Source organism: Carassius carassius, chromosome 24 (assembly GCF_963082965.1).
Source record: "Carassius carassius chromosome 24, fCarCar2.1, whole genome shotgun sequence".
NCBI classification, from domain to species: domain Eukaryota; kingdom Metazoa; phylum Chordata; class Actinopteri; order Cypriniformes; family Cyprinidae; genus Carassius; species Carassius carassius.
In genome coordinates, this window is record NC_081778.1 from 21,301,168 (window position 1) to 21,366,996 (window position 65,829).

General features: G+C 38.6%; 4 protein-coding genes, 1 long non-coding RNA gene and 1 pseudogene across 8 annotated transcripts in view; 1 reads left to right on the top strand and 5 right to left on the bottom strand.

The window, feature by feature from the left end:
- LOC132103513 (uncharacterized) overlaps window positions 1-341 on the bottom strand; it is a 2,017-nt gene extending 1,676 nt beyond the window's left edge. The window contains exon 1 of the mRNA XM_059508633.1: window positions 1-341. This exon is cut by the window's left edge and continues 125 nt beyond it. The gene's annotated coding sequence lies outside the window, so the exon portion shown is untranslated.
- A 2,040-nt stretch (window positions 342-2,381) lies between these two features.
- On the bottom strand, window positions 2,382-11,162 carry LOC132103154 (casein kinase II subunit alpha). 3 transcript variants are annotated; one of them, XM_059508013.1, is made up of 15 exons: window positions 11,098-11,162; window positions 9,905-9,994; window positions 9,712-9,790; window positions 8,545-8,673; window positions 8,204-8,315; window positions 8,010-8,111; window positions 7,758-7,808; window positions 7,614-7,673; window positions 7,292-7,375; window positions 6,817-6,927; window positions 5,621-5,722; window positions 5,327-5,427; window positions 4,995-5,143; window positions 3,305-3,394; window positions 2,382-2,845 (listed from the first exon to the last, which is right to left on the bottom strand). In XM_059508013.1, the coding sequence occupies exons 4-15, from the start codon at window positions 8,643-8,645 to the stop codon at window positions 2,721-2,723; spliced, it is 1,188 nt and encodes a 395-aa protein (XP_059363996.1). In that variant the 5' UTR covers window positions 8,646-8,673; window positions 9,712-9,790; window positions 9,905-9,994; window positions 11,098-11,162; the 3' UTR covers window positions 2,382-2,720. The 3 variants fall into 3 exon arrangements, with proteins under 3 accessions (XP_059363996.1, XP_059363997.1, XP_059363998.1); XM_059508014.1 differs by lacking the exon at window positions 11,098-11,162 and adding an exon at window positions 10,065-10,217; XM_059508015.1 differs by lacking the exon at window positions 2,382-2,845 and adding an exon at window positions 2,977-3,032.
- A 3,036-nt stretch (window positions 11,163-14,198) lies between these two features.
- On the bottom strand, window positions 14,199-49,479 carry LOC132103153 (protein tyrosine phosphatase type IVA 3-like). 2 transcript variants are annotated; one of them, XM_059508012.1, is made up of 6 exons: window positions 49,353-49,479; window positions 25,019-25,654; window positions 24,713-24,805; window positions 17,564-17,694; window positions 15,268-15,342; window positions 14,199-14,475 (listed from the first exon to the last, which is right to left on the bottom strand). In XM_059508012.1, exons 2-6 carry the CDS (start codon window positions 25,121-25,123, stop codon window positions 14,358-14,360), a joined length of 522 nt encoding a protein of 173 aa, XP_059363995.1. In that variant the 5' UTR covers window positions 25,124-25,654; window positions 49,353-49,479; the 3' UTR covers window positions 14,199-14,357. The 2 variants fall into 2 exon arrangements, with proteins under 2 accessions (XP_059363995.1, XP_059363993.1); XM_059508010.1 differs by lacking the exon at window positions 49,353-49,479 and adding an exon at window positions 27,319-27,450.
- Window positions 46,824-47,827, bottom strand: LOC132103667 (uncharacterized). The gene is made up of 2 exons (XR_009423431.1): window positions 47,340-47,827; window positions 46,824-47,223 (listed from the first exon to the last, which is right to left on the bottom strand). It is a non-coding gene; the product is annotated as an uncharacterized LOC132103667 (long non-coding RNA).
- A 1,735-nt stretch (window positions 49,480-51,214) lies between the features above and the next one.
- LOC132103514 (protein NDRG1-like) lies at window positions 51,215-53,838 on the top strand (annotated as a pseudogene).
- Window positions 53,839-55,141: 1,303 nt separating this feature from the next.
- LOC132103156 (CCN family member 4-like) lies at window positions 55,142-56,813 on the bottom strand. The gene is made up of 2 exons (XM_059508017.1): window positions 56,714-56,813; window positions 55,142-55,953 (listed from the first exon to the last, which is right to left on the bottom strand). Exons 1-2 carry the CDS (start codon window positions 56,777-56,779, stop codon window positions 55,726-55,728), a joined length of 294 nt encoding a protein of 97 aa, XP_059364000.1. The 5' UTR covers window positions 56,780-56,813; the 3' UTR covers window positions 55,142-55,725.
- Between the last annotated feature and the right edge of the window lie 9,016 nt (window positions 56,814-65,829).

Here is a 65,829-nt window from a genome sequence, read left to right on the forward strand (position 1 = left end):
AAAAGGGTTTTTAAATTAACACTAGAGGAAAGGATCTTTAGAAATAAAAAGCATCACATTAGAATTGATCTCTGTCAGTTTAGAAGACTGCAATGAGGATAATAAAGTTTAGGATGAATACAGCTAGAGTAAGACAATTTCTGATCATTTGTCATTGGGGTTAAAATTGCTTTAAAATATTGTTTAAATGACGTTCTCCCCCACACAATATGTTTTAAATATACGGATAATAAAGGAACCGAGTATTAAATATTACGATTTAAAATGCTTACATTTTGAAATAAAGGAGGTTGTATTAAATATTACAATTGAATTCCTTCTTCAAACACAAATAGATCAAAATAAAAAAATTTGGACATTTAATTTAGAGACGCTAACTACTTTTAAACAGAACAAAAATTAAATCGTAATGTAATTATTAAAACATAACACATGGTTTAACCTTCTAGGCTTGATTAGGGTTAGGAATTGAACAATGTTTGTGGGTGTTATTTTTAGTAATGTACGAATATACACAAGAATGAAGATGATTTAGTGTGCAACTTTACCTCTGTTTAACTTATTTGGCAACGCTTTCAAATATCTTCAAACTTCTGTAACGTATCCCCCTTTGTGGAGTTGATATTAAAACCAGCTTTGAAATTAAAATGAATCAATTCTCTCATATGTCCACTAGATGGCAGACAAACCTTAAGAAAGAAGGTTTAACATGCATTAGATTAGACGACTACGCTACAAACGTGCAAAACCCTTTGCTCGACATGAAAACTCGTCACAGCCAGAAGAAAACAGGACAAATGAAAGACAGAACAGTCTATTTTACATATTGGCTTTTTTCTTTTTTTAAATGCGTGCCTACTTGGGTTTATTCATTTAATGTTTATTTAGCACTGTATTTTTAGAATGTTGCGAAATAGCATAAAATAAAGTTTTAAATGAACAGGTGTAACACTACTTCTCTAACTGGTTTTATTTATTATTTTTTTGGAATATATTTATCTTTTTTCGTGTGACAGTACTGGATAATACCAACACACGCAGTAACTTATTTTGTTTTATAATAAATTTAAATCTGGTTTCAATCTGTGGTGTATTGGTGAAAACTCACCTCAGTGGAAGAAAGAGAACGGCTAAGCTTTAAACGAAAAATTAAACCTAGTTTTCAACAACAGCCAACAATTGGTTTCCTTTTTTTATTTTTATTTTTTTTATTGAATTCGGTATAAATGTGAGTGAGGTAGCCTCTGTTTTTCCCACCTGACTTTAAACATACCATTCACTTTATTAGAGAGGCTGCATTAAACGTACAGCTGAATAAAGCAAGTGACATGGTCTTTTTTCCTAAAACAATATATTTTCTCTTTTAAATGATTTATAAAACACACACCAAAAAAAAAATCTCTGTAAAAGTATCTATTGCAAACTTTAAATGAATTTACAGTACAGTAATAGATTTAGATTTGAACTCCTCACACTGAACACAGGCAGAGGACAAACATAGTTCAGCCTCCGCTACAGAGCTAGACTTCAACATCTTTCACTAATAGACAAGACCAAAAGAAAGAACAATTTAAGAAACAATTTAACAATTAAGGTATTAAAGAAGTTTGTCTAGACAAAATGCTTTGGGAGTGACACAAACCTTCCACATTATATTCTTGTTTGTTCTTCAATCAGCCAACCAAAGGCAAACCACAGTAAAACACAACATGCAATGCTAAATTGATATTTCACCTGTTTAATGGATTTAATCGTGGGGTAGAAAGAAATTTGTATTTCACTGAACAGTCGCCTCTCAAAATGTGTCAAACACATGTCTGAAACTTCTCAAAAACAAAAAAGAATTCCACTCACGCGTACACACTCACACAAACTGAAGGTAACACAATTGGAATATTATTGATTGTGTTACTCAGTAGTTGGTACAAGTCCTTGAACAGCCACTAGTGAGGCTTCAAGATCCAGGACCAAATCCAATCAACCTGCAATATACACAGAACCAGCACAGCTGAAACAAGAGCTTCCATTATTGGTAAAAGAATGTTTTGTTACACAATAATTGAACAAATCAGAAATAAATCTGGCCTTCAGTCCAAATGGAGTTGAAACGCGCCGTAACAAGAAGAATCATGACTCGGACATCAGATCTGCTTTGTCTTGTCCCAATCATATTCTTCAAAACCAAGGAACAAATCACTACTCCTCCGCATTTATACTCAGAGAAGTTCAATGTGACACCAGGTTTTGTGAACTTTGTGATCAAGACTTGTAAAAACTGGGACTAAAATACCAAATACAAAAAAAAATAAAAAATCCCTGCCTCCCAAAAAACAATTAAAATATCAGTCAGTGTAATGGTTTGAGCACGAGAACACTACAGGGACATATAAAAATTAATTTTATTATCCTTCTGCAGGTGGACATTTAAGTGTTTCTAAACAAGTCAAGGCAAGTGAGAGTTCACAACCATTTGCTTTTCTAACTCACACAGACAGGTGCAAAAAAATTATGGGTTCTTTCTGAGTTCACAGTCCCCTAAACAACAACTGAGGAGAAAAACAAAAGTTTGTGTTATTTGCAACATAAAAATAACCACAAATTAATTCAGTGCACACCCCACCCCAACACCGCTGATTCACAATTCCAAGCAGGCCCATAGAATAGAGAGACGGATAGATGAATGTGAGAAAGAGGGGGCGGGGGTGGGGGGCGGGCGGTGTTCAGGGCTGGGCTCCAGCGGCAGTGGGCACTTGTGTGGCCATTGTGTTTGGGCCAGGAATGACGGGCGAGCCGGCGCTGATGTTGGCGATATTGGGCTGTGTGCTCGGAGTCATAGAGGCGATGCCTGCAGTGTGAAAGCCACCAACACGTTTAGCCTAGTGTATGCTTGAAGCCTGAATATCTCTCTTAGTAACATTCTGGGCAAATACTTTTGAACTGTAGGATATAATTAAAAAAAAAGAAGTTTCACCCAATAATGAACAATGTCATTTACTTACCCTCATATAATTTCAATCTTGTAAGACTTTCTTCTGTGGAACATGAATTATGATATTTAGAAAAACGCTTCTGTCCATACGATAAAAGCTAGTGGGGTCCATTATTGTTCTGGACTCCACTGACTTGCATTGTATGGAGGGGGAGGGGTGGAATATGAAACAATCTTCAAAATATTATCTTTTGCATTCTGCAGAAAAAGTCATACAGGTTTGAAGTGACACGAGGTTGGGCGCCTGACAATGTTCATCTCAGCCAAAATATCCCAAACAGAGGTGAATCGCTGGAGAGTAAGGTAAAACATTACCTGCCATCAAGCTAGAAGAGCTGACCGGTGTGGAACTAGCAGTCATTCCTGAAGCTGGCGCGCCTCTGCCCTGGTCTTTAACTATAGGATCTATAAACAAAGACACATATGAAACACTAAGCAAATTCCAAATGGCTTTTTTGCACACTTGAAGGGCACTTTGGGAAGGGGAGGCCATTTGTCGGGACATTCCAAATGAAAGTGAACAACTGGATCTCCCTTCACCAAGGGCCCTTCCAGTAGTCCGTTAGCGAAGGGAACATGCGATGGTCACTTCACAAAAGTGAGTTCCATTTGTGATCTTCAGTTAGTAGATCTTGCGATGCATTTAAAGCAAAGTTGGGGGCGATTTCGAGTTCACATACAAATGTAAATAGAATAGGCTAATTAAATGTGTGTTTTAATGCAAGACAACTTTTTAATAGTAAATAAGACAATTAAATAAAATAAGAAATATTTATTAGCAACAACTGGTGGAGTGCTGCCTGCTACACGCACGCCGTTATCAAGGTAAACATTTGCGCAGTCATTCCCTTCACCAAGGGAGTTTCAAATGCTTTTACAAGACAGTGATGCCCTGCACCCTTCAAAGAACACGCTTCAAAGGCTCTGCTCCAAAACGGAGGAGACATAAGGACAAGACAGACATGAAAAAAGTAACATTGCGCACTCATTTCAAATTTAGAATTTGCAACAAAGTAACAGTAACTATATGGTTGACAAAAGGTTGTTCAACTTTTTAAAATAATATCATAAACATCATTAAATGATAGTTAAATGATAGCTTTATCAATTGGGCTAGGGCTACCACTTTTTCCTGATCAGGGTTGCAAAACCGAGGCAGAACATTTCCAGAAACTTTGCATGGGAATTTAATCTGGGGAATTTTCATATACAAAAATAAATATAAACATTTTGTTTAGCTATAAGGTGATGTGCATGCATACTTGCACACACATATATATATTTTAACTTTAGACAGTTTTATCTCCTCACCTAAATATTTGCTGTCAGTTAATTTGTTTTTACAATGGTATAACTGTATTGTGCAACAGCTTAATTACAGCACAAGAAAGTTTTAAACCAATTTAAGTAATATTTATGTGAATACTCACCAAGACGAACATTTTGCCATCTTTTTGTGTTCAGAAATCTAAAATCTATGCATGTTATGGAGGAAGGCACAGTGCATCTAAGGTATGAGTACTCAATGGTCCTGCAGTAAGTGTGCGGTGTATGTGTTTGAGGAATGTGCACGGTAGAAATTCAACTGAAATTGTATTAAATCTGGTTGTTTTAACCAAGATTATGCTGCAAGATATATTTATTTTTTTCAACTACATTTACATTACATTATATTTACATTTAAGTTCCCCATTCCTGCAATTTTGAAAATTCACAGTTTATTCCCATTAAATCCCATGGAAAATTTCCAGTCAGGAAGATTCACAGAATTTTGCAAGTTTTTTCCTGATCAAATATATATATAAAAAAAAAATGCTAGTGTCATCAAATGATCATAGACCTTGCAGCGTTCAATGATTCACTACACCCAGTGTACTGGGAGTGTTTGGACGTCTATAATAAATTCAACTGTATATAAAAAGAACAAACAAGCAAGAATGCATGTTCAATTACGAGACTGGAGATGCATTCACAAGTTTTCGAGTGCTAAACTCGGGGAACTCACAGAAGTAAGGGTGGTCCATGGCCTCGCGGGCCGTCAGTCGGGCCTGGTGATCATAACGTAGCAGCTTGTCCAGAAAATCCAGAGCTTCAGTACTGACCAGGTGCTGATTCTCACTGTGTACAAACCGCTCCCATCTCTTCCGGGAGTGTCTGGGTGAACAAGAGAAAGAGACATGTTCAAAAAAAGGTACAAACATGACTACACACACAGATATAGAACTTCAGTACAATAACTGAATATTAAATAACTATGTATAGCAAAACAGAATACTTATTTTAATCCATTTGATACAGTGTCTGTCAATACTGATCAACAGTGTATTAAAGTCATACCTGCCCAAAATGTCATTAAAGCGTGGATCCAGCTCAATGTTATATTTGTCAATGTAATCATACAGGTCCTCGGTACCCAGAACCTTTGCAATTCTAACCAACTAGAAAGAAAAACAAATCAAATCAAAAAAATTCAACAGACAAACACCCAGCGTAATAAAAGCAACCAACAAATATATTTTTTCTACACAGCAAGTTTATGAATTCATCAGATGAATGACTGAACATCCCAGCAATTTGTTGTGAAAAAATAAGTTTGTTAATGCTAATATAAAAAAATAATAAATGGTTGACCTGGTCATAGTTGTCATGTCCATGGAAAAACGGTTCCTTCCTGAAGATCATGCTGGCCAGCATGCACCCAAGACTCCACATATCCAGACTGTAGTCATACATCTAGATACAGACCAAAACATTTTTTTGGACAACTCAAAATCTGCTGAAATTCATTAAACGTGAATAGCAACTAGGGTTGGGTGTCATTTTAATTTTATAGATTCAGATTCTTAACAATTCCTAGTTTCGATTCCAATTAAAAATGAGACATTTAGATGTCAAACATATTTATTCTGTGTCTTTTTACAATGCATTGCAGCTGAATAACATGAGCACAAATCAGCAGCCTACAGAACACTAGGCCTACAAGAAAAGTAACTTTCGACAATGGTTTTAATAAATACCACAGCAAAAACAACTAGATTTATATACATTTCAAACATGAAATTGTTAAAAACAAGTAAACAGTCAGTAATAAAACAGGAACAAACAAATCAATTAGCAATAGCATAAATACAACAGAACAAATTTCAGGTACAGAAATTTTAAATCAAAAGTTTAAAAACTACATTGTTTACTTTTCACAAAGAAAATATAGATTAATCCTCATTAAAGATATTTCATCAAGATCAGTGAATGATTTTCTCTTGTTCTTTGTTTAACATTAATAACATGCAGCACGTGTTTATCAGGCTGCTGTCTCTTTAACACCAAATGCCTGCAGATCTAATAATAATGTTACACATGTGCTCTCTCACCTGTGATGTTCACTTAAGACAATAAATGGCTATGTTTACAAGGATATACTGATGTTATTTTGTGCATGCTGGTTGCAAGATTTTGGCCCGGAACTACCGTTTCAGCAGAGGAAATGCATGGAACGATTCAAGAACAGACACGGGCCGGGAATGTGGTTCTCTGTGCTTGCGCTTCAGATGTGTGCGTGACATGCATAACTGCGCAAGTCCTATCCCTTTTCATTACTAAATGGTTTAAAAATCACATAAAAATGTGAACACAGGAATCATTAAGCGGAATCAACATGCATGTGTCTTATTTCAATACCCAACCCTAATATCAACCAAAAAAAATTATTAATTGTAAAAAGGGATGACAAAAATAAAAAAAAGATTAATTAGTTTAACTCACTTTTAATTTGAATGGAAATTATGAATATTGTAGGAAAATCACTTCTTTAAATTTGGGACACTAACCTGATAGTCCACGAGGAGTTCAGGGCCTTTAAAATATCGGGAAGCCACACGTACATTGTACTCCTGGTTTGGGTGGTAAAACTCAGCCAAGCCCCAATCAATCAAACGAAGCTTTAAAATGAAAAGAAACATTCAGCAAAATCAAGAACTGACCTCAATCTATATACACTACTTGTAAAAGTTTGGGGTCAATGAGGTAATACTTCAATACTTTTTTTTGGTACTTTTGTACCTTTAAAAAAAAAAAAATGCTGAAAATGTATTGTGGTTCCCACAAAAAAAAATTTTTTTTAAGCAGCACAACTGTTTTCAACATTGATAAGAAAAACAACTTGAGCATCAAATCCACATTTTAGATTGATTTCTGAAGGATCACACGACACTGAAGACTGCAGTAATGGCTGCTGAATATTCAGCGTTGCCTTCACAGGAATATAATGCTCAATGTTGGGTAAACTCTTAACTTGGCTAATACCTTTCTATGCTCATGGTCAATCATGACATTGTGAGGCTTTACGTCTCTGTGCATTATTCCCATACTGTGGCAGTAGTCGAGAGCCTGGGGATAGAAAAGCGGAGATAAGAATTAGATCCAACATCAATTTGAACAGAGCACTTGGGCACTGCTGAAACGTCCAAACTAAAACTATTGGCAGAACGTAAACTGTTTCGCCAGTGCAAAATACACAGATATTGGATGGTTATGTTTTGCTTTTTATCGCTTTCTTAAAACACTAAATATAACAATAGTAGGGCCAGTATGTGCCTTTGTTCAGGAAGATGAGTGATCATCTCACCTTAAGAATTTCATACATGTAGAAGCGGATGTCATAGTCTGATAAAGTTTGATACAATTGCTATGAAGAAAAAGATACACTTTAGTACAAAATCTAATTTAACAAATTCTCTAAGAAGGGGCGACAAACAAGAACATCTCTTACCTTGAAGTCTGTGTTGTTAACATGCTCAAAAACCAGCGCTGGTGTTCGGGACTGGGCATTGAAAACAAAGCAGAATGGGTTTTAAACCCGAGGGCACAAAACAAACCCCCACATATATATATATATATATATTTTTTTTTGCCAATCCACCAAGTTTCCAAGAAAATAAAAAAGTCATTATTAAAAAAACAAAACAGACTCATAGTTAGGTAGACAATGAAATGTAACACCCCAATATTTTAATAAACATACCACAGGATCTTTTATGATGTCTAAAAGTGTTATGATGTTGGGGCCTCCTCTCAAGTTCTCCAGAATTTTTATTTCTCGTTTAATTTTCTTCTTTTTCACTGGCTAAAAATACAAGAAAAAAAGCAAAAAGCATAAACTGACATATCTCCAATCAAATCTTCTATACAAGTGTGAACACAAACATCAAATTATACCTTGAGTATTTTGACGACTACTTTCTCATTGTTAGTGATGTTTATGGCTTCAAACACTTCACTGTATTTTCCACGGCCAAGCTTTCGCACTAATTGATAGTCATCCTGATTTCTGCAGAATACAAACATACAAGACAAACAATCTAAGATTTAGACACTGAATGTGACAAAAATAGAATGCATGCATGCCACAATAAGCAGCAGCACATCTGATCCAAGGACCGAAGTAGAAAAACAAAGAAACTATCCACAGGGATAAAGTCGCATAATTATACCTAGGTCAAAATTGGCTATTCATAGTGCATGTAATTTATAAGAACTAAAAACTCAAGAGAACGCACCCCCAGTCCACCACATGGGATTCATAGTCCCAGTACTCTCTGGGTCGCTGTGTGTTTACATCAGGGTAAACTCGAGAGCGACTTGGGACAGGGCCAGACATATTCTACACACAGTATTCCCTGAAACACCTGGAAAGACAACAAAATATAATACTAAAAAATTGCAGGACATTCAAAAAGGTTTTACAAATATTAAAAAGCAAGGTAGGGCTGGGTGATATGGCCAAAAAAAAACATCTCTATTTTTTTGGCTGGATTGCGATATACGGTATACATCTCTGTATTTTCTACAATTTTCTATGTGGATTACAACATTTGTTTATTTAATCCTGCCCAATGTTGTCCAGTGAAACCATGTTTTTTATTAAAGACAAAAAAACTAATATATTGAAAATACCCATGTAGCCAATGGGCTATTATGTGCAAAAAGTGGGCTAAAGTCACATTACAATGTAACATTACAATCTAAAAAAATAATAATAATTTAAAGCAGAAGATAAATTTACTAATTGCATTATATTTTGATTACCCCATTACAATAGTCACTTAACAGTACTGCAGCATACCATATCGTGTATAATTATATGCGTGTTTTTTTTATTTATTTAATATATATATATATATATATATATATATATTATACACACACACACACAAAGTGCAAACTCTATATACCGCCCAGCCCTATAGCACAGTAAATAAAAAAATAAACTGAAATCTATGATCTAGACTGGGTTTTTTTTTTTAATTGGGGTAAGAAAGTGTGTTTAGGAGATCCATGAAAATGTTAAGGGAAAAAAATCGAAATATGAAAAAAATATAAAAATAACATTAAAAGTTTATAATAAATAAAAGTGAAGAAATAAAATGTGATAATCAGCAAATAAAATAAATATATCTGAAAGTACAGTACTATATAAAAATGTAAGTTAACAAATATTTGGAATAAATATTAAATGCATATTCTACAATTAATACAGACATAATTTTATATTTTCACTGTATAAATTAGGTCTTTATAGAAGAAACAATATAAATGCCTCTCAAGAGGATGATAATATTTGGGGGTAAGTGGCATGTAAAAGACTGAAAACCCTTCGTTAATTTCATAAAGCTTTAAAAAGAACAGGCTGCTGCAAAGCTTCAAAAGTACATGTTGGTCATTACCTTGGAGGGTTCCTCCAAGTAGCAAACAACAGGCGGAGCTGATGAACACAGATGTGATGACTTTATGGTGGAGCATAGGCTACAAAAGAAATAAATAAGCATGCTAAGAAAGCTTATAATCAAGTCGATTCAAAGTCAACCAACTTAATTAGAAATGTAATATATTTCCAGATCCACCACATAAACAACCCACCTGATTGTAATATGAATGAAAGAGGACATCCAGGAGCTTACTCGGGAGACACAGCAATCCTATAAGTCCTTCATCGTGGCCCTCCAGATGCTGGAAAACATAAGAATGTTGTAAACTTTGCAGACATTGCTGTGCAACATCAGCCTGGGTATCAAAGTACTGATTTATGGACCAACGTCCATTAACAACCAGCCAGGTTACTGTACTGCCCTACAGCCATCAGACTAACAAACTACTGTTTGACACGAACGTGTGATCTTCCTGAATGAAATACTAATCATTAAAATTACACAAATAGCCTAATTAAAGCAGTGCCGGGAGCGCAAACATATGGAATACATAAAAACATAACTAGGGATGATATTTAAGCGCTGACACTAACCCTAACCCTAACGAGGAATAATGGTAAATGTCCCCTTAAATCAAGATTACGTTTTGAACTACAGGCCTGATGACACAGCCAAAGAAACCGGTCAAGCTCACTAGACAGCTTTTCTACATTCCCAACTTTATCTACATATAATCCACATAATTAACTAATTACAAACAGGTCATATAAACAATATAAATACGGGATTTCTGAAAATCTTATTATTGGCTTCCAAAACAGCTGTTAGCCAGTTAACCGCTAACTAGCATAGCGTTTGCCACGCCTAAGCCATTTCTACTCTAAATTTACACTCTAAATTATTATATCTTTAAAAAGATTATAAAAGCATAATTTACTCAATACATGAACACGGAGTCAAATATATTAATGTTCTATAGCAGAAACCCTGTTAGCTGAACGTGGCGCGATACACTACAGCAAAGCTAGCGCCGCTAGCTACATTCGCACAAAAGATTAAACAAATCTATATAAAATAAAAAATCCAGATTCATAAGAATGATAAAACATACACGAAGTTGATATTTGTGTTTAATCGACCTGGAATCAAATAGTCAGTTTATGTATGTTTTTATTAAGAATACGCGACGGGTTTAACATTAGTGGAGACAAAGTACGTTAATAGTTAGCACTCTCACACACTGAGTTAGCTGTGTGGCCAGCAAAGAGCACGATGTGTATTCACTAAAGCATGTACAAGTAGCGTAGTGCCTTACGTGTGTGTCCTTTTCTGAAAAAAAAAATTAAAAAGTTAGTTCGTGTAGGAATACAAATATCAGTAGGTCGTAAACGCAAACTGCATTACCTCTCAGTGTCTCCTGGTAGACAATATGGCGGATGCTCCACTGGAAAGAGGCTGCGCGTATTAGGCTATCTATGTGTCTATGGTATTAGGGCTGTGAGTCTTTGGGTACACAGCGAATTGATTCGTTTCACGATTCATAGGTTTTCGATTCGATTCAAGAACGATTTTTGCAACGATTCAATTCGATTCGATTCTGCGTACTTTAAGTGCATTCAGAGGATTTTTTTAAATTCTTCCCCTAAGTTATTTAGATTCTTAGTCAGAGGGCAAATAATTAACACAGCAGCCTTTATGGTTACAGAACCATAGGTTAGAGAAAGAAAAAAACATTTTGTCCCTTGTCAGATGATATTTTAATGATGCTATGGCATGACATATGTAGAAATCTATGTAAGCCAAGTATTATGTATCGGCTAACATTTTGTCTCACCAGGGCCGTGCAGCCACCATTTCAGAAGTGACAGAAATGTCAAATACAATAATTTTCTCTATGTACGTATGTTTTATTATTATTTTATTTTACAATGAATTATTTTCTTACTTTGAATTTGCTATGAGAAATCAAATACACAGCTGGACAATAATCAGTCATTTGTAATTTATTTCCTAATGGCATTTTTATGATTTTTATATACAAAGAATTATTTCAAGTTTATGCACAGAACCGGGTAGAAATATATACTTTATATAGTTTCAGTTAGCACTACATTATTCATAAATTGTGTTTATTTATTGTTTATTGTCTTAATGTTTCAGGTCATTTTGCTTTTTATACAGTTTAGCTGCAGTTATAGCCTGGCACCTCCTAACTTTTATCGCGAGATCACTTCTCAAAACAGATGGAGCTTTATGGGAAAGTGTACTTGAAACAATGTGATATAATTAGATTTAATTAAAATCTAAACTGATGCAATGATTATTTTATACATCCATTATATTTTAAAATGTTTTGATAGATTTTGTGATTACATGTTAAAACAGGAATAATACTATTTTATAAAATACATCGTACATCAATAACAACAGCCGGTACATGCTTGTGAGCAATACCAGAATGACCACCAATGAGATGAGACTGTGATATTGAACAATCTGTTTTTATTTATTTTTAATGAATCCAGATTTCAGATATAACATCTGTTCCAATTTCATAAAAGAGCAATATGTACATAAATTATTAACTTTTCTTGTTTGGTATTAAAATGATCAATTATACAATAATGTCAATCACTGTAGATATGAACAGGGAACAATAAATCATTAATTATGAATCACGGTTTTAATAAAACATGTAATATCAATATGCTGATATCAAATAGGCCACTTTAGAAATGATCCCAAATCCAGTGGGTCAGTGAACCTTACTATGGTAAGAGTGTGATGTTACAGATCAGATCATCTCTGATAGCTCCCATGTTTTTTTAAATACTCACAATACTACATCATCCAGTGTCAAGGGCAATGACTTCAGCTCTGTTGGGAAAAGATCAAAAAATCATGGACAAGAAAAAGACAGGTGGAAAAAAAAAAAGTGCTTTTTTTTTTTTTAAGTCACATAGTGGATATTCTCATGGATGATCGTCTTCAGGACCACAAACGAATGTGGTCAGGAAAAAACGAAGATATGCCATGTAGTTTGTGAGTCTTGCACCATCCTTTATCACAAAAACAGCACTAGCGCTGATATCTAAATATATTCCCATTACATTTGTTACATTATTTTGCTGATCACATTGGTTTATTGAGGCAACAACTCATCAAAACATTACATATTTGCAAATGCAGACACTTAACAGATGGTGGAGACTGTAACAAAAGTGACAAACATGAGAGAAAAGCCCTTATATATGTGTGCAACATTCAGCTGCTTTATTCACACACTTTTTTTTTATTTTAATGGGAGCCATGTGGACTATTAAGTGTTATAACCAGAAATGCAAATTTGATAAGCACCTGACCACTTGTCTTATAGTTCAGCTCTAAATTGGAGTGAGCTCAGCTTTAAATGTCCGTTCATGGTAAATATAAACAAAACATAACCTTAATTCATTTGCTTATCCTTCTCACAGTCACAATTCAACAAAGATACTCTTTTATTAGATAATTCCTTAATATTTGCTTTCTAGCCGTTAATTTTGATTTCAAAGGCAGAGAAATGTCGTTATCCCAGATCCAAGGTCTTATGTATTTCATATTAACAAATTAATGATGCAGATTAGATCATTTTAGTACCTGACACAGATTTATCACCTTTGGTGTCCATATCCCCACTAGTTAGGCAGACTGATTCCATTTCATTTCCTACAATATGGACAAGACTAAATATTTTAAGCCTCACTTTGAAAAGTTCATTTTGTAATTCCACAGTAAGTGTCCAAAATACAACTAAGCAGCCACACACAAGCACTGAGTGCAAACAGCAAAAAATAAATAAAACTGGCAATTCAAAAAAAGCTGTACTTGTATGCTGCAAACGATTTTTCATGTGAGGTAAATAGTGTGAGCACTCCCTCTTGTGGCTTCTGTGTTAAATTAAACTAGAAATACTGATCTACAAGTGTGCTCACTCATGGATTTCTCTCTTCACTGATGCGATTCTGTGGCACAACAACGTATCAGATTACCTGGATAAACTTTTTTTATGAGCTTCAAAATGATTTAAAAAGCAGCTAAAACATCCAAAAACCTGGAAGTCATGTCAGTGCGCTATGTTATCGATCCAGAGGCCCACAGTTCTATTAAAAAGTAGCCAGTGGTGCAACAAACTTGAATCCCAGAATAGATTCACGGTTCAATGTAGAAAAAAGGGGCTAGATTAAACCACTCACTCACATCTTCAAAAAAGTACAGCGATATGCATTCAGAAACTTCTAAATTTCAAGAGAGAGAAAGAACAGGGTAGTGAAGCAGTTTCATACGAAAGTGTGAGCATAACGACAGTGATTGTGTTCTATGAGCAGATGGCTGGTGGCCATGATCATCTTTGGATTGCGTTGTACCGGTACAGTGTGATGGGTAGTAGCTAAAGATGAGGATGGTGTGTCGGGGGGGGGGGGGGGGTTGGGTGTAAAGACAAAATCCAATAGGATCTTTTTTCATAGCCCTGAGCTTAGCCCTGAGGGGTCTGACATATACACCAAAAGGGGGTTGAATTCCCTTCCTGAAATGTAGCAAAAGTTCAAATGCACTAGATTGGTAATTTTAGTCCGGTTTAGTCCATGAGTGACTGGATCCTTCAGTGGCAGGCCGGTGAGACTGGATCACATGAGGCAGCACTTGCTTTTCTGGTTGTGTGGGTCTTTGAAACGCAGTCTCTGTTTGGGGCGGTACTTCTCCAGGTACGTCAGCTGCTTGCTGTTGATGGCGCCCCGGCGTTTCCTGTGGGTCAATTAACACCAAATACCCTTTAGTTGTATTCGTTTTTTTAATCAATGATTTTTCCATTTATAATAATAGTAGTAATAATGATATTAAACGCACATATACAATTAAAATAATGTTTAACCCTAAATCATTAATAATTTGTTTATAACAGTTCTATTTTAATGAAAAACATTTATATATTAAATACATCTACAAGTTTGTACCTATAAAACATACAAGTATATGTACTTTAAGTAAATATTTACCAATATGCAAAATATTTTGACTTACTAGGATTTTAAATGTTTGTTAAATGTATACATGCATATATATATACACACATGCATATATACATTAGGAGCTATATAAAAATTATATATTAATATACTAATATACACTAAATATTAATATCTTAATATTTACACAAAATTAAATACATTTATCAGTAATATACACAATTAAAACTAAATGTATGAAAATATATGCATATACGTACATTAATGATTATTTTAACCAGTTATATTTTATTAATTTTTTTCTGTAATGAATTAGAGCTGTGTTGTGTGCTACTGTTGTATGTCATAATGGTGTCAGTGCATACTACATTCATCATTTTTTGACTTCATAATTTGCGATAAATTGTTTGCTGTATAATTAGCTGAGGCATTAACGATGCACATTATCACTGTAGCATCATTTACTGTGTTTGTACTGTATAACTCACTGTATTGACCGGGTTGTACAGCTGTTGTACCAACTCTGCTACAAGGTGTTGGTAATGTGTTGTTAGCTGTAATGTATACTTACTGTCTAATCAATTGAATGGCATCCTCATATTTCATTCCGCTCTCTATAAGTGCCAGAGCCACCAACACTGGAGCCCTGCAACATATACATACATGCACAGTGTTTAATACCAGGAAACAGCTTTTGTGTGTGCACAGCCCACAGAAAAAAATATGTTTTCCAGGAAAAGTGACCCATTCAGCCCTTCTCAGCAAAGGATACCACCTAATGCATGAGAGAACAGGTGTACAGTTACAGTATGTTACATTTTCTGAGTGGCAAGACTCATTATTCTACAACTTACATTACAATCTATTCTAAAGCTACTGTATGGCTTCAAGACTTGATATACAGTAACCCTGGAAGCCCAAATATCAATTCGTTTAAAAAACAGAAACAACACGTTCTTCAACATTTCTCTTTTTCTGTTTTATGAACAAGTCACACAGGTTTAGAATGATATGAGGGTGAGTAAATGACAATTTTTATATCTTAAAAAGACAGCCCAACCAAAAATGAAAATTTATCATAATGCACGCAAGCTTATGTTTGTCCATACAATGGTAGCCAATGGGCACCCAAATGTTTTGGTTTCCAACATTCTTCAAAATAGAATTTTTTTGTGTTTTGCAAAGGAAAGGAAGAACTATCCTTTTAATGACATTTAATTTGAACGGCAATTCGATTTAAGCTATCATTCTAAATGTTTACGGAGCAGCTTTCATAAATGTTTTTTTGGTATATAAAAACAATTATACAAAAAAATAAAATAAAGGTCATTATGTGCTAATCTAAGAATTACTAAAATACAATAAATTTTGATTTGAAAAGTGTACCATTCCCTGTCAGAGACCTTGTCTATTTCTAGCATTGGCGCTCAGGGTCCTGACAGCTCTGAAGTCTCCGGAGTGTGCCCCTTTCCAATGCATAACAACCGAAACTCATCCTGCTAAAGCAAACATTGGCTCTCTGTCAAAAACTGCTGAGGGCTCCCACAGGAGCTGCAATCTACGTCAGAGAGGCTTGTGCTTAACTTGTCGGCAGAAGCGGTCAGGGTGGTCAGAGTGGGAGGAGGGAAGGCAGGTTAAACCAGACTGCCATTAGCCTACCACTCCTGCAAAACCATCACATTTGGGCATCTGGATCAACAATTCAAGCACCACAGCTTAATTAGTGTATGTCTGTTTTGACAGCTGGCTGGATAAGAGGATTCCTCACTGAAAAGAGATACGAAGGAGCAATTAAGAGAGCTGTTGCTTATTCGCTTCCTATTTCAACCTTTGATCTTTGAATAATAAATCTGGATTAATATTGTGTGTCTGTTTGGATGGTTGGTTTTGGCACACAGTGGTCAGGCAGGGAGAATGGGTTTGACCTGCAGAGGACATGGGACAAGAGTGAGAGGCCTGTCGCCGAGGAATATTTGGGGAAAACATCCCCACACAAAAAAAACAAACAGTAATGAGAAACCAAATGTAAACCTCAAAACACAAACACTACACTAACACAAGCCAGCTTAAAGCTCTGCCAGAGATATTACACACATAGTACTTGATTGCATTCTGAGAGAAAAAGAGCAACAGATCCTGGGGAAAGGCTGTTGATATGTTTGAGATTTTTTCTAAGAGAGAATCGAGAATCTGCATTTGAACGTCTACGATTTATATTAACCTGATATATATATTTAACTTGTTTATTTTAGCTCCAGTCATTTTAGTACTTCAACTTAAGTTAGTTGCAAAAGCAATTTTTTTCTTACTATTTCTTACTTATTTTCATTCTTACATTAAAAAAAAAATCTTTAAACATTTATACTTTATTTCAGATTTATTTTCAATTAAATTTCCAAGTCATTCAATGATGAAAACAATTTAATAGTTTCATTTCAGTCAACATAAGCAACACTGATTTGAATGGCCATTGTTCACACATAACTAGATATCTCCCAATAATTCTAAATATAATTGGATAATTATACAATTATACTAGTATAATTATACTTACTAGGCTGATATTTCACCCAATTTCTAATCAGAATCATCAGTTACATTTACCTAGGTGAGTGTATTTTTGCAAAAACAGTCATTAGGTGTCACGTCCCCAACCAAAATAGAGTTGTTTTGAGTAGCAAGATTATTCCACTGTGGAATTTTAGTGCAAAAAAACAAAAAACAAAAACAAAACCTAATTCAGTGCAGGCACAGCACTGGCTTGGCAAACTGGCTAGATAAGGTTGTGCTCAATTCTTAACATATCACACAGATGGCTATAGCTTTTGAGTAGCACTTCTGTGATAACAGAATAACTTGACACTCACCGGCCCAGTCCGGCCACACAATGCACAGCCACACAGCAACCTGGATCCTCACAGAACTTATTCTTCAGCAGACTAAGCCAGTCATCCACGATCTTAGTAGGAGGAGGTGCACCGTCATCGAAAGGCCAATCCTGAGGGAGACAACCAGAAAGATGATTTGACATCTATTATCACAATGGATTACTACATGTCTGTATGTTACTATATTTCGAATTGAAAGGGAAAAACTCATATTGAGACACACCAAATACTAGCAGATAAGATAAAAGGGAACAAGGGGTAACAAATGACTCCAGTCACCACCAGCAGATGGTGCTCTATAAAGCTTCAGCATTATGCATCATCTCAGTTTCACAGTAATCTGCAAATCCCCATAATGATTCCTGTGGGATTTTCACAAGTTCTGCAACCGCAAACATGGCACGTTCACTCATCCCGTCAACTCCAGCAGTTTGATCAGATCTGTCATGAACAGCTTGATTTAACACCATGTGCAAGAGCTGAATCATCAGAAATGTTGAATTATGCAACACGGCAAACAGGGAATGTTCACAACTTTACTCAAGTTGTTTCATCAAATTCATTAGGTACTTAAAAGTTCACACAAAAATGAGACTATTTTCATGTTCTCCCAAACCTCTGTGACGTTCTTCTGTGGAACACAAAATGTTTCAATTGATTTTGACCATGCATTAAAGTCAATGGGTTTAAAACAGCACTTGACCCAACAGTCTTTAATTTAACTGTAATTAATCTTCAAAATGTCTCCATTGTGAGAAAAAAAATTTAATTCAGGTTTGAAGCAACATGAGTGAGTAAATGATGGATGAACTTAAATTTGACATGGTAAACTTCTTATGTTCTTAACAATTTTAGGACTTGATCTATGGTTTGATTATCATATGCTTTACAAGCTTCAGAAAAACATTGAGGGTTTTGATAAATGCTTGAGCAGATCAGAACAAACCCATTCAGTCTAGGCACAATCTGACTCAAATACAGACTTTAAAGACTTTTATCTTTATAGGGAGCTTTTCATGGAAGCCTGGATCTGAATGATTTTTTTAAAAACACAAATGTGCTGGGTCAAAATACACTGACAAACTAAGCATGGTGTTTTGCATTGCTGCTTTCTCAGAAAAAGGAGACATATTTATGGAGTGAGCTACGGATACCATTTTCTACAAGGACCATCTATGAGAATCTCCTGGTTTAAAAATAACTTTTTAATCCACTAAGAGGTTAATAGGCCCCTACTTGTCTGGTATGTCAACAGTAAGCTATTAATTCAGGGAGTCCATTCCCAAATGGAAGTGCTCTGTACTCTTGCCAGGGCACACCAACTCCAGAATAGGCAGCGTGGGGCCTAATTGTAGAAAATGCCATGGCTTTTTCTCGGATTACATACCTGCTATACCTCAAGCAACTCGAGCTTCTGCTTACAAGAGAGCAGATGATGTTTGAGGCACCTTTTTGTCTGTCAACCAACACATCAGTTTCATTGCTTCCTTTAAAGGGATTCTTCTTTTTAAAACTAGAAATTGGAAAATGAAATACTGACATAAGGCACATAAAATGTGCCTCACTGATCGGTTTTCTCATCAAAAAGAAGCATTTAATGATCTTTCATGATTTTTTCCCATATTTATTTCCGCAGACATTGAACGTAAGATTAGCGTTAATCTAATTACAAATCTTCTCAACTAGATGTCACCCTCTTATGTGCCTTGTGCGATGTTACCAACGAACCTGTCAATCATTCCTTCAGTTTAAACCAGTGGTTCTGAACCCGCGGCCTGTCACGAATTCAAATGCTGCCCACCATTTGCTGAACACACACACACACACACAACTTTTGCAACTCACTTGAAGAAGTTAAAGCAAATGGAAACACCATATACTACGCAGCAATCATCCTTAATTGAAGAAATGTGGCAAAACATCTCTGGAGAGAACCTCATATTATTAAATTCGAAAGTGCCTTCCATATTTGGATCAACATAGGCTACATTTGTGGACCCACATTTACTGCAATGTCGCGCGTCAGGTCATGCTCCCGTTCGCGTCCAGACTGCATCTTGCGTCCGCAAGTCCGCTATGGACCGCTAGGCAGGCATGATGTAAACATCGCCATCGGAGAGTGTGTACCGAGGCTCTGAGCGGACGACCGCGCGGACAGGTGCGCGTGGTCAGTAGTCTTCAAAAGCACAATTGCACATGTTCAGGCAGTGTGAAGAAGCCCATTGCCAATCGAACCAATCGGGCCGGGCTTGGGCTTGTGCGGTAAATGAGCGGTCATGTAATGTGTTTCGATTAGCGCAAGAAAGATGCGAAAATGTATGCTGAGTAGTTGAAACGGAGGCTTTCCTCTGACGATTACGTTTTTTTGTAGAACCAGCAACTAAAGCAAAGTCTGAGGTTTGGAAAAGTTTTGACCTTGTTTATAATGAGAATAATGAGTGAATAATGACGCACCATCAGTGAGTGCAGGATTGCGCTGAAGCCATCTACAGTGGATTCAATCATTTTCCTCCACAAAAACAGGTAGGCCTTACCTAATCTTGGTGAGTAAATGGTTTTCAAATATTAACTAAATATTATTTGAGTCTTAAATGCATAATGTAGACAGAGTAGGCTATATAAGCTTACGTTGGCATTATTATTTTATTATGTCAGCTGCTATGGCGAAGCAAATCCGGCAGAGCCTTTATCTTAATTCATTTCGTTATTGCCAAATACCCATCTTACTTTAGAATTTATCTTAATTAAATTTTTTAAGAAAGACTGCATTGGCCTTGTAACGATAAAACCTTCCTATTCATCCGGAAGAAGGAGGCGGGAACCGGCGGACAATCAAAAACATTTTAATAACAAAATAAACACAAAACAGCGCACCAGCCCCTCACGGACGACTGGTGCGCATAAAATAAAAACCAAAACACAACTAAAAGCCCAGGCCTGGTCCTCTCTCGTCCTTCACTGTCGTCGCTCCAGTTTTATATCCTTCCATCTCCTCCATGGGCCTCGAGACCGGTGGGACGAACAGGTGTAGTTCATCTCCAATCACTCCCCCGGCCTCGCTCCCATGTCCCTCGGCCCCGCCCCACTCGTCACATACCCCCATCGCCCCTCGCAGGCCGGGGGGTACTCCCGAGACTGCGCTCTACTCCCCCCCCCCCCCTCCCTCCGGGGGGGCCGCTCCCGGGGACCTGCGGGAACCTGGGGGTAGGACAGGCGAGGCGAGAGAAAAGGAGATGGAAGGAGGAGCGACAGAGACGAGAGAGGGGAGAGAGGAAAAAAAAAAAAAAAAAAAAAAATTCCGGTTCCCAGACGCACCGCTGCTCGGCCCTCCACCAGCTGGGTGATCTCCTCCGCGGTGCCTGGCGGTGGCACTGGACGGCCCTCGGCGGACGGCACGACACTCCTCCGCCGCCCGGTGGACGGCGACGGCTCCTCCGGTTTTGGGCAGCCGGCAGGAGTCCCCCGTTCCCTGCTCCTCCCCGTTCTGGCGGAGGCAGCAGGCTCCGGCCACCTGGCGAACGGCGCCGACTCCTCCGCTCCCTCACGGACGGCAGCCGTCTCTCCACATCGTGGGCGGCCGGTAGCGAGCTCGCCCGTCCCCGGCAACTCGCTCCAGTCCACCGCCTCGAGCGTCCATGGCGGCACACTCCTCGCCAGCTCGATGGCACCGCGGATTCACCACAGCGGCGAGGGATCTTCAGCAGCGCGTCCCTCCTTCTCCCGGGCTTCGGCACCACTGTAACGATATCACCTTCCTATTCATCCGGAAGAAGGAGGCGGGAACCGGCGGACAATCAAAAACATTTTAATAACAAAATAAACACAAAACAGCGCACCAGCCCCTCACGGACGACTGGTGCGCATAAAATAAAAACCAAAACACAACTAAAAGCCCAGGCCTGGTCCTCTCTCGTCCTTCACTGTCGTCGCTCCAGTTTTATATCCTTCCATCTCCTCCATGGGCCTCGAGACCGGTGGGACGAACAGGTGTAGTTCATCTCCAATCACTCCCCCGGCCTCGCTCCCATGTCCCTCGGCCCCGCCCCACTTGTCACAGGCCTATTTATTGGTGCATTGGCCTATTTATATGCTAAATGAGCCTATACCTAGGGCTATTTATAGAGTGCTGAGATGTTATGATGTTACAGAGGACTTATTTTATTTCTTTGTTCAAACTTCCAAGTGGCCTATTACGTTAGTCATGTATAAATTATGTTAAACCATGTAAAATGACTCATTCCTGACAAAAGAGCTGTGTGCGTGTACATTTGAATAATGTCGGGCTGTAAATGGGTTCGGGTTTTTAAAAAGCTGTCAATCAAAATGTACTTGTCGGGCTCGGGCCGAAATCTGTCGGTCTTAACTTTTAATCTGTCGGTCTTAATAGAAAATCGAATCGAAAATCGAAATCGAATCGAGAATCGAATCGATTTGAGAGCTTGTGAATCGAAACCGAATCGATCTGGAACATCTGAATCGATACCCAGCCCTAGTTATGTCAGTACGATTTATATTTTTTGGTTTGTTTTAAACAGAGTATCTAGACCAGGGGTACATTAACTCGGTCCTGGAGGGACGGTGTCCTGCAAAGTTTAGCTCCAGACCTAAGTAAACATACCTGAAGCAACTAATCAAGGTCTTATTAGGCATACTAGAAACTTCCCGGCAGGTGTGTTGAGGCACGTTACAGCGAAACTCTGCAGGACAGTGGTTTGGCCGCCCCTGATCTAGACTTTTTACCATCTTATGTTTGTTCTACGAGACAAATGGGATCCAATGGTGTAAAAATGGTGCGAATAACCATTTAAATCCATCTGCAGTTGCTTGAATTGGAGAGGAAATCCTGTTCCAAGTTTTGACCCCCTGCAAACCTTTTTTTTTTTTTTTTAGAGAGCAGAAGTGATCACTTTGTATATATATATATATATTTATATATAAAATACAGACACAACCACACGGTAAACAGAAAGAGAGAAAGCATACAGCAAATAAAGTAAATATGCAGAGAAAACTAAGTAAGCCATTCTGAGGTAGTACTGTGGCATTCAAAATACCACTCAAACAGTGTGACATTATCAACTTCTGTTTCATCGTGAGAATGTGTGGCAGGATGTTATTCTGAACAATGGAAGAAATTTAGCAATTCTGGTTTGCAGCACTGGTAGTGGTGCAGCAATTTGATATTTCTCTTTTTAAAGCTGAAGTACACTAAAAACCTTTTTTCTACACAAGCTGAGAATGCAATGACAACTATACTGAAAAACTATACTTCACAGGCAAAATGATTAAAGTTTCAAAAGTTTGGAGCAAGTATGATTTTTTTTTAAAGTATTAAGCATTAAGCATAATTTAAAGCATTAGCAAACAGTACACACATTATGGCTCTATGGAACTATCAAAACATTTCTCTGTTACATTCCTGACTAGCCTGACAAAAGCAACATTGTCTTGGTTTGTTCCAGCCAATAGCAGACAGAGCAGTATTCTGCAAAACCCATTTGAAAATGGTCATTATTTTTGCAATTATGTTTTATGACGTGACTGATACAGAAAATGCACACTTTAGCTTTAAGTTACCACATTTCTCAAATTGATCTTCTAAAACCCTGTTGAGGAAAAGCTATGGAAATAATTCACACTAAGAAAAGGCACTAAATCCTATATATGTCATGTTTTTTTGACAGAGAGCCAAGGACTAAAACATTACATCTTGTCCAGCTGAGCATAAACTCATCAGCGATGTTTCAAACAGACCCCGTAGTCAACAGTGTTTCTCTCTTACGGAAACTGACTGTTCTCTTGATGGCAGAGAGGAAGAAAGAGAGGCTTTACATGGTATCTAGTGCCGCGTTTCCACCGAAATTACTCGGAACATTTGTACCAGGAACTTTTCTTCCCAGGAACCCCCCCCCCCAGACCTGTTGCTTTCTGCGTTTCCACCGCGGTGTAAAGTACCGGGAAGATTAGGCAAATAGTCTGGTGACGTAGGTCTGCGTGTGTTTCTCAATACAAAGTATGCTGATTTTGGACGTGCATCCTCAGTAGTTCAGACTTTGTGCATTCGACTCGGGAGTGTGATGTGCTGCGTGAACCAATCAGGATGTTTAGCGTCCAAGACCCGCCCCCGAAAGTTCCTTTCGCTTACCAGCAGGGACTTTCTGAGGGGCATTTTTTTACCTGGAACTTTATTTAGTTCCTGGTTCCTGCGGTGGAAACGCACCGAGTACCAGGCCAAAGTCCCTAGTTCCTGGGTAAAGTTCCTGCAGTGGAAACACGGCAATAGGGAGCCAATCACCTTCATATCACTAATGTGGTACCACAAGTACCACTAATTACAACAGCATCACTGCAGTATAGCAGGAGTGTTAATTAAAGTAAGAGAGGCATGGAGTGCCACTGCCATGATCGGGAAATAATCCAGGATTATTAAATTTAGGTGACGGAGCCTTTTGTGGGAAGTCGTGGCCTAATGGTTAGAGAGTCGGACTCCCAATCGAAAGATTGTGAGTTCGAGTCCCGGGCCGGCAGGAATTGTGGGTGGGGGGAGTGCATGTACAGTTCTCTCTCCACCTTCAATACCACGACTTAGGTGCCCTTGAGCAAGGCATCGAACCCCCAACTGCTCCCCGGGCGCCGCAGCATAAATGGCTGCCCACTGCTCCGGGTGTGTGCTCACAGTGAGTGTGTGTGTGTGTTCACTGCTCTGTGTGTGTGCATTTCGGATGGGTTAAATGCAGAGCACGAATTCTGAGTATGGGTCACCATACTTGGCTGAATGTCACTTCACTTTTTCACTTTCAGAGTGAGTGTGTGCACATCAGATACGCATATACTGTATGTACTTCTACAGTATACAAATGCATCTAAAGACAGAAAAAAAGACAGAAAAGCCAAAATACTAACTATAGGCAAAATCCCTTTAAGGCAAATCATGTCATGGAGAAACATCAAATTCTCCAAAACTGTTCACTAAGCTTACAATTAAATTTTGAAATCACCAATGAAATCTGACAGCAACTGTGTCATAAATGTTGTTACTTTTGCTCAAATATCATTATAAAAAGCTTATTACAACAAAAAAACTTTACAGATGACACTTAATTACAATGACAAAGAAATATATCTCACCATGACAGTAATTCCATCCTTTTCCAGCGGTGTCTTATCATAGGTGATTTCACACACACGCACCACTGTTGTTGCCCCATACTTCTTCAGATCCTGATGAAACAAGATTGCACAAGTTTTGAGGGACAAAACAGAGTACATTTAGTATCTAATTTAGGACTCTGAACAAATGTTTTGAAGTTTGTTCTTGGTTGTGGTCCATTTATGTGCAGCACTTGTCACATCAGAGTAGGTTTGAACTTTTTCAGAGGAGGAAGTATGTGATCTTCCATGTTTTAAAATGATCATGTCTGAATGGTCTCTCACCTCAATGAAGCTGCTTAATGATGCATTGGTTGGGTTGTGCGTGATAAGGAAGCGCATTTTTTTGTAGCAGACCTCGACAGGAGCCGGACGGTTCATCCTGGTCATGCTGGTGTCCCCTCCACACTACAGAGAACCGAACGCTCCCTCCGGTCCAGGATCCACAGAGTTCCACTAATAGTATGGCACTACTCTGACCCACAACAGTGCTACAGCAGATTCACTATCACAGTGAAGGTTTCAAGGACTTGCAGGATCCTCTACGATAAATCACTGCTAGTCAGTATATAAAATTGAAAGCTGCCTTTTTTGGAAATTAGAGGCCACAAGAGTCTTCCTCTTCCAACAAATCTACCTCTTCCTCTTTAAAGGGATACTCTGTCGGGCAACTAGATGGGTGGAACAGTGTCCGGTAGCAAAATGCCAGGTGCCGCAATGCCAATTAACCCATTTGGCACAGAGCAAAATGGTCATTCAGGAAGACCAGCTAAAGAAAAGCACAGACAGTGTTTCTCTGTACATTCAGTGGCAGATTTCGGGCATATCCACCCGTGATCAAGCGTTACGATGTTGTGCGTGGCAGTAATCACCGCTGCCCTGCCGGAACTCCATTAACAAACAAGAAGCTGGAGGAGAAATCTGTTAAGAGAACAAAGAAAGACAATCACATACCAATCCATAAACAGTTTTTCTATATAATAATATAATATAATTTATTATATAGGGGGATAATACATAACTTAAATGAATTTAGCATTAACATGGATTAACTAGTTAACAAATATGTTCTTAAATCATATTAGATAAATTAAATAAATCAGACAGCACAATAGAAGCAGAATTTGAAACAAACTCATTGAACAAGTCCCAATTAAAAGCACATCTCACCTCAAAATTAATTAATCACTTATTAACCTTAAAAGATGTTAGTGATCATCTCAGTCACCATTCACTTTCATTGAATATCAAGAATAGGCAATGATGTCTGATGATGATCTTTTGTGTTCCACAGAAGAAATAAACTACTTAAGGCCTAAAAAAAAAAAAAAAGTTTGGTTCCGGTTGGTTGTCAGTTGAGGTCATTGGTCGGTAGGGATTTATTTATTTTTTTACATTTTTTTTTTTTTTCTCCAGTGGCAGTTTTACACACACACACACGCGCGCTGATTTTAAATGTGTGTACCGGTACTTTTACGACAGTGATTCTGTATTCCCGTTTAAAGTCTGTTGTTGCCATAGACACGCAAAACGCGCACACACACACAAAAAGCCTTCGCGGGAGTTTGACAGGCGATAGTAGATTAACATGGAGGATTTGAACTTGAAAAACGGAGTGTACAGACATCTTTTTGTAGTCAAACAACATTCTTTGTTATGTTCATTTATGTGGTTTATTTGATTTTGATGCTATAAATTAACTAGAAGCAAGAGACGATCAGTTTTAACTGATGATCTAACTTACAGCGATCTGTTCGACACATTCAAGAGCCACAAAACGGTATTTATTGTTTACATTTCTTTAAAAAATGACCACATTTGAAAGGTGAAATAACCAAATGAGACTTTGTTTCATATTAAAAGTAAGCTGGTAATGTTAATGTCCTGTCTGTCAGCATGTTGTCAGTGCCCTCTCTGTTCCGCGATATATTGTTGACTCCCCCCGTGTTTCTCTTAATGTTACGATTTCCAAACCTTAAGTTATAGCTCACTTTAGGAATTGACAGTTAAAGGGTTTTGATGCAATACTTAATGGTTTTTAACGGATTACTTAAGTGTAAAACAGCATTTAAAGGAAACTGTAATTTAATTAACGATGTGTGAAAGACCGTTCTTCCCCAGTCTCATAAAATAAATTTGGGTCGCACATAAATTGACAGGGTCGGTCGGAAACCGGAACCAAACAAATTTTTTTTTTAGGCCTAAGGGTGAGTAAATGACAGAATTTTAATTATTGGGTGAAATAACTCTTTAAAAATGACACATAAGACACAAACTTAGAATTGCATACTGTTAACCTCAGACAGTTTGACAGCAGCGAAAACAGCACTCAGCTGTGCCAAATTTTCAAACAATGAGAAACTTAAAAAGAACATTTAAAAAGACAGAAAAACCTCCTGAACTTCACATAGATGCATCAAAAACAAGAAATCACACCATTTAGTTCAAGAAATGAAGGGAGAAAGAAGCAAAAACACAAAGAAACTTCAGTTGCATGCCATTTTCCCAATAACACACATAAGAAAATCATGTGGAACTACTGTGTCTGATCTCCCCCATGACTCATGAGAGTTGGCCCCCTTTACCTTTGTGACAGGCTGTTTCCCGCTCAGGATTAAGCCCAGGGCTCAGCGGCGGGTGAACAGTTGCTATCCGTAAAAAACGATTCTGCTCTAAACCAGTACAGGCTGCCTTTGCTTGCCATATGACAGTGACAGCACACTCTGCTAATGTCACAAACAAATGCACTCATAATGCTCTTAGGAGGAGTGAAGACCAGTCCACCCCCACCTCTCTCTAGCTCCATCCCAATATAAAAATAGCATGGCCAATGTACCTAATAGGTTTCACAACGTATGCTCTTGTCTGATGTTTTTAGTGGCTGGTTGAGAAATAATACACTCTTCATTTCAGCACTGCAACAAGAATGCAAAGAAAGTACTTCCATAAAATGTTTACTGGACTGTAGTTTAAAACTCACATACTTCCACACTCTGCCATGTAATTTTAGCATGTTCACAACACGATTGAAACAAGAAAGAATATATAAATTACCTTCAAGGGATATTCTCAAGATTGTGTCATAATTTACTCATGCCCGTGCTGTTCTAAACCTGTGTGATGTACTTTCTTAAATTCATCCAACTTCTTTCTTTCTTGTTGCAGTAGATGAGCAACAGAATTTATTAATAATTAATAAATGAATTTCAAAAATGACCAGCCGAACCTTATAAAGAACAACCTAACTGTACAAGCATTTGTCCAACAGCTCCTGAATTAACCAGACTATGTGATCAACAAGGATTGTTTGTAAACAGGTTTACACAATAGGTACTCAGTAAAAGCCCCCCCCCTTATTTATACATTTTAATTAATTGTAAAAAGAATAATTCTAAATTTAAACATCCTGGAATGTTTATGATGATGATGATGATGATAAATTCTGGTACTAAATATTTTGCAATCACTAAAAGAAGAGAGAGTGGCTACATGTGGCCTAGGATGTCATACATGTTGACAAACTATCCTAATCACAAGAGGAACAATAAGAATCTTAGATTTATTAGAATTCACCAGATTCTAATGAATTCAAGTTCTAGAGTTTTCACGGAACTATGAACAGAACTTCTGGAAATTCAGCTGCTTAATGAAGGCAATGTGTATTGAAGGTAAGAAGTGATATGGAACACTTCCCCTCTGGCACACTCAGCTATGCTCAAGTATCCTCTGCGCAAGGGCTCCCCTTGCACGCTTGCACACTGGCAGCATCGAGACACACTTTCCAGATCATGCCTTGGCAGTACATTTGGAGTTATTAGTTTTACTTTGTAAAATTTCAATATGATCCTTTTTTAAACTCTGTTTAAGATCCAAAATGACTAGACGCATTAACACGCTCACACTCATATTTAAGATTTTGTTTGGAAAAGGGAATACATTTTGAATGACATGGCCACTACTCAAAGAGTGCAGGAGGTGTCAGTTCATTGAACAGGTCTGCAGGTGTCTTCCTGTTGGTGGGGCTGAACCTGTATTTGACGGGTTAGAGTGTGTTGTGGACTGGGCTAGCTTTGTTCTGCCTCGGTTCTGCACTTGACTGGAGAAGAACTCCAGGGCATGAAGGCTTCATGGCCACCTGTGTTCTAAATATACCTCTGCCAGCTGTCACCTAATAAATATAGCCAGATCCAAAATGAAGTGGGTCGGGAGTTAAAGATAACTGTGGACTTGTTTTGAAACATGACAACCGTCTAAAAAAAGCTACTCAGAAAGGTCTCGACTTTTACAACTGGATTAAATAATTAGTCTGGAAGAAAATAATTAATAGCTCAAATTTCTTTGCCTTGTAACCTTATAAGGTTGGACATCTGAGTACAGATTCCTAGGAACTGAGATACCAGGTGCCATACCAAGAATTAAAATGACTGCTCAACAGAACATTTTGAAGAGGAAAATATCATAATATTGGCAATATCATTAACAATTCTCGTTTATAATCATTACTAATATGGCATCTTCTTATCAAGATCTTAGTGTATGCCGTGTTCTGTTTATGCGAGAACTTCGTTTACGCAAAAAACTTTGTGCTTTGTTACTTTTTAATAAATAAAGTATCAGCTTTAAAAATGATTCCAGATTCATAAAATTCTATCAATAAATACAGTTTTGCCGCTCTTTAATGTGGCAAGCGCAATCGTTTTAGTGCCTCAGTTCAAGCGGCAAGTGAACCCATTTAATCTTTCTCTTTACTATTATAGTAGCCTATGTAATGAACATGAAATATTTCAAGTTGGTAAAGACATTTTGGAAAAGACCCAGGTCATCTACGAGATGGATTAAAATGCTGATAAAGTCAAGAAAAGATAAGACATAAATACATGACAGTATGATTGAAATGTTGAAATGTAAAAAAGAAAAGTTTATTCTGTGGCACCTATAAAAATAATTTGCTGCCCAAGTTTTTTTCTTATAGGGTTTTTTGTCTGGAGCCCTGTAACATAAATCTGCCCTCAGTACCTACAAGAAACTTTACTTGAACAGAACATTTAGGCTACATTTGCATTATTTATTTGCATATTTTACATACACTTTCATTCAAAGCAGTGCATTCGGGATACACATTCAATGTGTTCTCACTCATTTAAACTCTTACACCATGGCCAGCATCATGCTCTGCCAAGTAAGATACAAGAACACCTAGTGCAAACCCTAGTGTGCTTATTTTAATAACTGCAGGTTGTAAAACTTAGTGCAATTATTACCTTTGACAGCATGCAAAGAGCACCCTGCACTAGGATAAGGTCACCATGACCAAAACAAGCATGCATACTGGTTAGAGCAAGACACAAAACTGATGAGGGGTGGTTAAATTTTCTTGTTTTTAAAGTGCATTCATTATAGGCTATGAACATGCTAAATTATTTGTGGAATAAGGGCGAAAGGACACGATGTCACACCATAAGGCATTACACCTTACTCCCCCACAGAACTACAAATCATGCAGATTCAAAGTCTGTATTCTTTGTTTTGAGCCAAGAGGCCAATCTGTGATGTTATATTCTCTACTGGTCAAATATTTTTACACTATACAATTTTGCAGTTCAGAGTTCAGCAAACTTAAACATTGGTACACAGACACTATTTTATAAGGCACTCATTAAATCAGATCAACATATGATATGGCTAATTTTTTCACTGTGACACTAATGTGTTAAACACGTGCACACATCCACATGTTGTACTGCATGTAAGTGTGGTGTGCAAATTGTTACCAGGCTTATACGCATAGGGAAGCAATTAAGAGGCAAAACTGTACCACATGAAGAAGACCCAATCATTTGATTTTCAACAGACATAATGCAAGCATATGCTATTAGTGAAACCACATGGAAAGCTGGATGTAAAACTCCATTACAGCATTTCCAAACAAAGGCAAACATACACTGACAAAATCATTATTCAGATCTCCACAAAATTAGATATCATGTTCTGAGATACTCAATGGGTTCTAAAACAGAGAATACCAACTTACATTTTGGTTAAGATCAGACAAAACAACTTCACAAGGCTGAATAAGTGCTTATGTCCAGATGAAGATCAATAACATTCCTGATTTCAGAGGAGCATTTCACTATCAATAAGGAGTCTCTCAAACTCTTAACTTTATTACCGTACAGTTTCTTGCAGACACTAAAACAAGATGATTTAAACACCATGAACTTGGTTTTGCAGACTACAAAAGATTTGTCCATATGCATCTGTGTTTGTTCTCTATAGCAACATTCCTGTGATGTCACAAGAGATCTGGGGTTTTATCCTTATCCCTTCTGACCTGCAGGACCAAGTGTCCCTCATAACAGAAGAGAGATACAGTAGGTGGCCAACCAAAATTAGCTTTTTGCCACCACGAGTGCCGCCGCCACGTCTGCAAAGTGCATTTGCAGCTTTTGAAAGCTGATTGGCACTTTAACCAAGCATCAAAGCATTTTCGCAAATAGCTGTCAGCTTTGCCTCCCCGATACACTTAGGCTGCAGTCTGGGAAAATGAAAGAAAAACACTGTAGTTAAAATATTTAATATTCACAGATGAAAGTTTAGTACTTATGAAGAAATGTGTATAAAGTAATTTACACTGCGGCACCCGGGGAGCAGTTGGGGGTTCAGTGCCTTGCTCAACGGTAGGGCTGCAACTAACGATTATTTTGATAATCGATTAATCTGTCGATTATTTTTACGATTAATCGATTAATCGGTTTATGTACTTATATTTTAGTTTTTCCCATTTTTTCCCCAAGTAAATTATTAGTAAATGGTCTTTATCCTTCAGCATAGATTTTTAAGAGATTTTAACCATTTTGCACTGTCATATCCTAATCAAAAATATACCTGGAGTTGTTTTATTGTGTTAGTAATCCTTTGTCGAACTCTTCTGCAATCAGAACACTGACCCATACTCTAGCAAATTTCACAAGGAGATTTAAAATAATGTTTTCACCATGGCAGTCCTTAGAGCTCCTAAAGTAGTTTAACATCCCGAACGAAGCTTATTAAGGAATCTTTCAGAACATATTTTCACGAAGGATAAGGATAAAACAGAATAAAATTGCAGTGCATTGTATTTTATTATTTACTGGGAAAAAGCTTTATAGCTTTTGCTGTGAAATTGTAAACAATCCTTCGAATAAAGTGCCAATGGCATGAAACCTGAATGGAACTCACAATTTAAAGTAAAATCCATCAGAAGGTTGTCCAGAAAAAAAAAAAAATTGGACAGTCACACACAAAAAACCTGCTGTGTGAAAAAGAGCAGTGAATACTTAGAAAAAAAGTGCATTTCAAATATCTTTAAACATTTACCTCTCTCATTCAGTCATAATTAGGCTGCACGACTGAATTTTGAACTGGTAAACGACAAACTGACCACAGAACATGTTTGTAAAGCTTTAAATGTTAACTGTTAAAAAGCAATGTTATCAGCTTTTACGACTAAACATTTGCAAACAACATTGTACTGGAGAATCTGCACAAATAAAAGTCTTAGGGGCCGTTCACATATCGTGCCTAAAAACGCGTGGAAAACGCTAGGCGCGCCGCTTTCTCCTTCTTTCCAAAGCGCTCGGGCAGAAGCGCCCCTGAGGCGTCTGCCTTTGATAAGCAACCATGACGTGCTCTCTCCTTGAAGACGCGGAAATTTCAGCAAAGGATAAATGGATTTGCAGCTCAAAAAATCACTTGCAGTAGCTCTGCTACCAAATTTATTTCAAAATGGAAATCCATATACAACTATGATCAGCTGTTCCTTTCATCTTGACTGAGCTTTTAACGTTGTTACGGGAAAGGATGAAGCTGATTGGTTAGTTCTTGTCACATGACCCGCGATGCGCTTGCAGCATTCTGAAAAGTTGAGATGTTTTTAACTCGATGCGGTGCGGTGTTGGAAATAACGAACTTGAGCGCGCAAAAGACGCGATATGTGAACGTCCCCTTAAACAGTTCAGTAGTGCAGAGTTTACAGGTTACTCTTCTTTTTTGAAGGCTCAAAGTAAAGTACTCCCAGTCTCCCACATCCCGCTAAATGCTGCAGAGACGCTGTTCGGGAAGCACGTGACATAAAACGAGGCCAGCTATTGGCTATTCGCTACTTCTCCTGCTGTACTGGCTGAGTAAAACCTCCGATGGCTCATTACTGCCACACTTTGGTCACCGCAGATTTGAAATATGCACGAAATGAGCCGCTTACGGCAAATAAAAGTTATTTAGCAACGAATCGATGACTAAATTAGTTGACAACTATTTTAATAATCGATTTTTATCGATTAAATCGATTCGTTGTTTCAGCTCTACTCAACGGCACCTAAGTTGTTTTTTTGTTGTTGTATTGCCAGCCCAAGACTCAAACCCACAACAGAGTCAAACTCTCGAACCACTAGGCTTGCCGTGATAGATGGTGTTGATGGTGTTACCGGTTTTAAGCCGCAACAGCAGTTACATCACTTTCCCACCGTGACACCATCCCCACCATCGTTTAGATTTTAAGTATTCATTTTTTTTTTTTTAAATATTTATTTGAATTAAGTAAAAATAGTAATTATAAATAATTTAGTTTAAAAGAAAGCATACAATATAATTAAAAACTGAACACAGCTACAATGCTGCGTGCCAAGAGACAGTCACATCACAGATCAGCATAACAACGTCATCTCTTCTCCCTGTGCTGTGTCTCATTAAAGACGACACATTGACCACATCGGATGAGGATGGACAACTGACCGCCATCTTGAAAGTCAAAATCATATCTATTTAAGTGGGTCGCACACCGGACAAGAAGCACAGCGCCACGTCTTCAAAATTCGAACACATTGTTTTCTACGAGTGTATGCACACCGGCGGTGACATTCGGCATCTGTCCGCGGTGCCTAGCTACGACTCAGGACGATGTTCAAATTCCTGCCGTGCCACAGAGCACCATCCGCGCCACAGAGTGCGCATATATATATATATATATAGACCAAAAGTTTGGACACACCTTCTCATTCAAAGAGTTTTCTTTATTTTCATGACTATGAAAATTGTAGATTCACACTGAAGGCATCAAAACTATGAATTAACACATGTGGAATTATATACATAACAAGAAAGTGTGAAACAACTGAAAATAAGTCATATTCTAGGTTCTTCAAATAAGCCACCCTTTGCTTTGATTACTGCTTTGCACACTCTTGGCATTCTCTTGATGAGCTTCAAAAGGTAGTCACCTGAAATGGTCTTCCAACAGTCTTGAAGGAGTTCCCAGAGATGCTTAGCACTTGTTGGCCCTTTTGCCTTAACTCTGCGGTCCAGCTCACCCCAGACCATCTCGATTGGGTTCAGGTCCGGTGACTGTGGAGGCCAGGTCATCTGGCGCAGCACCCCATCACTCTCCTTCTTGGTCAAATAGCCCTTACACAGCCTGGGGGTGTGTTTGGGGGTCATTGTCCTGTTGAAAAATAAATGATGGTCTAACTAAATGCAAACCGGATGGAATAGCATGCCGCTGCATGATGCTGTGGCAGCCATGCTGGTTCAGTGTGCCTTCAATTTTTTAATAAATCCCCAACAGTGTCACCAGCAAAGCACCCCCACACCATCACACCTCCTCCTCCATGCTTCACGGTGGGAACCAGGCATGTAGAGTCAATCCGTTCACCTTTTCTGTGTCGCACAAAGACACGGTGGTTGGAACCAAAGATCTCAAATTTGGACTCATCAGACCAAAGCACAGATTTCCACTGGTCTAATGTCCATTCCTTGTGTTCTTTAGCCCAAACAAGTCTCTTCTGCTTGTTGCCTTTCTTTAGCAGTGGTTTCCTAGCAGATATTCTACCATGAAGGCCGGATTCACACAGTCTCCTCTTAACAGTTGTTCTAGAGATGTGTCTGCTGCTAGAACTCCGTGTGCCATTGACCTGGTCTCTAATCTGAGCTGCTGTTAACCTGTGATTTCTGAGGCTGGTGACTCGGATGAACTTGTCCTCCGGAGCAGAGGTGACTCTTGGTCTTCCTTTCCTGGGGCGGTCCGCATGTGAGCCAGTTTCTTTGTAGTGCTTGATGGTTTTTGTGACTGCACTTGGGGACACTTTCAAAGTTTTCCCAATTTTTCGGACTGACTGACCTTCATTTCTTAAAGTAATGATGGCCACTCGTTTTCCTGTATTTAGCTGCTTTTTTCTTGCCATAATACAAATTCTAACAGTCTATTCAGTAGGACTATCAGCTGTGTATCCACCTGACTTCTGCACAACACATTTGATAGTCCCAACCCCATTTATAAGGCAAGAAATCACACTTATTAAACCTGACAGGGCACACCTGTGAAGTGAAAACCATTTCAGGTGACTACCTCTTGAAGCTCGTCAAGAGAATGCCAAGAGTGTGCAAAGCAGTAATCAAAGCAAAAGGTGGCTACTTTGAAGAACCTACAATATGACATATTTTCAGTTGTTTCACACTTTTTTGTTATGTATATAATTAATTCATAGTTTTGATGCCTTCAGTGTGACTCTACAATTTTCATATTCATGAAAATAAAGAAAACTCTTTGAATGAGAAGGTGTCCAAACTTTTGCTCTGTACTGTATATATTATATTAGGGCTGGACGATTATGGCCTAAAATCAAAACCTCGATTAATTGAACATTTTACCTCGATTACGATAAATGAATGATTATTTTGTTTCTGTTTTTTTTTTTTTGCCCTCATAGTTCACTGACAAGCTTTGTACTGTAAGCAGGGCCATAGCTGGGTTATCAGGGCCCCTGTACAGGTTGTACCAGTGGCCCCTGTTTGAAAGTGTTTAATTTGTATGTTCCTTCTGTTTATTTGTTTGTGCTATTTACACAGTGTTTAAGTTTTTTCAAGTTTGTAAGTGTCTAGGTACAGAAACCGAAAAATTCAATGTAAAATAGCACTGTAAAAATTAAACATACAGTCAAACCAAAATTTATTCAGACACCTTTGTCTCTCACATTATCAGTTTATTTGCTATAGTTTAGAAAATGATAATAAAAAATGACAAGAACTCAGAGTTAAACTGTCAGAACAAATTCATCTTGATAATTTCAGATAACTTTGATTGTAATCCATTACATATCTTTCTATCAAACAAAACTTCATAAAACAGTCAATACTTTGTTGGCCAATTACCCAGCAATGATTAATTGTGTTCAGTCTGTGGTGTAAAAAGGCTGCATTAGCAATTCTGCAAAGGAGAGGTCAGTTCAGTGTTGCCGTCTGTGATACGCGGCTCTCACTTTGAATGCGCACCGAGCACAATGCGAGTAACCAGCTGCTCAGTTCAGCTTTTCCTCGTCTTGTGTTTTAATGCTTTAAAGTTTTTTGAATGGTTAAATTGGCAAGTGGCAAGTAGGGATGGGTACCGAAACCCGGTATTAAAATGGCCCCGGGGCTAAATTATGAAAGATCGTAGTATCAGTAAGATCTGACGGTATCGGTTCTGCTTTCGGTACTGGAGGGGAAAAAATTAATGTACTATGTATTTTTGCTTAATAATGTTATCGTGCACTTTTTATCTCACCAAACATTTCTAATGTGCGATCATATTAAGACGTTTGTCTGTGAGATCTGTGAGATCTCTCATGCGCGCCGCGGAGGCTGTCTGTCAGTCACACACACACACAACAACAAGCGCGGCGCATGCACAGACATAACAGTATGAAAACTCCCGCTTAATAATAAAGAGTGACGATGGCGAAGAGATTTGCTTAATAATGTTATCGTGCACATTTTATCTTACCAAACATTTCTAATTTGTGATATTATTAAGACGTTTGTCTTTGAAATCTGCGAGATCTCTCATGCGCGCCGTGGAGGCTGTCTGTCAGTCACACACACACACAAGAACGAGCGTGGCGCACGCACACGCATAAGGGGCCGATCACATATCACGTCTTTTGTGCGCTCAAGTTTGTTATTTCAAATGCAAATCCCTTTAACCATTGCTGAAATTTCCGCGTCTTCATGGAGAGAGCAGGTCATGGTTGCTTAGCAACGGCAGACTCCTCAGGAGCGCAAGTGCCCGAAGGCTTTGGGGTAAAAAAAATCAGAACGCGCGTGCCTAGCGTTTTCCACACGTTTTTAGACGCAATATGTGAATGGCCCCTTACAGTACGAAAACTCCTGCTTAATACAAAGTGTGACGATGGCGGAGACAGTAAAACGTTCCAAAGTGTGGTTATACCTTACTAGAGTTGAGACAATGCTGGTTGCCATAAGTGCAACAAAATTTTTGCATGTAAGGGTGGAAACAAGCAATCTGTCAAAGCATCTTTCAAAAGTGCATTATGGGCAGACAGAGAAATGCAAAGTTTTCGACTGCCTAACACAACACAAAGTACCGATAAGAATACCATTAAAGTACCGGACCGTTAAGCAGTATCGGTAAGAGTAGTAATACCGTTAAAACCTTAACGATACCCATCCCTAGTGGCAAGGCTAAATAACACGTGAAATGATGACACGCAGCAGCGTTCAGAGTTCTTCAGAGGGTTCAGTGGCTTGCTCAAGGGCACTTCAGCCGTGGGTATTGAGAGTGGAAGGGGAGAGGGGAGTGTTCATTCACTCCCTCCCACCTACAACTCCTGCCGGCACCGAGACTCGAACCAGCGACCTTCTGGTTACTAGTCCAGCTCTCTGACCATTAGGCCACAGCTCTACTTAGACTGAAAGCAGCAATAGCCACATACAACCTCTTATCAAACAGCATTCAGGAAACTTGTCAATCACTTTATGTCTCTGAGAAGTCATTGGATGTTCTCATGGGCTCTCCAAAGGAAGATAGAAATAACTTTTATCTGCCAGATGGGTCTTAACAAGCCCCTTTGGGTATGCCTTTAAGTATAAGCCCTACTTATTCAGGCACTTCACCTTTCCGAGAGCAAGAGTCCAGTGACATCCCCCTCGGTCTAATGCAACTCAGCCTGTACTGAAACACTTCACACCATTGCTCCAGATCTGTGTGAAATATACTGTATCAGACTTGCCCAAGATTGTCTCACATGAGCCGGCAATGAAGGAAGATCAAGACTGCACACCAATAGGTTAGGAAATCGCTATCAGTAGCTTTGTGTTTATAAAGATATAAGCTCATATCAGTTACAGGACACAGAATCAGATCGCTGACTCTCTATTACAACAGAGAGCATCATTAGCACAACAAGCAGTACATAGAGGACGACATCAAAAAACAACATGTAAAGCCTGTTGCTATGTGTATATCGGTTGCAGAATAAGGGCAGACTGCTTCTTAGGAATGGCAACAGTAAGGAATTTAACTAAGCTTTTAATGATTGTTTTACTAATTTTGAGGAAGAAACATTTTAAAGTTCATATTTATTTGTTTCCCTCATCAGTTTATGTCCAAATAACAGGTTCTTGGTTCATTTCAAATAAGATGAGACAGAAATAATATCTTGTGGTTTATTGAGCGAGTCAGTAATTAAGTAACCAATGATTTGTTCCTATACACAAAGTACAAAGGATTTGTAAGGCCCCGAAACACCAAGAGACCCCCCTTGCTCTCAACAATTACTTAATTTTAGTTTTGTTTTTGATTTTAATTTCCAAATCAGTCAAATCATGTAACGTGACTGCCATATACGGTCTCCTGCCATTCTTGCTCGATACAAAAAAAAATGTAATTCACAAGAAGAGACGCTGTTGCCCAAGTGCTTTCCGTGTGAATGAATCGAGATGGACTGAAACACTGACACTTACACACTACTATTTTGCACTTCGTATGTAACAATGTCCATATTGGTGAGTTTTCACTAAACAGTCAGTTACGTGAAAATAAACAGTTTGAAAAGTAATCGAATGCTAGTCAGTATGACAGCTTCCTACTGTATAAACCTGCTGCTGTCTGCATCATGTAATCAAACAACAAAAGAGAATGAAGTAATTATTCACTGCTCTTCATTGAATATTGTATAACTTTATTTTTACATTTGATTATCTCCCACCCCCAGAAATCAACTGTCCGACATGCATGTCCCTGTGTAAACTGCATGAGAAATAAAACTGCAGGGAGGATTCTCAGTCCCCTGGGATATCTCTCATGATATTGCATCACCTCAAAATCCCTAAGCACATAATAACTCTAGTTTCTACTTGAGCTCAGGGGCTTCCCAATTGCCCTGTGGACCACTGTTTGTTTTTTTGAGGCGGGGTTGCAAGCCCTGCACTAGATGAATGCAAACGATGCTTGCAGATCTATTCCCACCAATGAAAGATACGTACAGTAGTAGCAAAACTCTATGAGATCCCTAAAGCAAGCATTTCCCCTCATTGTGTCTCTGTACACTGGCCACAGGGTACTAGGAGTGTTAGGACACCAGCTCGTGCTCTATCTCTCTTACTATCAAGTTTATACTGCTCTCTCATTTTGACTTTACCACCATAACTCTTTATCTCCCTGTGAGGCACTCACTGCCCTTTTTCCCTCAACTACCCCAAACACATGCAGCCACACACAGTGTCCAGATCTCCAGCATATCAACTAAGGGACAGTGGGAGAACTATGGAGAAATCTCATTAAGAAAGCATTCACCTTAGGAAATGAACCCTTCTGTCTGTCTGTGTGTGTGTGTGTGTGTGTGTGTGTGTGTGTGTGTGTGTGTGTGTGTGTGAGAGAGTGAGAGTGAGACATATTCGGTTGATGACTACTGTAGGATCAACTATGACTTAGACTAGGGCTGCACAATTAATCGTATTTTAATCTCGATAACAATATCCACCTTTCTCGATTAAAAATAATCATCGTGATATTGGCCGGCTCATTATTTATCCTGAAATGTGTTTTTAATTTGGCATTTGCATTATCTTGCATTGCTAAAAAGTCTTCGCTAGCGTTCATGCTTGTGGTTGCCAGATATGAAGAGCTTTAAGCCCCAAAACAGAGCTTTTCTCCTTTAAGGATACACTTTCTGCCTGGTGTTGTGCAATCTGGCAACACTGGCACAGACTTTCCACGTGCTTAGGACTTTGAACCCTAGTAAAAAAATAAATAAAATAAAAACAGATCTGCCTAAAGTTTGTGGAACACTGCCGACCAAATTAAGTTTAGGGGATTAAGTTAAATATATCATAAATATATCATATATTTTTAGTGACAAGTACACATTTCCATTGCCAACACTTAGTGTCAGATACCTTAAAGGGATAGTTCACCCAAAAATGAAAATTCTATCATCGTTTACTCACCCTCAAGTTGTTCCAAACCTGTATGGGTTTCTTTGTTCTGCTGAACACAAAGGAAGATATTTGGAAGAATGACAGAATCAAACAGATCTCGGTCCGCATTGACTTCCATAGTAGGAAAAAATATATACTATGGTATTCAATGGGGACCGAGATCTGTTTGGTTACAAACATTCTTCCAAATATCTTCCTTTGTGTTCAGCAGAACAAAGAAACTCATACAGGTTTGGAACAACTTGAGTGTGAGTAAACGATGATAGAATTTTCATTTTTGGGTGAACTATCCCTTTAACGACATTGCTATTGCTATATTGCTATGCCATTGCTACACTTTCCATGCTATGACTGCTCCACAGACTTCTTGTTGCAAATTTTGCTCACACACTCACACACAAACCTGGACACACACATACACACACACACAGACTCAGACACACACAGGCTCACACACACACACCAAACTGGACCTGGAGGTGGACACACGCAGACTCTGACACACACACACACACACACACATAAACCTGGAGATTGAGGTGGACAAAAACCAACACACACCAACCTGAACCTGGAGATAATAATAATAGGGCTGCAACTAACGGTTATTTTGATAATCGATTAATCTGTCGATTATTTTTACAATTAATCGATTAATCTTTATGTACTTATATTTTAGTTTTGCCCATTTTTTCCAATTAAATTATTAAAGGGTCTTTATCATTCAACATAGACTTTTTAGAGATTTTAACCATTTTGCATTGTCATATCCTCATCAAAAATATACCTGGAGTTTTGTTTTATTATGTGTTAGTAATTCTTTGTCAAACTCTTCTGCAATCAGAACACTGACCCATACTCTAGCAAATTTCACAAGGAGATTTCAAATAATGTTTTCACCATGGCAGTCATCAGGGCACCTAAAGTAGTTTAACATCCCGAACAAAGCTTAAGGAATCTTTCAGAAGATATTTTCACGAAGAATAAGAATAAAACTGAATAATTTTGCAGTACATTGCATTTTATTATTTTCTTTCCTGTAAACACACAACTTATACCTGTGAAACAGCTTTATATCTTATGCTGTGAAATTGTAAACAATCCTTCGAATAAAGTGCCAGTGGCATGAAACCTGAATGGAACTCACATTTTAAATCCAGAAAAACAAAAACAAAAAAAAAACCTGCTGTGTGAAAAAGACCAGTGAATACTTAGAAAAAAAGGGCATTTCAAATACATTTAAACATTTACCTCTCTCATTCAGTCATAATTAGGCTGCAAGACTGAATTATAAACTGGTAAATGACAAACTGATCACAGAACATGTTTGTAAATCTTTTAATGTTTAATGTTAAAAAGCAATGTTATTAGCTTTTACGACTAAACATTTGCAAATAACAACATTGTACTGGAGAATCTGCACAAATAAAAGTCTTAAACAGTTAAACAGTTCAGTAGTGCAGAGTTTACAGGTTACTCCTCTTTTTTGAAGGCTCAAAGTAAAGTTCTCCCACACTTTGGATGACTTCGTTAGATTAGTATTATCTTCCGCTTTTTTTCTTTTTCTTTCTCAAGCTTCCTCCACTGCCGTCTGTCTCCACCATCTCGCTGAATGCTGCAGACGCAGTTCGGGAAGCACGTGACATAAAACGAGGCCAGCTATTGGCTATTCGCTACTTCTCCTGCTGTACTGGCTGAGTAAAACCTCCGGTGGCTCATTACTGCCACACTTTGGTCATCGCAGATTTAACATTTGCACAAAATGAGCCGCTTACGGGAAATAAAAGTTGTTTAGCAACTAATCGATGACTAAATTAGTTGACAACTATTTTAATAATCGATTTTAATCGATTAAGTCGATTAGTTGTTTCAGCTCTAAATAATGATATAATGTCTAGTCTGGTGGCTGTGATATATATAAACCTACCAACGTCTGTTGCCATGATTTTTGGAATGACTGATCGTGAGAGGAAAAAACTGACGTTTTAGTCGCATAACATAGGTTAATGGAAATGCCGTCATTTCGCAATAGTTGTTTATCGATGTTTAGAAAAAAAAACACAAAAGTTTTGTGCGAATCTGTAATGGAAACGCGACAACGCTTAACATGGACTAACTTCTCAGAGTTATGTTGAGCAACAGTGTTCATTACTAACCATTCAACTCCGGATTGATTCTGGAATCTTCGCTGGGGGAATAAGCATTAAGCACCGGCAACAATCCGTCCTCTAACTAACGCATGCTCCTGTTGATTCAGATAGTGTTCGAAGAGGAGGGGCTAGTCGTGCGTGCCTCCGTTGTCAGTTTGTGAGAGGGAGGGAGCAAGCAGCGCGCAGCTCTACAATAAAATACAATTGAACCCATATTAAATAGTTTAAAAATCTGAATCAATCCGTGGCAGTCAGCGTTGATATTGTGGCGGGCCGCCACAAATGAATGAATGTATGGGAAACCCTGATGTTATTTACTCCTGTGATGGCAAAAATGCTTATTAGGTACAACAAACATTTATTATTTTTATAGTCTGATGCAACCCACAAGGTTTACTTAAACATTATCCAATAGTACACTGTGGAGGACAAAATAAACATTTAATCTCATAAAACTGAGAAGTATGATGTAATTTAAACATTGTCCAATACCAGTCTGAGCAGGACAAAATTATTAGAGAAACAAAAAAACATTTAAACTCCTAAAATAACTAATTGAAGTAGTTTGATGTAACTCATTAGGCTTAATTTAATATTGGACAAAATAAATAGAAACATTTAAACTACTGAAAGAACAAAACGTAGTAAGATCACGGTTATATCCACAGGTGCTGTGGTTAATAAAGATGGTCGGTTAATAAAAAAAAAAAGCATTCTGATAACTGAAGATATTTTGTTTTATAAATAAAAAGGGATGTAATGATTTACTGCGAGACGGTTGAAAATAGATTCAAATATGCAATGATTCAAATCGCTTGAGATGCTAAACAAATCGTGATTCAATTAGGGATAGGAGTGTGTATATATATATATATATATATATATATATATATATATATATATATATATATATATGTCTGAGGGGAACTTACTGTCTTTAGAAAAGTTTAGATGGTATTTTTTCTTTTCATCTGGCCTCTGTATAATGCATATTAAAGTTCATAAGTACAGCGCTGCTGCGAAAACCAAGGAAACGCTTTAAGCGGCACCTGCTGGTAGAGAGTGAATCTGCATCTCATTCAGCTCATCTGCTGTTTGTTTCATGCAGATATTTTTTATGTATAGTTTCAATCCATTATGTTTTTACTTCAAATTTCGAAATTATACAATCTAATTTAGATTAAAAACTGCTCATGTTGCATGTATGCAGCATCTTTGTTTGGATCATGCTTAAATGCAGTGGTTGCCTCTCATTTTAAATGGAAAGAGCACAGAAAAAGCCTTATTTTGTTTAGTATGATGAGATTTCTTTTATTTGTGTTATTTATTTGATTCTGAGCTTGATTTCGTTTTGTTATTTACATTTACATTATATTTGAATTTTGTAGATGCTTTTATCCAAAACAACTTACAAATGAGCAATAATAACTGACAAGCTGCGCAAATCCACGTTCATTATCAGCTTGGATTTGCGCAGCTTGTCAGTTAACAACAGCTCCGTGTAGTAACAGCTGCTCTATGTGAAATCACGCACCTATTTACCGCTGATTAGATAACCGGCTTTACTGACTAGACGCACATTAATCATCGGCGATATAGGCCTATATCGTGCATCCCTAGAAAAAAAATTAGTTTTTTTCTATAGTATTTAGTCTCAAATGTCAACTATACATCAGATTGGTTCCTTTAAATTATAAAAAGTAAAAATATGAATGGTATTATAATTAGGGCTGTCAACTTTAGTCGTTTAGTCAACTAATCGGTCGATGCAGTCTTGGTCGACTGACATTCTCATTGGTCGACAGTTGCATAATAATTTTTTTTTTTTCACCAATAAAGAAATTTTCATTGATTTACTCCTTGATATTTATTCCTTTATAAGCCGTTATATATTACTGTATTCTAAATATAATTAGCCCGTGTTTTATCCCAAACTTTAAATGCTTTAATTTAGGCTATTTTACAACAGTGCCACAGTTTAGCGCACCACGTGAACACGTGTTATGTCCTAGGCGCATCCCCAAAGGCGCATGTACTAGGCGCATCCCCAAAATGTAATGTAAATCTAAACCAGTTATTCCAATCCTCCGAGGCTGTAGGCCTCACAACTGATTTGTGGTCTTCGCTTAGAATGGAGGCATACATGACAGTCACTGCCCATTTTATCGATGCGGACTGGAAAATGAATAGCGTTGTTTTAGAAACAAAGCAGATGGATGAAGCGCACACGGGAGAAAATGTCGCTGCGCGACTCACTCCAGTCACGGATGCTTACCACATTCCACCAGAGAAGCGGGTGTCCGTGGTAGAGCTGAAACAACTAACCGATTTAATCGATTAAAATCGATTATTAAAATAGTTGTCAACTAATTTAGTCATCGATTAGTTGCTAAATAACTTTTATTTGCCTTAAGTGGCTCATTTCATGCATATTTTAAATCTGCGGTGACCAAAGTGTGGCAGTAATGAGCCACCGGAGGTTTTACTCAGCCAGTACAGCAGGAGAAGTAGCGAATAGCCAATAGCTGGCCTCGTTTTATGTCACGTGCTTCCCAAACAGCTCTCTGCAGCATTCAGCGAGATGGTGGAGGCAGACGGCAGTGGAGTAAGCTCGAGAAAGAAAGAAAAAAAAAAAGCGGAAGATAAAACTAATCGAACGAAGTCATCCAAAGTGTGGGAGTACTTTACTTTGAGCCTTCAAAAAAAAAAAAAAAAAAAGAGTAACCTCTAAACTTTGCACTACTGAACTGACTTTTATATGTTCAGATTCTCCAGTACAATGTTGTTTGCAAATGTTTAGATGTTTAGTCGTAAAAGCTGATAACATTGCTTTTTAACAGTTAACATTTAAAGCTTTACAAACATGTTCTGTGATCAGTTTTTTGTTTACCAGTTCATAATTCAGTCTTGCAGCCTAATTATGACTGAATGAGAGAAGTAAATGTTTAAATGTATTTGAAATGCACTTTTTTTCTAAGTATTCACTGTTCTTTTTCACACAGCAAGTTTTTTTGTCCATTTCTTTTTCATATTTTTTCAGTACTTTTTTTCTGATGGATTTTACTTTAAAATGTGAGTTCCATTCAGGTTTCATGTCATTGGCACTTTATTCGAATGACTGTTTACAATTTCACAGCATAAGCTATAAAGCTGTTTCCCAGGTATAAGTTGTGTGTTTACAGGAAAAAAATAATAATAATAAAATGCAATGTACTGCAATTTTATTCTGTTTTATTCTTATTCTTAGTGAAAATATGTTCTGAAAGATTCCTTAATAAGCTTTGTTCGGGATGTTAAACTACTTTAGGAGCCCTAAGGACTGCCATGGTGAAAACATTATTTAAAATCTCCTTGTGAAATTTGCTAGAGTACGTATGGGTCAGTGTTTTGATTGCAGAAGAGTTCGACAAAGGATTACTAGCACATAATAAAACAACTCCAGGTATGTTTTTGATGAGGAAATGACAATGCAAAAATGGTTAAAATCTCTAAAAAGTCTGTTGAATGATAAAGACTCTTTATTAATAAGTTACTTGGGGAAAAATGGGCAAAACTAAAATATAAGTACATAACCCGATTAATCGTAAAAATAATCGACAGATTAATCGATTATCAGAATAATCGTTAGTTGCAGCCCTAGTCCGTGGTAACGGACAATGCTGCCAACATGGTCCTCTCGGTGGAACTACTGAAGGGATCTGGTCAATGGCCAGACGTGGAGTTGGTTAGGTGTGCAGGCCACACCCTGCAGCTGTGCGTAAATGCTGCCTTAAAAGAAGACCCGGTGGCTGCGGCCCGCCGTCTTGTTGGGCTTGTTTTAAGGCTATTTGGGTTTTTTGTGTTTGTTTTAAAACGCCTAGATTGGCTGGACAAAAGTTAACCCATAGCTTTGAAAGTAAAGAAGAATATACAGCCTGTATAAACGAGAGCTTTTTTTTTTTATTTTTCATTATTTGGCAGTTTTAGCAGTTATAATTTTTGTAGCGTGTGGTGTGGTCAGGTGCACGATTGTGACTGTCATAGACCTAGGACAGAGCTCCTCACTTTGCAGTTAAAAAAATCACTTAATTTTCAAAGAATTGTATTATTATTATAGTTTTATGTATTATTGATGTTTTTTCGTTGTGGTTTTATAAATGCTCTACGAAAATTGTATAATAAATGTTCAATCAAAATGCAAAACATAGCGTCTTTTTTTAACCATTTCTTTGGTTGACTACAGCCCTAATTATAATGTTATACTAAAACAAATTAAAAAAATGGGGGAAACCCTTAAGATGACATGCAGAAAAAAAAGTATCTTAAGCAAGCAGAATAAGTGGGTATCTGATCTATTGTGTTTCTTGGTTTAGAAACTTTCTCATATACATGACAAAACTAATAAGTGTGAAATGGGGAGAACTAGTTATAAAGCACCCCATGTGGAAAAAAAAAGACTAATCCTTTCCCCCCCCTTCGAAGACACTCTGATCACAAAAGATGCTCTTACGAAAGCATTAATGTGGTTGAGTGCAATCTGATCGTGATACGATCGCTGGAAATTATCATATTCACTTTAAAGTAAATGTTTCCTATTACAATAATGTGCTCAATGATTGTGTACATATACACTACATCAAACACGACTGTAGTGTGCCTTCTAAATCCAAAGAATGACCTTAAATGCCAGTTTAAGAGAACAGGGACAACCGCTCCTCTGGGAATCATAGCATAACCCTTTATTTGGCAACAGTGCACTTCTGAAACCTCAACTACTTTCTTCCCTTTTTCACCTCTTTATGTGGCTATCAAGCAGCCAGAAACAGAGCACCGTTAAAGTCAGATGAAGCAATTTTATTGACAGGTAGAACTGCAGTGGGAAAATCCTGCAGCTTTTTTTCTTCTATGAAACTACTACTATGTACCAGCAAGTAACATGTTTTTAAGACTCCAGCCCCTGGCCACTTTGTTCTCAGGGAGGAATTCCCAGCAGCAGGCTTCAGTAAATGCATGCCGGGTAAATGTCACATACCCTTGGGGCTGACTTTCCACGAATGAAGAAGCTTGCTTTGATTAGACCCATTGCATTTCAGGTTGAATAACAAACGTAACCCTCTAATAAAAAAAAAACACAAACAATAGCATCTGTGTTTAAATGGAAGACTAAGATTATGGGAAACACAAACAGAGAAAAATGTAAAAGAAATTTTAAAAGAAAGTAAAAGAAAGACTTGCCTTGGAGGAAGCCTCCCCTTGCCCCATGCTGGCAGTTTACGTCATCACTTAAACCTCAGCGTACAGAGCCAAGAGAAACTCTTCTAACATTCCATTAACAAAGTGAACTGCAGGTAGGAGGAAACCCATCCCAGCCTAAACTCTTCCTGCCTTACTGATTAGAGGTGGGCTTACCCTCCTGGCCTGCACCTACAGGACATTTCCACTGCAGCAGTCTGTGGTTGTAAAGATGACACAATGTTTGTTCGCTTAGATGCACAGTTATAATAAGCAATGGTTGCAACACAAATTAACTATGTAGGAATGACAGGCTAAGTTACAAGTTCAAATGATCATACCGTAAGGTTGTTTGTCAGTAAAACTACTACACTCATAGACAACATTTATGTAACACCTGCAGTCAAAAACAAGACAAAGGAGTTGACCTTTTCAGCAGATTTCTCACTTCAATGGAAGTGGCAGGTATTTCTTTATCAGGACTATTTCTTTCCCGCACAAGTATAGAGATTGTGTTTGCAAGCCACTTTTAATGTTTACAGTGTGTTGCTTGTTCATACACTGCAAAAAAAATATTTTCTCATTCTGCATTTTTGCCTTGTTTTCAATTACAAATATCTAAGCATTCTTAAGACAAGATACATTTATCAAACAAGGAAAATGACAATTTATTTATATATATATATATATATATATATATATATATATATATATATATATATATATATATATTTATTTATTTAGTCTAAATCTTGTTTTCTGTTTGAATTAAGTTTATTTTTCTTTCCCAAAAATAAAATAAGTGTTAAAATATGTTTTTAGATGGCGTTTGGCATGTCTCAAAGGACTATTTCATGTCAACTACCCAACTACAAATCAAACATTTTAAACCCTGAAAGCATATCAATTGATGCACTCAAATGTCTTGTATAAATGTGTCTCTTATTTACGTTTGTTCAGGATTTTACACCAAAGTTAAAATCAATAACATACCAAAATACAAAAGCAGACTAAATGCTCATTCTGTGCCAAAGCCAACAAAACATATTAGAAAACTGGAATATTAGAGCCAATAATCCACACAAATCACATCTCATCCACTACAAGTTTGTGTTCCCTTTTGCCAGCATTTATCTGAAAGTCAACTACAGCTGTGAAATAAAATTGAAACATGAACTCGAGATAGATAACCTGGCACAATATAGCTCTTTAATCTGGGAAGATATCTTCCTGAGAACGCAAATCGTGACACGAGTAGAATTGAATCATCCGGCTATTCGAGAAACCAACAACCGCATTAGTGACGGTTTAAAGACTCCATTTGACACGATACCAGACAAAGAGACCGCACACATGCACAAACCAAGCCTGATCACAACTTGTTACTTTTATTGTGCGATACTGAGTTACAACCAAATTCAACTTGTGCACTTTATCAAGTAATTTTTATGCACAACCATGGTTTTCTTTTACTTTCTCCATCGTTATGCGATGGATGGATGCTGATATGCATCCAGCTGTGCCCCAATCAAAACACAAAAGCGAGACTGAGTTTCTAACAGAACAATACATATACATTTATTATATATGTTCTGCTAAACAAAATATAAACACAAATGCTTATTATAATCGGTGTTGTGTAAAAGAAATACCTCCACACACCTCGTTAGCAGCGCGCTAACGCTAACAGTCCCTCAACGCTTTTGTTCTGAAAACGCCGGTATCAGACGACCACTTTCCTTGACAAATTAACTTTCCACACCGCATGAAAACCACATTCACAACATAACATGTCGGGCGTTTACATATATTGATGACATATTAAACATATGTGAGAAGTTATTGACTGTAACAGCTTCAAAACTAAACAAATGATCAGCGTGCGCCCGCCGTCAAAAACACAAGTCGCGCGGATTACCAGAGCACATACGATTTCACAAAGCGGTTAAACACCTAGTTTTATCTTAGTAGACGACTTTCTGGAGGTTTTCATATAGATGTTTCATACTCACAGATTTGTCAGACTCGCTCCATGTGATTCAGCGTGTATCCGTCTGTGTTTGTTTGAGTGGATGCGCGCACGCAAGCGCGGAGATTCCCCTGCTGCAACTATGGAGACGTAGCGTCACCCAGAGCAACCAAGAGGGGGAAAAAGGACATTAGAATAAAATTTAAATAATGACACTAATACATATTTGTTGTTATGAATTACATTATTTTAAAACAATACAACGTGAGTTAATTCATATTTAATATTGGCGAGTTTTAAAAGTTACAATAATTGAAACAGATTAAATTTATTTTTTTCATATTTCATATTCACTTCAAAACATACAGTTTCTAATCTCCTGCCGAGCTAATTTATTAATATATAAAATATAGTAATGTTGCGTCATCTAGCTTGCAATGACGAAAAATCATTGCAAAAATCATTGAAAAAGTGGGTCATGTAATAGAATTGATCTCATTGAATTATTGACGTAAAATTTGGCTTACTTTAACCATTTCATCTGCAAACATTTTCGCATATGAAAATATGAATGACATCATATTTCCAAAATATTCAAATAAATAGGACAGATGATCTGCAAAATAATAATGTACATTGAGTTTTATCATTCATCATCAATTAAATATCAATTCAATAATTAAAATCACTGGATTTATTTTTACATCATCCTTCATAAGTTAAGTACTTTGTCTGGTTTAAAATATGTGCAGGTCATTGCCTAATAAAAGTAGTATGATAATAGCCGTAGGCTAAACATTTTTGAATAAAGTATAGAAATAATATAGAAAAATATAGAGATGATAAATAATAGAACAGAAATATAAATGTTGTATTTTAAATATATATTTTTTCGAACAATGATAATGTCATTACTTTCACTTTTAATGCATCCTTGCGGAATAGAAATATCAATTTCCGAACTTTTATGTAAATACATATTGATATGCTGACTCATGTAACACAAAGAAGACTGAACAAACAGCTTTCTCTGTCATGTTGGTCCTCCAAGAAAATTCTGGTACTGCTTTCCAGGCCACTGTCGGGCACTCAATAGGGACACTCATAGGGGCTCTCAGCAGCAATTACATCTTGACCACAGAAATGCCATCTGCCCTGAAGTGCCTTACACCTGCACAAACTTGTAGCACATTGTCACTGTGCCAAATTAGCTTAATGCTCTTACTCTGATAATGGACACTGTAAACAGAGTACTTCAGATCGATCACTGTGAGGTCAAGGTTCTTAAGTGACTTCACACAGTGCTACACGCCTGATTTGTGCTCTATTCTTTTAATGTTTGTGCTTTTTGGAGTCATAAAACAGTCACACAAATATATTACAATATTCACGAAACAAACAACTTTTGTGTTCCATAAAAGAGAGAAAGTTATACAGGGTTGGAACAGCCTGAGGGTGAGTAAATGATGACAGAGGAGTAAAATATCTAGTGTTTTGTGCAGTTCATTACAGTTCTAACAGTTTAGTGAATCAGAGAAACATTATATAATGTATGTGAAAATGGCTGTTGCAAAGTAACTCCCAAGATCTTTTGTGTTTCATTCATAAAATGTTTACGTACCATGGGAACACCAAAGAGGTGGGACATGTTCCGTGATGCCAGTGTCCAGCTTAACTTACTGACCAAATTTGTAGAGATCTCCATCCTTTAATAATTAGGCTCCTTCTGGCCACTGTGCAAGGCATGCTGGAAAAGACATGCTTTCACCACACTATAAACAAGGGGATGTAAAACCCAGGGCTCAGTGCATTCAGAGCTTGAGGCAGCAGCAAACCAGGATCTACTCTTTTCAAATACACACATTTTTTTTTACATCTGCCTGTACATCAACCTTCAACATAATCATGGTACTGGAGGACTCTGAGTGCAGCATCTTTGAGCTTGACATCACTGTGAGTTCTGATATGATTTTAACATGTTAGTATAGTGCATACAAAGGATCAGTTTGTTGAGTTTTATTTGAGCTTTAAGTATTTCTTTTAAGGGAGTTTCGATGTTTGTGGTCTGTTGATGGGTTTTGTGTTGTTTACTGTCTAGAAACATTACTACTGTATGTCCGGTCAAGGTGCTTTGGTGTTTTTATCAGAAATAATCTACAAGGTGGATGACTTTTTGGATGAACTGAGAGAAATGTGACAATAAATAAGTTTACCTAAATTATAATCATTCAAAACTATTTTGAACAATGTGTTTGACATTTTTATTGCAGCCATTGAGAGTAAATGAGATGGAAAAATTCCCAAGATGTAACAAACCTAACCATAACTTTGATCTTCTAGGAGGAGGATGTTGAGACTGAGGTTGGTAAGGTGCACTGCACCATGAAGGGTATTCTGAAGGGCAACCGGCCTACCATCCTGACCTTCCATGACATCAGACTGAACGTAATAATCTTCCTTATACCTTCTTATTTATTTTTTCAATGTATATGAGACTTTTCACAAGCTGTTCAGTAACAATGCAGACGCCAGTGCAAGTTCCACTGCGCTTAAAACTAGTCCTTTATATCTAACATCTCATTTGTATTCTGTCTTAATGGACTGAATAATTTGTGTATGGATATCTTAGTAACACAATTGTGTCCTCTGTTTTGCAGATAAGAGCTGTTTTGAGTCTCTCTTTAATAACAAAGTCATGCATGAGATCATGCAACACTTTGCTGTGTGCCATGTTGACGCCCCAGGACAGCAGGAGGGTGCCAGCATGCTTTCCACAGAGTAAGTGAGGGTGTCATTGCAACCATCTTATGGTTCCAGGTCTATCAGACCATCCGAAGGCACACGATTAACTAAAACCTTCAGATTTATGTCTCAAAATTGAAAGTGAATGTCACTCTTACGAATTCTGTCAACAAAGACAAAAAACATCTTTAGGTTAATTCCCCCATGCCTCTAAAACAGGAAATCCATTTCAAATCTGTTCAATCGGAGTGGATCAGCTTTAGGAAATATAATGCAGACAGCTTTAATCAGCACCCTCTAGCACCAGACTGGCAGAATGTAGGTCAGCATGTCACTTGTAGGGTCTGAGGGGAGCAGAACATGTTTATGAACTGCCATCTGATAGAGCAACTAACGGACATCCACTGCCCATAATCCAACCTCCCAGAACAGCATCCAGACAGATTATGACCTCGCCAATGCCTGGAAGGCCATCACCCAAACCTAATGAACCTGTCATACTGTTTGATTGGAACAAACGCCATAGTATTTGACCTGCATATTGTTCATCATATGTGAGTTTGTTAAAGAACTGTCTGTTATTATTTTAGGTATCCCTACCCTTCCATGGATCAGCTCTCAAAAACCCTCCCTATGGTTCCCAAGTATTTTGGGTAAATCTTAAATGCTTAAAACTAATATGTTTAACTCTTATTTTGTAACATTGTCTTGATCCAAACCTACCTGAATGCTTGCTCTTTTTCCCTCACAGTCTGAAGAGTGTGGTTGGAATGGCGGTTGGAGCTGGAGCCAGCATCCTTGCTTGCTTTGCAGTGAGTTTTATATAATTTTCCTCTCAGTTGCATTTTGAATTGCTTTGAATAGCTTGGATTACAATTCTGCAACTTTGGCTACAAAGCATTTTGCAATGTTATTCTGCTGATTATTATCACCAGGTGTTAAATCAGTAGTTCAATCACAGGAATGTGTGAATGTTATTTTGCATTAATTATTGATTTTCACATGTGTCTCTTAAAGCTCAAACATCCAGACATGGTGGAAGGTCTTGTTCTGATTAATCTGAGTGTGCAGGCAGAGAGTTTAATGCACTGGGCAGGACAAAATATATAAAATTGATTTTTTTTTATGCTAGATTTGCAGTCACACAAGATTTAAAATGACTGCATTATTTAACTAATTTGAATGAGTTTATATATATAAGTTCAAAGCCCTGCCATTGCACAAATCCTCAATAAAGCGTTACACTCTCAGCAGATTACAAGCTGAACTCATGTTCTCCCTGATACAGCCATTTCACACCTGTTTGGAAAGGTGAGAACTGAGGAAAGCTGTGAATAATTTGACTGATTAATGAGCTTTTGATATGATTTATAATCTTGAGATTGAGAGACCAATACAAGGAAGAAATGTAAATGCATGAACACGTCAGTAAGTCCCACCCGATGACAGTAAACATACAAGATTTTGACAAGTGCCTAGACCAGTGCCATCCAAACCTGTCTAGTAGAACCCCTGCCCTGCACCTTTTGTAAGTCTCCCTTATCTAACACACCAGATTCCACTCATCCGTTCATTAGTAGAGACTGCACAAACTAAATTTGGAGTGTCTGATAAGGGAGACATGGGGGTCCTCTAGGACAGGTTTAGGAACCACTGGCCTAGACCTTAAAATTGTGCTTCAATCAGTGATTTGTCTTCATGACAGGTGTCCAGCTTTGTTGATAGTGGTTGATAATTCTCCAGCTGTGGATGTTGTGGTGAGAACTGCTATTTCTTTACTATCTTAAATATGTTAAAATATGTTATCTTATATGATTCCCATAGAAATATAATGTTACTCGACGGAGATTGCCTTCAACAATTTCCCCATTATTAACTATAAACTGTAAATAAATTGAAACCAAAGCAGTGTGCAAAGCAGTAATATAATAATTATATAAACATTTCACAGGTTGCCAGCAAATCCAGAATGAACCAAAAAAACAACAACATTTCTCAAGGTCAGTGACCTTACCATCCTTTGCATTCACTCAAACACACTTAATTAACTAATAGCAGCTAATTTGATATCCCAGCATTTCGTTGTTATCTTTGTTCCGAAGTGTTTTTATTTTGTCAAACATGAGTCATATAATACAGATCGCCCTCTTTCCTTACTTAGATAACATCCCTACCCGCAACAATTTCCCCATTGCACGGTTATGCATTTAAGCTTTATATATATATATATATATATATATATATATATATATATATATATATATATATATATATATATATATATATATATATATATATATATATATATATAATTATTTATTTTTTTATCACTCCTCTGAGATAACTGAGGGGTCCATCTTCTTTATCTGATCTAAAACAGGTTGCCAAGTTTTATAAAACATTGGTACAGCCTCTTATAGAGTGCCATATTTTTTCTATGGTCATATAATGTAGTAGGTCCTTAAGCCATTGCTTAAAGTTTGGAGGGGATTTTTCTTTCCACTTGAGCAGCATTAAAGGTGCAATAGGAGATCTTAGAAAATGCTAACATTAGCCTGATAGCACTGAAAGCGAACCTCCCTGACGTTTCCATGGAGAGCAGCTCTGGAGCAGAGCACAGTTCCTCAGCCCTCACACATTCCATCGAGCTGTCCTGCTGAATATTAAAATGGGGAGTGTGTATGTGCGTGATTGTGTTGGAGAGCTTTCTGATGAGGAGGATGAATGTTTGGCTCAATTTTTTTTCATATTGCATATTTCTGTACTTGTAATATCTAACAGTACTGCAAAATACTGACAGTATTTTTAGTATGTCAACAATGTAGTCTACAGAACATTTGATATAGTATCTAAATCAGTGGTTGTGCATCTTTCGGTCCAATCTTACATTATATTAATGAGCAAGGAAGATATGAAGGTCAAACATATGATGTCTAACCATGTGAAAATTCTAAATACATACAATATAATTATGTCATGAATTCACAGCTACACTATTACAGATATTGTGATATACACAACAGAAATAAATAAATACAAGTTAAAGCATAAGGATAAGCAAATGCCTTTTAATAAGAAAGAAACATTTCTTGCATTTTTCCAGAATTAAATATAAACAGTAACAACTTGGCAAAAGAAAAATGTGAATCACTGTCACTTCTTTTATAAGTATTTCAGAATATGTTACTTAACAAAGATACAAAAATGTCTTTTAACAGCATTTTACCTAATGTACTGTATATTTAAAAAAAATGATGATGTGTATTTCTTTAAGGAGAATTTCTTTTATCGTCGAAGCCATGCAATATTTTTATATATATATTTTTTGAAGTCAACATCTTAAATGTAACATTTCCTTACTTTTAATATTTGTCCCCATCCATCAGAAATCTTGTTGTACCATAAAGTCCTTGAGTCTGAACTAACATTATTCCCCTCACAAGCCATCTCAATATGAGTTTTTGTGCTGACGTTCATTCTTAAATCATCTGAAATGATTTATCATCAACAGTGAATGATTCCCTTCTATGCTATGCAGCATCCCTGTCACTGTCAAATGTGATGCACAGACGAAAAACGTGAGCCTATAAGGATGCCATAAAAAGAGATTGTGGTGAATTAGTTAGTTAACAATCTCATTGAGCTCATAATATTGCTCCAGATCTGCAAAGATATCATTTGGATTCCTGCAGGAGAGGTTGCAGAAGCAGGCGTTGATCCACATGTATTTCCAGGAAAAAACTGAACCATCTGGACTGGTCAAACTCCACCTCGATGGTCTTAGACTTGTATGGGATGCAGCAGCGCTCATCGCTACAGACTCCACAGTATTTGATGCAGCCTGAGATGGTGAAGTTCTGAAACTCTGGTTCACGGTAGATGTTCAGGCATTTTTTACCCGGCTGAGTGACAGATATGGCAATCAATACATCTATCCATCAGTGACAATAATTTGACAGTCAATCAATCAATTCATCTAACAATCAATTAATCTGCTGTCTTCCTATCTCTGTCTGTCTGTCTGTGTGTGTGTGTGTCAGTCTATCTATCTATCTATCTATCTATCTATCTATCTATCTATCTATCTATCTATCTATCTATCTATCTATCTATCTATCTATCTATCTATCTATCAATCAATGACAATGATATCAATCAATCAATCAATTCATCAAACAATCCATCCATCTGCTGTCTTCCTATCTGTGTGTGTGTGTGTGTGTGTGTGTCTGTCTTCCTATCTCTGTGTGTGTGTGTGTGTGTGTGTGTCTGTCTTCCTATCTCTGTCTGTGTGTTTGTGTGTGTGTGTGTGTGTGTGTCTGTATCTGTCTGTGTGTCTGTCTGTCTGTGTCTGTCCGTCTGTCTATCTGTGTGTGTGTGTGTGTGTGTGTGTGTCTGTCTATCTATCTATGACAATATTATGACAGTCAGTTAATCAATTCATCACACAATCCATCCATCTACTCTGCTGTCTTCCTTTCTTTGTGTGTGTGTGTGTGTGTCTGTCTGTCTGTCTGTGTGTGTGTGTGTGTATGTGTGTGTGTCTGTCTGTCTATGATATTAATTATTCTTACTTAATATATAATTAAAATAAATGGGAAACATGATGGGTGTGCAAATGAAATAGAACAGAAATAAACTAGAGACAAAATCAATTCTTACTCTAAAGTGCTTGGTGATGTCCACCTCACAGGGTCGGAGGTTACACAGTCGAGACACTTTCTCCATCAAACAGCCAGGGTTGTCATTAGAGATGCGCTGTGATATGATATTTACCACCACATGGCTCACTGTCCTCACGAGCGTGTCTGGGGTTGGTCTTACGTGGTTTACGGGGCTCTTCGCAGATCCATTTCTCACAACACTGGCCTGGGATCTTCAGTCGCTTGGGGGACTGACACCAGACCCAGGGAGGCATGGACTTCGTGCAAAGTGACACACATCCAATCACCCCATTCACACACAGACAGCGGTACTTACAATTTGGTTGGAAGCTTTGGCCATTACGGTAAATCACACCGTTATACTCACAGCCTGTTCCCATAACATCTGAAACAAAGAAGTCTGGATATTCGTACTGACAACTAAAAGATTTTGTGACAGTTTTGTGCCAGAGTACCAATTTGACACAGAATAAGAAAATAATTAGATATTGTGTGTAATTTGTTGGTACTGAACATGATTGGTCTAGTAATAGTATATACATAAAATGCTAAATTGACATTTTCTCTAGTGGCTTATGTGCATATGCATTAATATGAATTATATTCAATTATTTTATTTTATTTTACAATATATTAGGTAATTCAACTGAAAGTCACATTTACAGTCGTGGCCAAAAGTTTTGAGAATTACATAAATATTGGAAATTGGAAAAGTTGATGCTTAAGTTTTTATAATAGCAATTTGCATATGCTCCAGAATGTTATGAAGAGTGATCAGATGAATTGCATAGTCCTTCTTTGCCATGAAAATTAACTTATTCCAAAAAAACCTTTCCACTGCATTTCATTGCTGTCATTAAAGGACCTGCTGAGATCATTTCAGTAATCGTCTTGTTAACTCAGGTGAGAATGTTGACGAGCACAAGGCTGGAGATCATTATGTCAGGCTGATTGGGTTAGAATGGCAGACTTGACATGTTAAAAAGAGGGTGATGCTTGAAATCATTGTTCTTCCATTGTTAACCATGGTGACCTGCAAAGAAACACGTGCAGCCATCATTGCGTTGCATAAAAATGGCTTCCCAGGCAAGGATATTGTTGCTACTAAGATTGCACCTAAATCAACAATTTATAGGATCATCAAGAACTTCAAGGAAAGAGGTTCAATTCTTGTAAAGAAGGCTTCAGGGCGTCCAAGAAAGTCCAGCAAGCGCAGGATCGTCTCCTAAAGAGGATTCAGCTGCGGGATCGGAGTGCCACCAGTGCAGAGCTTGTTTAGGAATGGCAGCAGGCAGGTGTGAGCGCATCTGCACGCACAGTGAGGCCAAGACTTTTGGAAGATGGCCTGGTGTCAAGAAGGGCAGCAAAGAAGCCACTTCTCTCCAAAAAAAAACATCAGGGACAGATTGATCTTCTGCAGTATAGTGAATGGACTGCTGAGGACTGGGGCAAAGTCATATTCTCCGATGAAGCCCCTTTACGATTGTTTGGGGCATCTGGAAAAAGGCTTTTCTGGAGAAGAAAAGGTGAGCGCTACCATCAGTCCTGTGTCATGCCAACAGTAAAGCATCCTGACACCATTCATGTGTGGTGTTGCTTCTCATCCAAGGGAGTGGGCTCACTCACAATTCTGCCCAAAAACACAGCCATGAATAAAGAATGGTACCAAAACACCCTCCAACAGCAACTTCTTCCAACAATCCAACAACAGTTTGGTGAAGACCAATGCATTTTCCAGCACGATGGAGCACCGTGCCATAAGGCAAAAGTGATAACTAAGTGGCTCGGGGACCAGAATGTTGAAATTTTGGGTCCATGGCCTGGAAACTCCCCAGATCTTAATCCCATTGAGAACTTGTGGTCAATCCTCAAGAGGCAGGTGGACAAACAAAAACCCACTAATTCTGACAAACTCCAAGAAGTGATTATGAAAGAATGGGTCGCTATCAGTCAGGATTTGGCCCAGAAGTTGATTGAGAGCATGTCCAGTCGAATTGCAGAGGTCCTGAAAAAGAAGGGCCAACACTGCAAATACTGACTCTTTGCATAAATGTCATGTAATTGTCTATAAAAGCCTTTGAGTGCTTGTAATTATATTTCAGTACATCATAGAAACAACTGAAACAAAGATCTAAAAGCAGTTTAGCAGCAAACTTTTTGAAAACTAATATTTATGTAATTCTCAAAACTTTTGGCCACGACTGTACACAAAATAAAAGTTTATTTATAGTATTTTATTTTTAACTATCCCACTGTAAAGGAATACATAAGGTCACTTACATGCACACACTCCCTTTTCGTACCTCGGCTTGTCAGCACTGTAGTCACAGTAAAGTCCTTAGAGAGGATCCAGGGCACCTTGTCTCCAAAAATTTGATTGATGAGGGTCATAAAAGCCATCTGTTCTGGACACCTGTTTGTACACCCCCCTCCCCTCCCTGTACACCCTCCAGTGACCTTAATATGAACTTATGAGCCAAGGAGGAATTTCGGAGGGTGGGAGAAGTTGTGGGAAGCTATGTGCTTTTTTTAAACTTTGAAAAGGGGGCGAAATCATGAAAATGGTGTAAGGGAAGATTTTATTAAGGTTTTAAATAAACTGTGTATTTCAAGAAACAGATTATAAACACATAGCAGCAATGGATACAATGTAATGATCGTTTTCGTAGTTGGAAAAGTGTAAAAACGTTGTTAAAGTTGTTACAAATGAAATAAAACTAGGTTACTGGATATTTATCTGATACAACCAAACGAGTCAAAACTATCAGATATGTTTTCGTTAAGCAATACGTGAAAAAGATGTGAGAGCTTGTAGCATTACAATTTAAAAATGGTGTTTTGTTACCAGTTAGAAAATAAAGAAAACTAGGTAATAGAGTTTCAGCATTTGTACCTTACCTCAAACTGAAAAAAAGAAACGAATGTAAAGCAGCGATACAAACCAGAAAAGTAGGCGTTTTGTCACGAGGTTAGAGAAAAGTTAAAACAAAAGAAAAAAGATGGTAGACATTACGCGGATCTAAAATAAAATACACCAGACCCCGTCTTTAAAACACCAGCACAAGATACTTGTCAAAACTATGTTGTACTTTACCACTAACTAAAATTTTACTGACAAGAGTTAAACAAAAGAAAAAAAAAGATCTCACAGCAAAGTGTTATGACGTCTCCGGTAACGTTAGCTCGACTCAAAAAAAAAAAGAAGCGAACGTAAAGCAATGTTATAAACCAAGAAAGTAGGCGTTTGTCACGTCGGGTGAAAAGTTTGTCACAGTGTCTGGGTTGTGTTCCCTGGGTTTCCACTAGGTGTCCTCAGTTCCCACAGTGTTTATCATTTATCACTTCCTGTCTCCTTATTTGGTCACCTTCCTCCTTGTCTAGTTAATTGATTGTTCCCCACCTGTCTCCTGTTTCCCCATTATCCTTTTGTGTATTTATACCTGGTCTGTCTGAGTCTTAGTGACGGAGTCCTTGTTTAAATGTAATGTTAATTCATGTCCGTCAGTTCTTGCCCTTGCCTTGTCTTCTTGTTTGGTTTATGTTTGGATGGATGTTTTTGGTTTCGACTCATGCCTGGACTGTTTACCCTTTGGATTTGCCCTTTAATAAAGTCACATACCTGCACTTGGTTCTCTCTCCTGTGTTCTCTGTAACACCGATCGTGACAGAAGGACTCCGTCGCACTGAGATCCAGCGGTATGTCTTTTTCCCGTTCCCCAGCCAAGATGGCGGAGCGGAGAGCTAAGTATCTCCGGCTGATCGCTCTCCGCCAAGAGGGCAATGAGGTGGGTGCCCTGGCACAGGTGTTCTGGTCCCTGGCCGAGGGTATGGGATACAACGATGCGGCCTTGAAGGACTACTTCAACGGCGGGCTGGATGATCCAGTGTCTCAGGAGGAGATGGTACATTTAGAGACACTGGAATACTGGGAGTTTGTGTACTATGTGCAGCATCGGCTTCTGTGGAATGCCCCAGCCACTCCGGTCTCTTCCGGTGGGGCGGTCCCCAGCCCAGCACCACAGCTCAAGATGGCCGCCAATCCAGGGCCACAGCACAAGGTGGCCGCCAGCTTGGGGCCACAGCACAAGATGGCCGACTCAACGCCTGAGTCTCCAGATAAGGTGTCACCGGCTCGCCAACATAGAGGGCGGAGGAGGAGGAGACCGGCGTCTACCGTTCCTCAAGGCCCAGAGGACGTTCCCGAGGCGGTGCCCGATGCTGTTCCGGAGACCGAGGCGGTGCCCGATGCTGTTCCGGAGGCCGAGGCGGGGCCCGATGCTGTTCCGGAGGCCGAGGCGGTGCCCGATGCCGAGGCGGTGCCCGATGCCGAGGCGGTGCCCGATACTGTTCCGGAGGCCGAGGCGGTGCCCGATGCCGAGGCGGTGCCCGATGCTGTTCCGGAGGCCGAGGCGGTGCCCGATGCTGTTCCGGAAGCCGAGGCGGTGCCCGATGCCGAGGCGGTGCCCGATGCAGTTCCGGAGGCCGAGGCGGTGCCCGATGCCGAGGCGGTGCCCGATGCTGTTCCGGAGGCCGAGGCGGTGCCCGATGCCGAGGCGGTGCCCGATGCTGTTCCGGTGGCCGAGGCGGTGCCCGATGCCGAGGCGGTGCCCGATGCTGTTCCGGAGACCGAGGCGGTGCCCGATGCTGTTCCGGAGACCGAGGCGGTGCCCGATGCTGTTCCGGAGGCCGAGGCGGTGCCCGATGCCGAGGCGGTGCCCGATGCTGTTCCGGAGGCCGAGGCGGTGCCCGATGCCGAGGCGGTGCCCGATGCCGAGGCGGTGCCCGATGCTGTTCCGGAGGCCGAGGCGGTGCCCGATGCCGAGGCGGTGCCCGATGCTGTTCCGGAGGCCGAGGCGGTGCCCGATGCCGAGGCGGTGCCCGATGCTGTTCCGGAGGCCGAGGCGGTGCCCGATGCCGAGGCGGTGCCCGATACTGTTCCGGAGGCCGAGGCGGTGCCCGATGCCGAGGCGGTGCCCGATGCTGTTCCGGAGGCCGAGGCGGTGCCCGATGCTGTTCCGGAGGCCGAGGCGGTGCCCGATGCTGTTCCGGAGGCCGAGGCGGTGCCCGATGCCGAGGCGGTGCCCGATGCCGAGGCTGTTCCGGAGGCCGAGGCGGTGCCCGATGCCGAGGCTGTTCCGGAGGCCGAGGCGGTGTCCGATGCCGATGCTGTTCCGGAGGCCGAGGCGGTGCCCGATGCCGTTCCGGAGGCCGAGGCGGTGCCCGAGGCCGATGCTGTTCCGGAGGGCGATGCGGTTCCGGAGGCCGAGGCGGTGCCCGATGCCGTTCCCGAGGCCGAGGCGGTGCCCGATGCCGTTCCCGAGGCCGAGGCGGTGCCCGATGCCGTTCCCGAGGCCGAGGCGGTGCCCGATGCCGTTCCCGATTCGGTGCCCAAGACCGGTCTAGAGTCAGGGCTAGTTCCTGTTGACCGTCCAGAGTCGAGTCAGGTCCCAGTGGACTCTCCAGAGTCAGGGCCAGTCACTGATGACCTTCCAGAGTCAGGGCGGGTCACCGTTGGACGTTCAGAGTCAAGTCAAGTCACTGGGTGGGCTGCTGCTCGGGCCTGTTGGACTCCGGCATCGACCACAGGGGGGTGGTGGTCATCCGCTCCGCCCTGGGGGACTCTGGCGTCGACCACGAGGACGTGGTGGTCCTCTGCTCCGCCCTGGGGGGCTTCCGTTCTGACCACACGGACGTGGTGGTCTTCTGCTCCGCCCTGGGGGGCGTCCGCTCTGACCACGAGGACGTGGTGGTCTTCTGCTCCGCCCTGGGGGGCTTCTGCTCTGACCACACGGACATGGTGGTCTTCTGCTCCGCCCTGGGGAACGCTTGCCCTGACTACACGGTTGTGGTGGTCTTCTGCCCCGCCCTGGAGGACTCTGGCCTCGACCACAAGGACGTGGTGGTCTTCTGCCCCGCCCTGGGGGGCTTCATGTTGTTTTTTGTTTGTTGTTTTTGTATTTACTCCTGTCCCTGTTCCTCTCTGTAGTCTGGCCCTCCATCCCTCCCCCTGAACCTCCTCCAGTCCTCCTCCCTCCTGGTCTTCCTGTTTTGTGGTTACTTTCTGGTGCCTGTTTCCAATGTCTTTCTTTTCTGGCCCTCCATCCCTCCCCCTGAGCCTCCACCTGTCCGCCTCCCTCCTGGTCTCTGTTTTGTGTCTGTCTTGGAGCGTCTGGGAGCCGCTCCGTAGAAGGGGGGTACTGTCACAGTGTCTGGGTTGTGTTCCCTGGGTTTCCACTAGGTGTCCTCAGTTCCCACAGTGTTTATCATTTATCACTTCCTGTCTCCTTATTTGGTCACCTTCCTCCTTGTCTAGTTAATTGATTGTTCCCCACCTGTCTCCTGTTTCCCCATTATCCTTTTGTGTATTTATACCTGGTCTGTCTGAGTCTTAGTGACGGAGTCCTTGTTTAAATGTAATGTTAATTCATGTCCGTCAGTTCTTGCCCTTGCCTTGTCTTCTTGTTTGGTTTATGTTTGGATGGATGTTTTTGGTTTCGACTCATGCCTGGACTGTTTACCCTTTGGATTTGCCCTTTAATAAAGTCACATACCTGCACTTGGTTCTCTCTCCTGTGTTCTCTGTAACACCGATCGTGACAAAGTTAAAATAAAAGAAAAAAATAGGTAACTTAGGCATTTACGCGGATCTAAAAGAAAATAGCCTACATCAGACAAGATACTTGTCAAATCTATGCAGTACTTTACCACTAACTACAATTTTAAAAAGCGAGACTGTTAGACGAAAGAAAAAAAAAAAAAAGATCCTCCGGCAGAGTTGTGAAGCGTCCGTAAAACAACCTCCCGGCACCGATGAACAGTTAGAATGAGGCTCGGGAATGCTCCGGAAAAAAAACCACGCCTCCAGCGCTAGAGAGGGCCGGGCAGGAGGCGTGATAGCAGCATTAAATAGATTTAAACGTTACAATAATTAAACTAAGTAGTTTTTAATAAATAGACATCAGTCCTTAATTAGTGAAAACTTTATATCCGTTTAAACATATGGTCAATTTTTACTTTTTAAATGATGTAGACCTATAAGATTTTTATTTACTTTTAGGCTAGTCTTAAAAAAAAAACATAGGTGAAAAAGCGTTATTTGTATTTAATGTGTTAAGTTAATTACTTATTAATCTATGACTAGTCTAAATTTAGACTATCTCCGTGGATATATTTTTTTATTTTTATCAAGCTTAATTTCTCAAGCTATGTCAATTAACACACACACACACACACACACACACACACACACACACACTTTCCTTCTGTCAAGCTTGTTTCGCGTTATCTAGTAAATAAACCAGACGTCATCTCGGTCATCTCAAGCACCAAAACCCGAATGTGTCGGTGTCTGTGTGATTACAGGCGTCTACATATCAGTTAGACATCAAGCGGTTGTAAAAACATCTAACAGGTTTTGAAATGCTTGTAAATGGCTTGTGAAACTAACTAATTTCAAAGGGTGTTTTATATATATATAAAACACACACACACACACACACACACACATACTTTCCTTCCCCCATGCTTATTCTGTGAAACATTTCTATAGCCACATCTTTATTTAACAAAATCTAAAATGAGATCTGATTTATTGCTATATTAAATGCTTCTGTAAGTTGTAATCTTTCGTTGTCATATCTTTTACATTTTATTAAAATAGGTTCAACTGTTTCACAATATCGCATTTAACACAAAGTCCACACACATGTATTTCATCTTATAAATAATGACTGATTAAGTGCAATGTGTCCAATTCTATGGCGAGATCTTCTCTTCTATTCCCAAAAATTCTCCATTCATTTCCAACTGGTCTTTGAATATTATATAAATGCTGGCATTTATTCTAACCAACCAATTTAATTGACACGTATCTTTTTATTTTTATTTATTTTTAATTAGACCTTTTATTTCTAATTTACTCATTGGAGTATTAAATAAGATGTCTGACATTTTAATGGTCCACTTTTATCTGGTCCACTACTTTCATTAACTATATGTGTGGGTATCCATACAAAATAAATCTTTGTTATTGCTTGTATTCTGAACAAACTCTGTAAAATGCCTGACAAAATGCTTTGTCTAGTAGAAGCTTCACCACTCTATAAACTTGATAGTACTGAAAATGAGTCTGAACATATGACTACTTTAATGTGTTCAACCCCACTGAAGAGCCAAAAATATGACAATCATTTCTGTAGTATAAACGGACGGATGATTAGATGTTCTTTCTGGTATTCTATGCTCTTTATTTTTAATCTAAACAAAAGACCTTGATGTTTTATTTTATTTTAATAAGCCACTCACACTTACTAACTTCTTATTAACTTATTAACTTCTGGCACGAAATTCTAGATTCATAAATGTATGTTTTTCAAAAGTCCCCCATGTTTAGTGGCGTTTAAAGTGGAATTTGTGATGTATTTGGGGGCGTTAAAAGGCATGAAAAGTCCCAAACCAAGACTTTTGTATTCTTCATTAGAGGACTTTGGTTTCTTAATGTGAAAATCTGTTACACCCCACTACATTTTCTTTATCATTATATTTTAATTTTTTCTTAAGTGTTGTTTTATTTATTTTACATTTATTTTGTTTTATGATGTACAGAGTGTGAACAAAAATTGAGTGTAATCTCAGACCGTATTTGTAAATCTACCAGTAATGGACATCTTTATGTTTTTAATGTTTAAAGCATCGAATAAAAAATAAAAAACACACATTAACACTTCCCCAACCACCCTAATAACGTTGGTCGCAAAGGTTTAAATGTATGTTAAAATAATTAAACAAAGAAATGTTTTTAATAACAACACATCAGTTCTCATTCGATGAAAACATTCTACCTGGTTTTAATATTAGACCGATGTTTTTACTTTAAAATTAGGTTTACATATACGATTTAATTTTTTAATCTCAACAAAATTCCTTGTTGGAAAAAGTGTTGTTTTATTTAATTTTAATAAGTCACTCACACATACTTTAGTAGTCTAAACCCTTGAATACGTCTTTTATGTTGTCAATATTAACTTCTATCATTGCTATATCATTGCTATATCAATTAAAACATGCGTTTAGGCAAACACAAATATTAAACAGGAATGAATGTGATATGTCAAG

Bases quoted from the DNA above. Each gene is read 5' to 3' on its own strand.
- LOC132103153 (XM_059508012.1), bottom strand. From the start codon at position 25,123: ATGACCAGGATGAACCGTCCGGCTCCTGTCGAGGTCTGCTACAAAAAA. The intron at 17,695-24,712 runs GTGAGATATATT...TGTCTCCCTCAG, and splicing joins AGGATGGAATTACTGTCATG to GATTGGCCTTTCGATGACGG. The intron at 14,476-15,267 runs GTAAGTATACAT...ATTGACCCACAG, and splicing joins GCCATTCAATTGATTAGACA to GAAACGCCGGGGCGCCATCA.
- LOC132103156 (XM_059508017.1), bottom strand. From the start codon at position 56,779: ATGGAGAAAGTGTCTCGACTGTGTAACCTCCGACCCTGTGAGGTGGAC. The intron at 55,954-56,713 runs GTAAGAATTGAT...TCTGTCACTCAG, and splicing joins ACATCACCAAGCACTTTAGA to CCGGGTAAAAAATGCCTGAA.
- LOC132103154 (XM_059508013.1), bottom strand. From the start codon at position 8,645: ATGTCTGGCCCTGTCCCAAGTCGCTCTCGAGTTTACCCTGATGTAAAC. The intron at 5,723-6,816 runs GTTAGTGTCCCA...GTCTGTATCTAG, and splicing joins AACTCCTCGTGGACTATCAG to ATGTATGACTACAGTCTGGA. The intron at 3,395-4,994 runs GTGAGTTCCCCG...CTTTGTTTATAG, and splicing joins CATGGACCACCCTTACTTCT to ATCCTATAGTTAAAGACCAG.